This window comes from Zingiber officinale, chromosome 8B, assembly GCF_018446385.1.
Source record: "Zingiber officinale cultivar Zhangliang chromosome 8B, Zo_v1.1, whole genome shotgun sequence".
Taxonomy (NCBI): Eukaryota; Viridiplantae; Streptophyta; class Magnoliopsida; order Zingiberales; family Zingiberaceae; genus Zingiber; species Zingiber officinale.
In genome coordinates this window covers 41,934,875-42,006,488 of record NC_056001.1, presented here as the reverse complement: position 1 = coordinate 42,006,488, position 71,614 = coordinate 41,934,875, and the positions used below count along the sequence as shown (strand labels likewise).

Sequence of the window (71,614 nt, the reverse complement as noted above, 5' to 3'; positions counted from 1 at the left end):
TCTCACCGTATTGTCTTGATATTTTTACTTTGACGCTTCTCCGCATCAGCCTTGTACTCTTTGAACTAATCAAAGTACTTAGTCTTGCGGCACATTAAGTAAATGTATTTGTATCTTGAATAGTTATCTATAAAATAGATGAAATATTCGATACTACCTCTTGCCTGGATAGTCATAGGATCACACAAATCAGAATGAACCAATTCCAACATATCTTTGGCTCCATACCCCTTAGACTTAAAAGCTTCTTGGTTATTTTTCCTTCCAAGTAAGACTCGCAGGTTGGAAAGATTTCCACTACTAATGAACCCAAAAGTTCATCAGCTACCAATGAATCCTACTTAAGTTAATATAACCTAGCTTTAGATGCCAAAGATATAATTGGTTCATTTCCGAAGGTTGCTTCCTCTTAAAGTTAGAAGATGTGTTATAATTTCCATTTATTGCATCGTGGGAGTTATTGGATTATAAATTGTCAACCAACATACCAGAATAGATAACTTCTCTATTTTTCTTGATAACAGCTTTGTTATCAAAATAGACACAATATCTATTCTATAATAGTTTAGAAACTGAAATCAGGTTCTTTCTAAACTTAGTATGTAAAGACAATTTCTAATAATCCATATTTTATTCCTATTAAAGGATAAACATCTCCCACTGCAACAGCTGCCACTTTTACAGCAGTGCCCATGTGGACGGTGTTTTTATTTTCATTTAGTTGTCGGGTTTCCTGGAACCCTGCAATGAATTGCGGTCATGATTAATGGCATCTGTATCTACGCTCCAGGTTCTGGTAGATAACACCACTAAACATGTTTCAACTAATGAATTAAATACACCTATATTGTTCTTTAGTTCTAAAAGGACAGACTACCTTAATGTCCAAGTCCTATTTCCAATTTTTACAATTGGGACTACTAAGTCTTTTCTATAGTATAACAACTAGGGGATTACCAAACATTTTAAATCCTAAGAATCACAAAAATATTTGGTCAAGATCAATTCTTTTAAAATCCCTATGAATTTTGTATGCCACGATAGTGTGGACGTATACAAAATCAAAAAAGAGATTTTATCCATTAATTTTATTATCTCGTCAACTTTACTTTATGACGAATAAAATTAATAGTTGATCTGTCTTTGATCAAATATTTAGTCAAAACCTTTTGAATTTAAAATAACATTGATTCCTCAAACAATATTATTTAAATTCACCAACACCTCAAACACCGTAAATTTTGCATGCCACGATAGTGTGGACGTATACAAAATTTAAACATTTGTAAGAGGAGGGTTTTACCCATTAATTATCTTGTCAATAAATATTTATGACAAAATAAAATTACCTCAAACACCGTGAATTTTGTATGCCACGATAGTGTGGACGTATACAAAATCAAACATTTGTAAGAGGAGTTTTTAATTTTATTATCTTGTCAACTTATTTATTTGACAAATTAATAGTTGGTTTTCTTCGGTCACACAAACAATAGCAGTGACTCCGATGGGGAGGATATTATTAGACGTGCCTAAGTGTATAGCATTACTTGACACTAAGTCCATTAATAAGATTGTGCCCCTTCCGATGGGGAAGATCACACTCTCTTATTTAACTTTCTATAGTCATCTAAAATGGAAGTTTAAGCTAGTGATCTGCAAACAAGCTCATCCGATATGGAGGAAGACACTCAGAGCCAACGCGCAAGCTTGTTGCATCACTTATAAACCAGTAATGGAGACCGTGAAATTTATTTAAAAATAAATCCCTCTCCCACTTAGTTATTTAAAGTGAGGAATTTTGACTATGCTAGCCTACTTAGCATGCATACTAACAAACACACACAACACAGCATAAAAAGCAATAAATAGAAAAACTAATTTTCAACTATTATGACTTTTATCTATTGCTGTCCTCCGTGTGTCGCCAACCCTAGCTGCTGCCATCTTTGGCCACCGCCACCAGGTCTAGTTGTCGCATCCATCTTGCTCCTTGTTTCGCTGCGCCTCTGATCCTCAAAAGGTTCCACGCCTTGCAAGATTCGATCCGCGACATAAATAGAATTTTACATTTTTCGATCCTATATTCCTCGAAGGAATGTACATGTAAACTAGATCGAACATAAAATAAAATTTACATCCATCGATCCTATATTCCATAAAAGGAATGTACATGTAACTAGATCAAAAATAAAATCCTAATAAAACTAAATACAGCTCCTGCTGTATTTTATAATACAATCATGCACACACAATAAAATGCCCTTGACATGTCCAAGGGTCCAATCACACACATAATAACTATAAGCCATAATAGTTGGATCCTGCATCCACAAAGTTAGCACATCCTACTATTAACCTGCCTAAATTATGTATGACATGTGCATAATTAAACTAATACCAAATACACAGAGGCAAAACCCTAGCTCTGATACCAATTGTTGGTTGCTACTCGGAAAACCTAGAGGTTCCACTGTACAAAAATTTTGTACAAAGGTCTGAAACTTTTCCTAGCTACCATGTGTTCTTTTAAATTAAATTTTGGATCGCCTGCGGAACTTAACACGTTTGATCCAAAACTTAATCTATTCGTTCTTTTAGGTTTTGACTTGGGTCTCCTGCGGAACTTAACACGTTCGACCCAAATCACCTTAAGTTATTAATTCCATTAAATATTAATTTCCATAATTGGTTCCCAGTACTGACGTGGCGAGGCACACGACCTTCTTGGATATGGGAGCAACCACCACCGACTAGACAAAACCTTTTATGGAAAGATAATATTTAATTTCCTAAAATAACTTTAGGTTAACCAAAAGGAACAATCAAATCACAAGGAAAAATAAAACAAAAGAACACAACATCGAAAAATATATTCGAAATACTAGAATAGTAAGCCTCTTGTATTTGGTATTATTTCCTAAAATAACTAGTATGATGCGGAAAGAAAAATTACTAGGTATACCTTTTAGAAAGACCTCTTGATCTTCTACCGTATTCCTCTTCTAACCTCGGACGTTGTGTGGGCAACGATCTTTCGAGATGAGAAAACACCAACCACCTTCTTCTCCTCCTAGCTAGGTTCGGCCACAATAAAGAAGCTTTACCAAGGATGAAGAACAAAACACCAACCAAGCTCCAAGAGATGCAAGCTTTCTCTCCTTCTTCTTCTTCTTCTCCAAGTAGTATCCGGCCACCACAAGAGCTCCAAGGGAGATGAAGGATTCGACCACCACAAGAGGAAGAGAGGGAGAGGATGATGGCCGGCCACAACACCAAGGAAAAGAGGGAGAGAAAATAATAGAGGTTGTTCCAATGAAGGCACCCCCACTCCTTCTTTTATATTCCTTAGCCTTGGTAAATTAGGAAATTTAATTACAATAAAATTTCCTTAATTTCCTTGACCTGATTTAATTGAGAAAAATAAAATAAAATTTTCCAATTAAACTATAATGGCCGGCCACATCATGGAGGAATAAATTAGACAAGTTTTAATCAACAAATTAAAACTTCCTAATTTGTTTTCGAAAATTTTAAAAATAAAATTTCTCTTCAAAAATCTCTTTATGGTTGATAAAAAGAAATTTCTATAATTTTAATTTTCAACATGTGAATAATTTTTAAAGAGAAAATAAAATATCTCACCAATCTACAAATAAGGAAAGAGATTTAATCTCTTTCTTTAATCTTTTGTAGATCCTTTACAAGAGAGATATTTTAATTTTAATTCTCTTTAATAAATTATATCTTCCACATAATAAAAATAAAAATAAAAATTCTTTTAATATGGCCGACCCCCTCTAGCTTGGGTTCAAGCTAGGGCCGGCCACCTTAAACCATGCTTAGGTCGGCCCTAGCTTGATTCCAAGCTAGCTTGGCCGACCCCCTTTAGGTGGGTATAGAAGGTGGGTATAGGTGGATATAGTACTCTATAAATAAGAGGCTACGATAGGGACCGAGAGGAGGAATTGGTTTTGGTCTCCCGATAAAATTAAGCATCTCGTATTCGCCCCGAACACACAACTTAATTTTATCAATAATAATTCATTCCACTAGAGAACTATTATTAAACTACCGCACCAATCCCAAATTATATTTTTGGGCTCCTTCTTATTATGAGTGTGTTAGTCTCCCTGTGTTTAAGATGTCGAATGTCCACTAATTAAGTGAGTTACTGACAACTCATTTAATTAATATCTTAGTCCAAGAGTAATACCACTCAACCTTATCGTCATGTCGGACTAAGTCCACCTGCAGGGTTTAACATGACAATCCTTATGAGCTCCTCTTGGGGACATTCTCAACCTAGATTACTAGGACACAGTTTCCTTCTATAATCAACAACACACACTATAAGTGATATCATTTCCCAACTTATCGGGCTTATTGATTTATCGAACTAAATCTCACCCATTGATAAATTAAAGAAATAAATATCAAATATATGTGCTTGTTATTATATTAGGATTAAGAGCATACACTTCCATAATAACTGAGGTCTTTGTTCCTTTATAAAGTCAGTATAAAAGAAACGACCTCTAATGGTCCTACTCAATACACTCTAAGTGTACTTGTGTAATTATATAGTTAAGATAAACTAATACCTAATTACACTACGACCTTCCAATGGTTTGTTCCTTTTCATCTTGGTCGTGAGCTACTGTTTATAATTTATAAGGTACTGATAACAAGATCTTCTGTGTGTGACACCACACACCATGTTATCTACAATATAAATTAATTGAACAACTACATTTATCATAAATGTAGATATTTGACCAATGTGATTCTTATTTCTAAATAAATGTTTATACCAAAAGCTAGGCTTTTAGTATACATCCTAACAGGTATTTCAGAATTTATATAAAGAAAACTAACTAATTAATTTGAAGCAGAAACAATTAATTAGTTATACCTTTCTTTGTAGCTAAAGACCTCTTGATCTTCTGTTGTATTCCTCTCCTTCTATTGGACGTCGTGTGGGCGACGATCTACCAAGATGAAATCCACCCAAGCTTTCTTCTCCTCCAAGACTCTCGTGCCACCAAGGGATGCCAAAATAGGAAACTTCCTTTCTTCTCTTCTTCTCTTCCAAGTATCTGACCACCAAAGAAAAGGAACTTCTTGATGTGCCGCTGGCCGTGAGAGAAAGAAACAAGGAGCAAGGGAAGAAGCAAGGGCCGGCCACACAAGGATCAAGAGAGGAGACTAAGGTTATGTTATCATGAAGGCTCCCTCTCCCTCTCTTTTATAATCCTTGCTCAAGGCAAAAAAGGAAAGTTTTAAAACAAAATTAAAACTTCTTTTTAATCCTTGCTAATGACTTAAAAAGAAAGTTTTAAAGCAAAAAATTAAAACTTCCTCTTAAACAATATATAGTCGGCCACACAAAAGCAAAAAGGAAAGATTTAAAACAATTAAAATCTTTCTCTTTTTAAATTTCCTATTATACATGGCAATAAAGGAAAGTTTTAAAAATTAATCTCTCTCTTTTAAAATATGTAGACAACTACAAAAAAGGAAAGATTAATTAAAACTTCTCTTTTTAAATCATGGTTATAAAAAAGGAAAGTTTTATCAAAAATTAAAATCTCTCTTTTAAACATTATAGATCACTACAAATAAGGAAAGATTTTAACAAAATTAAAATATCTCTTTAATCTTTTGTAGAAAGCTATAAAAGAAAATATTTTAAAATTTTAAAACTTTCTTTTAAAATCATGAGGATGACTATAAAAGGAAATTAAAATCTTTCTTTTAACCATTGTAGATAACTACAAAAAGAAAATATTTTAACAAAATAAAATATCTCTTTTAACCATTGTAGATAACTACAAATAAGGAAAGATTTGTACCACTAATCTCTTTTTTAATCTCCTTGTGTTTAAGATATCGAATTTTCATTAATTAAATGAGTTAGTGACAACTCACTTAATTAATATCTAGCTCCAAGAGTAGTACCACTCAACTTCATTGTCATGTCGGACTAAGTCCACATGCAAGGTTTACATGACAATCCTTATGAGCTCCTCTAGGGGACATCATCAACCTAGATTACTAGGACAAAATTTCCTCCTATAATCAACAACACACCATATAAATAATATTATTTCTCAACTTATCGGGCTTATTGATTTAATGAACTAAATATCACCCATTGATAAATCAAAGAAATAAATACTAAGTATACGTTCTTGTTATTATATCGGGATTAAGAGTACGCACATCCATAATAACAAAGGTTTTGTTTTTTTATGTAGTCAGTATAAAAAGAAACAACTTCAAATGGTTCTGCTCAATACACACATAGTGTACTAGTGTAATTTTATAGTTAAGATAAACTAATACCAAATTACACTACAACCACTCCAATGGTTTGTCTCATTCCATCTTAGTTATGAGCTACTATTTATAATTTATAAGCAACTGATAACATGATCTTCTGTGTTACACCAAACACCATGTTATCTACAATATAAATTAAATGGACAACTGCATTTAACATAAATGCAGACATTTGACCAATGTGATTCTTATTTCAAAATAAATGTTCATACAAAAAGTTAAGCTTTTAGTATACATCCCAACAAGTCGTCAGTCATGTTGCTGCCTCTTTGGCCACTCAAGGGAGTGCTAACTCTGAGTTGAGTTAAGCTTGTCCTGGTTGTGCCCGCTCGACCACTCTGAGTAGTGGTAGCTGGAGTCGACAGTGACTCTCTTTATTATGTAGCTAATAGCTACTCTATATCCTATCCATCTCGGCCACATTGATGTAGTCATATCTTGGAGATGTGAGCAATTGTCACAATCATACTCACTCGGTCACATTGATTGAGTGGTAGCTTAGAGAGGAGTCTAGAAGTGACGTATACTTGTGCATATGCATATTATGCGCGATACAATTTTCAGAGATACTATCTACATTTGCTTGTAATTATTGCATGATCCGGTATTAAGAGGGGGGTTCCTGAACGGATAGGGATCGATGGCCCGTGGATGTCAAAGTCAAGGCGGTCAACGTATAGTGTTGGCCGGGCGGAAGATCACTTGGCCGAGCGGGAGGCTACTTGGCCAAGCGTCCACATCAGTACTCGGATTGACCCGAAGATAACTCGACCGCAGGTCGGGTTTCCGACGCTCAGGGGTCCGCTTAAGAGAGCCGATGCGCCGAGCAGTCGGTCCGCTCGGCTGAGTGACAGATTAACAACTTGCCAGCTCAGACGAACAGAGCACCAGCAGTGGACCAGCGGAGATGACATGCCAGTCCGAGCTGGAGGCCGAGCCGACAGTCTGCTCGATCCAGTGTCTGTCCCTCCTGGATGCTAGTATGGCCGAGCGGTTTTCCCGCTCGGAACGGTAATAGACAGAAGGTGTAGAAGAGTACAAAGGGGACAACTAGAGATATCCTTCTCGAGATATGTGCCGCCGACAGACAGCATGGTCGGTGGTCAGACCAGACAGAGAATCGTACGGTGGAAGTTTCCACTGTCATGTCAAAGATATGCTTGGGCGGTTGCAGTATGACGTCAGACGTGCTTTTCTGACACGTCTATTTTGAGGTATGTTTGGGGAGGCACGCATGCGTCGATGAGCGTGCACGCACCTCCCCGGGGGCATATATAAGGACCCCCAGACTTCGACGGAGGTATGCAATCAAATATACTGTAGCTACAGTTCTCCTTATCTTGCTTCAGCTTTCTTCTCGCCTGACTTGAGCGTCGGAGGGTCGGAGGGTCGTCGCCGGGAACCCCTTCTCGGCCCGACTTTGTTGCAGGTTCGCCGGAGGTCCACCTCATCCCGGCGTCTACGCGGAGCCAGCAGAGAGTGCCACATCCCCAGTTTTCATCAACTCATAGTTCGGACAGGATCAAATTGGCGCAGTCTGTGGGAACGCACCTGAATCCGAGCAGAGAAGATGGAAGGAGCTGGACGACCACACACCGTGACGCTCTCTTAGGAGGAGCTTAACGCCCTTATTGAGGCAAGAGCGATAAAAATCGTGGAGCAGCAACAACAGAAGGCGCTAGCCGAGCGGTTAGCACAACAGGTAACTTCGGCGTCAGGTGGCCGAGCGGTGGAGGAGGACCGATTGGAGCAATACTCCACATGGGCGTAGAATAAAGGTCAGACCGGCACTCCAGGGAATGCACCGCCCGCCCCTATTTCGTTTCATCGAGCATTCTTCTAGACTCCATCCGAGCTGGCACAAGCCAATCAAGGGTCATCAGATGAAGCGCCCGTACGGGATGCTATGAAGGGGAAGACGCCTCGGGCTGAGTCATCCCCCGAGCGGATCAATCGACAGTTTTCCGAGGTCATTCTTCAGGATCCACTGCCAAGGCACTGCACGCCCCCGACAATCGGAGAATATAACAGGACCACCAACCCGGATGACCATCTGGGTAAGTTCGACAACACGGCCAGTTTACATCAATATACAGATGGTGTAAAGTGTAGGGTATTTCTCACCACCCTTTCGGGATCGGCACAACGGTGGTTTCGGAGGCTGCCGGACGGATAAATCACAAGCTTCAAAGAATTCCGCACGGTTTTCCTTCATCATTTCGCGAGCAGCAGGCGCTACCAGAAGACCAGCGTCAGCTTGTTCGCCATAAAACAAGGCCCGAGGGAGACGCTCCGAGCTTACATCCAGCGCTTCAACCAGGTGGCCACGGATATCCTGATAGTCACCTTGGAGACCATGATGAACGCGTTCACACAAGGACTTGTGGACAACGATTTCTTCCGCTCGCTCATCAGAAAGCCGCCTCGCAGCTACGACCATATGCTGCACAAAGCCAATAAATACATCAATGTGGAGGAAGCCCAGGAGACAAGAAGAAAAGAAACACCGACTGAGCCGCTGGCGCCCGCCGAGCGAAGGCAACCAACCAGCCATCAACCGCTAAGAGAACCACGAGCCGAAGGAGTACGTCCACACCACGAATCAAGACTACAAGCTTTCCAGCATGTGGCGGCTGATCGGCCTAAGCAGAAGGGAAAGGTATGGATTCCTATGTTCTGTTCACTTCACCAGTCAACCACCCACAACACCCGTGACTGTCGGAGCCTTCCGCCGATCGCTCCTAGGAGCTATCGCTGCCGATCCCCTTCACCTGATCGGCGCCCCCGACACCAGGACACCGGACGACGTGGGGCCAGGGAGTCGGTCGAGCAGCAGCACCATCATCCGCCGAGGGCCAACCCTTGAACCTCACAGGAGCGAGCGAGGCCCTCCGCTCGGGAGGAGGAAAATCGAAGCAATACCGCTCGGGGCGAAATCAACATCATCGCTGGGGGCCCTACGGGAGGAGATTCCAACAGGGCCAGAAAGTCACATGCTCAGCAGCTAAGGATTCATGCAGTAGGCTGTAGCCAAGAGCGAGCATGGGGTCCCGAGATCAGCTTCGGGCCTAGGGACCTGGAAGGAGTTGAAGTGCCGCACGACGACGCACTCATCATCCGAACGGTAATAACAAATTATACTATTCACCATATTTTTATTGATACAGGCAGTTCGGTCAACATTATCTTCAAAAAGACGTTCGACCAACTACAAATTGATCGTGCCGAGCTGCTCCCGATGACAACACCCTTGTATGGATTCACTGGCAACGAGGTCTTGCCGGTCAGCCAGACTAGGCTGGCTATATCGCTGGGTGAGGAGTCGTTGTGAAGAACGAGAACCACTAATTTCATAGTGGTCGATGCCCCCTCTGCTTACTGTTAGGATGTATACTAAAAGCCTAGCTTTTGGTATAAACATTTATCTAGAAATAAGAATCACATTGGTCAAATGTCTACATTTATGATAAATGTAGTTGTTCAATTAATTTATATTGTAGATAACATGGTGTGTGGTGTCACGCACAGAAGATCATGTTATCAGTACCTTATAAATTATAAACAGTAGCTCACGACCAAGATGGAAAGGAACAAACCATTGGAAGGTCGTAGTGTAATTAGGTATTTGTTTATCTTAACTATATAATTACATTAGTACACCTAGAGTGTATTGAGTAGGACCATTAGAGGTCGTTTCTTTTTATACTGACTTTATAAAGGAACAAAGACCTCAGTTATTATGGAAGTGTGTGCTCTTAATCCTAATATAATAACAAGCACATATATTTGATATTTATTTCTTTAATTTATCAATGAGTGAGATTTAGTTTGATAAATCAATAAGCCCGATAAGTTGGGAAATGATATCACTTATAGTGTGTGTTGTTGATTATAGAAGGAAACTGTATCCTAGCAATCTAGGTTGAGAATGTCCCCAAGAGGAGCTCATAAGGATTGTCATGTTAAACCCTGCAGGTGGACTTAGTCCGACATGACGATAAGGTTGAGTGGTACTACTCTTGGACTAAGATATTAATTAAGTGAGTTGTCAGTAACTTACTTAATTAGTGGACATTTGTTATCTTAAACACAGAGAGACTAACACACTCATAATAAGAAGGAGCCCAAAATGTAATTTGGGATTGGTGCGGTAGTTCAATAATAGTTCTTTAGTGGAATGAATTATTATTGATGAAATTAAGTTGTGTGTTCAGGGCGAACACGGGATGCTTAATTTCATCGGGAGACCAAAACCAATTCCTCCTCTCGGTCCCTATCGTAGCCTCTTGTATATAGAGATTTATACCCACCACATACCCACCTTCTTACCCATCCAATAGGGCCGGCTAAGCTAGCTTTGAACCCAAGCTAGGGCCGGCCAAGACCAAGTGGATGAGCCAAGTTGGTGGCCGGCCAAAGCTTGGGTCCCAAGCTTAGGTGGCCGGCCACTAGAATATTAAAAAGGATTTTTTTATTAAAATTATTTCTTATGTGGATATCATGATTTTAAAAGAGAGTTTAAAAAATTAAAAATTTCCTTTTATAGCTTTCTACAAAAGATTAAGAGAAGAGATTAATCTCTTTCCTTATTTGTAGATTAAAAGGATGGTTTTAATTTTTGGTAAAAACTTTCCTTATTTGTAAATCATCTACATGTTTAAAAGAGAGTTTAAAATTTGAAATCTTTCCTTATTTGTTGATTAAAAGGTGGATTTTAAATTTTAAGAAAACTTTCCTTTTTAACCATGTTCATGATTTAAAAGAGAGTTTAAAAATTAAATATTCCCTTTTATAAGTTTCTACAAGAGATTAAGAAAAGATTTGATATCTTTCCTTATCTGTAGATTAAAAGAGATTTTAATTTTTAGAGATAACTTTCTTTTTATCCACATGTTTAAAAGAAAGATTTTAATTTATAAAATTTCCTTTTTATTAATCAATCATGAAGGGATGAAAATTATTGGAGAAATTTTTTATAAATTTCTAGAGACAAATTAGGAAGTTTTAATTTTTGTTTTAATTAAAACTTTCCTTGATTTGGGGAGAAGAGTGGCCGACCAAATAAATTGGAGAAGAGAAAATTATTTTTAATTAAATAATTTTTTTAATGGAAAAAGAATTAAGGAAGTTTTTATTAAATTTTCCTTATTTGCCAAGACCAAGGATTATAAAAGAGGGGGTAGAGGAGGCTTCATGGTGAACAACCTCTATTATTTTCTCCCTCTTTTCTTCCTTGGTGTGGCCGGCCTCTTCCTCTTTTTCTCTTCTCTCCATCCTTTGTGGGTGAACCTCACATCTTCTTTGGAGATCAAGTGGTGGCCGGATTCTAGCTTGGAGAAGAAGGAGAGAAAGCTTACATCCCTTGGAGCTTGGTTGGTGGAAAAAGATCTTCATCTTTTGGAAGCATTGTGCTTGGCCGAAACTTGAAGAAAGGAGAAGAAGGCGCTTTGGTGGTTTCTCATCTCGGAAGATCGTTGCCCACACAACGTCCGAGGTTAGAAGAGGAATACGGTAGAAGACCTAGAGGTTTTTGCTTGCAAAATAAAAGATATACTAGTATTTAATTTCCGCATCATACTAGTTTTACTTCTTTGTAAAAATACCAAATATAAGAGGCATGCGATTCTAGTATTTCGAATTTGTTTTCGATGTTGTGTTCTTTTGTTTTTTTCTTTTCCTTGTGATTTGATTGTTCTTTTCGGTTGACCTAAAGTTATTTAAGGAAATTAAATATTAGCTTTCCTTAAAAGGCTTTGTCTAGGCGGTGGTGGTTGTTCCCATATCCAAGAAGGCCATGTGCCTCGCCATGCAGTCCTGGAAGCCAATTTTGGAAATTAATATTTAATGAAATTAATAACCTAGGTGATTTGGATCAAACATGTTAAGTTCCGCAGGAGATCCAAGTCTAAACCTAAAAGAACAAATAGATTAAACTTTGGATCAAACGTGTTAAGTTCCGCAGGCGATCCAAGTTTAATTTAAAAGAATACATGGTAGCTAGGAAAAGGTTCAGACCTTTGTACAAAATTTTTGTACAATCGAACCATTAGGTTTTCCGAGTAGCAACCAACACTTACAATGCCATATTGGGGTGACCCACCCTCAACGAATTTCGAACGGTTGTCTCCACTTTCTGCCAGAAGATCAAGTTCCCCGTGGAGGATCAAGTGGGTGAAGTCCGAGGAGACCAGCTGGCCGCCCGACGATGCTATGTGGAAATGGTCTGAGCCGAGTCCAGGTCCACGCGAAAAACACCGTGACTGAAAAGCCTCCAACTTTAGTTTACGAGGAAAAGGAGGAAGTACAGATCCAACCCTACCGGCCAGAAGCCACAACATTCATAGCGTCTGACCTGGAGGGAGACCAGAGGGAGGAGCTAGTCGAGTGCCTACGACGCAACCATGATGTCTTCGCATGGTCAACCCACGAGTTGTCGGGCATTTCACCGAGTGTAGCGCAGCATGAGCTCCATGTCCGACTGGACGCTCGGCCAGTGAAGCAGAGAAAGCGGGACTTCAGCGCAGAGCAGAACGTCATTATCCGAGCGGAGGTCGAAAAGTTGCTGGAAGCCGGCCATATACGAGAAGTGAAATTCCCGAGCTGGTTGGCAAATGTGGTGCTAGTCTCCAAGCTGGGTAACAAGTGGAGGGTCTGCATCGATTTCCGGGACCTCAATAGGGCGTGCCCGAAGGACTTCTACCCTCTGCCCCGGATCGACCAAATGGTGGACTCGACCGCCAAATGTGAGCTGATATGCATGCTGGATGCATATCAGGGTTATCACCAGGTGCCGCTCGCCCAAGAAGACATGGAGAAAGTGAGTTTTATCACGGCGGACGACACCTATTGTTACAAGGTAATGTCGTTAGGGCTGAAGAAAGCGGGTGCCACGTGTCAACGACTTATGAACAGAGTGTTCCGAAAGCAGATCGGGCGAAACTTGGAGGTATACGTAGATGACATTTATTAAATCACTCCGAGCGGTCGACCTGTGTGCAGATATAGAAGAAACCTTCTGGACGCTGAGAATGTACGGAGTTAAGATGAACCCCCAGAAGTGTCTGTTCGGGGCGAAAGGTGGGTGATTCCTGGGCTACATTGTTACCGAACGGGGCATCGAGGCGAACCCTAGCAAAGTGAGGGCGCTGCAGGACATGCCACCGCCCCGAAGCATGAAGGAAGTGCAACGCCTCACTGGACGGATAACAGCCTTGTCATGATTCATCTCTAAAACAGCCGACCGGAGTTTGCCATTCTTCAAGATTTTGCGACGAGCAGCCAAATTCCAATGGGACACAGAGTGTGATCAGGCTTTCGAAGAATTAAAGGTGTATCTGAATTCATTACCTGTACTAGCTAAGCCAGTCATCGGGGAACCGCTCCGTATCTACCTATCCTCGACCGAGCAGGCTGTCGGCTCGACGCTAGTAAGGCAAAATGGCGAAGAGCAGTCTGTGTACTTCTTAAGTCATATTCTAAAGGATGCTGAGTCCCGCTACACTGGTCTCAAAAAGCTCACATTCGCTTTAATCCTTGCCGCTCGGAGACTCTGGCCCTATTTTCTAGCGCACACAATCATTGTCATGATGAACAACCCTCTAGGGAGAGTCCTCCTCAACCTAGAGGCGTCCGGACGGCTGATTAAATGGACTACTGAGCTCAGTGAATTTGATATTCAATACCAGCTCCGCACGGCAATTAAAGCGCAATCCCTAGCGGACTTCGTCACGGAAGTACATAGCCCCGAGCCTAAGGCTTCTAAGAAGGTCTATGTGGATGGGTCATCAACTTGACTCGGGAGCGTAGTCGACATTCTATTAATCTCACCACAGGAGGAGCGGATGCATCTGTCCGTTCGGTTGGATTATTGAGCTACTAATAATGAGGCGGAATATGAAGCCCTCATAGCGGGACTGCAGGCCGCCCGACATGTGGGAGCAAGCTGAGTGATTATCTTCTCTGACTCTCAGCTCACCGCTCAACAACTCTCAGGAGTTTTCGAGGTCAACAATGCAAGGCTCAAGCTCTACGTGGAGACCTTTGAAAGACTCTAGACCAGCTTTGGCGAGGTGGTCGTGCAAAAAATTCCCCGGGCAGACAACCAGGTAGCAGATGAGTTGGCAAAGCTGGCTAGTTCAATAACACCGATCGGCGCTCAACAGGCAATCGAGCACATATCCTTAGTAGCGCATATTGACAGGATGGAGGGCCTCACGTTCCCTAGCGACTGGAGGACGACTATAGTAGAGTTTCTGCGGTCAGGAGCCACTCCATCCGATCGGGATGAAGCCCGGCTTCTGAGAATGAGAGCCGATCGGTTCACCCTCATCGGGGATCAGCTTTACAAGAAAGCTTTTTCCTGACCGCTTTTAAAGTGCGTCAGTTCGGAAGACGCGGAATATATATTGAAGGAAGTACATCAAGGATCTTGCGGGGGACACCCAGGCGACCGATCATTAGCTAGGAAGATCATGTCGGTCGGGTACTTCTGGCCAACTCTCCATGAAGACATTGCTCGGACTGTAGCCACTTGCCTTTCCTGCCAGAAATACCACAGCTTCTCCCACCAACCGACGGAAGAGATGAAGGCATCGACGGTATCCTGTCCATTCGACCAGTGGGGCATGGACATCGTGGGACCCTTACCTATGGCGACTGGGTAAAGGAAGTTCCTACTGGTAGCGGTGGACTACTTCTCCAAATGGGTTAAGGCAGAGCCACTGGCCAAGATCATCGAGCAGATGGTCAAAAAATTCATCTGGCAGCATCTCATATGTCGGTTTGGCATTCCAAGGCAGCTCGTGTCTGACAATGGGTGGCAGTTCGTCGGACAAGAGCTCCAAGAATGGTGCGAAGGGTACGACATCGATCAACACTTCACCTCTGTGGCATACCCGTAGAGTAATGGACAAGCTGAAGTCGCTAACCGGGAAATTCTTCGAATTCTGAGGGTTCGGCTCGACCACCTCGGAGGCAGCTGGGTGGACGAACTCCCCGGCGTCTTATGGCTACTCCACATGACTCCTAAGGAAGGAACGGGGGTCACGCCGTTCCACTTGGTGTACGGAGGAGAGGCGGTCGTGCCAGTAGAGGTCGGGATCGAATCCGATCGGGTGCAACAATACAACGCGGACAACACCGAGCGGAGGCAGCTGGAGTTGGATTTGGTAGATGAAGTGCGAGCTAAAGCAGCTGTTCGGCTAATGACATACCGGCAGAGAATGAAGCAAAATTACAATAGGCGAGTAATCCCCAGAGCATTCCAAGTCGACGATCTAGTATAGAAGAAGGTGAAGCCAGTCGGTGATGTGGGCAAGCTGGAGGCTCCCTGGGTGGGACCCTTCAAGGTCATCGAGAAGCTCCGATCGGGTGCATACTACCTTGAAGATCAAGACGGACGACGGCTGGAACAACCATGGAGCGCTAGTCACCTCCAGCCGTATCGAGCTGGGTAAAAGGTGCGTCTGTGTAATTAATTGAGTGTATTCCCGTTCTACGCTATCCTTTGAATGCAGGAATAAGATCATGAAAAGATATAACTAGTGCACGCCGAACGACCGAGCTTCTTGAAGACCGTCGAGCGGCGACGTTAAACTCTAGAGTTGGGCCGGCGACTATAAACCCACCACCCTGAAGACCGTTGAGCGGCGATGTTAAACTCTAGAGTTGGGTCGGCGACTATAAACTCACCGGCTTGAAGACCGTCGAGCGGAGACGTTAAGCTCTAGAGTCGGACCGACGACTATAAACCCCCCGACCTGAAGACCGTCGAGCGGCGACGTTAAACTCTAGAGTTGGGTCGGCGACTATAAACCCACCGGCTTGAAGACCGTCGAGCGGCGACGTTAAACTCTAGAGTCGGACCGACGACTATAAACTCACCGGCTTGAAGACCATCGAGTGGCGACGTTAAACTCTAGAGTCGGGCCGACGACTATAAACCCACTGGCTTGAAGACCGTCGGGCGGAGACGTTAAACTCTAGAGTCGGACCGGCGACTATAAATCCACCGGCTTGAAGACCGTCGAGCGGCGACATTAAACTCTAGAGTCGGACCAGCGACTATAAACCCCCCGGCCTGAAGACCGTTTAGCGGCGACGTTAAACCCTAGAGTCGGACCGGCGACTATAAACCCCCCGGCCTGAAGACCATCGAGCGGCGACGTTAAACTCTAGGGTTGAAGCGGCGACCATAAATATCCCGCTCGACAGTCGAGCGGCGATGTTAAACTCTAGAGTCGGACCGGCGGCTATAAACCCCCCGGCCTGAAGACCGTCGAGCGGTGATATTAAACTCTAGGGTCGAAGCGGCGACCATAAATAGCCCGCTCGAAAGATCGTCGAGCGACGACGTTAAATCCCAGAGTCGGACCGGCGACTATAAATCCCCCGGCCCGGAGTTTATGGATCGGCAATTGAAAACCTGACTTGTAGATTGCTTAACGGAAGCTAGAGGGCCCAGCCTTGGCATCACAAAAGCTCAACAAAACTTAGGGCTCACGAGTCACGCGGTTCAAATACGCAGGTGAATAGACAAGCGACCAAGGACATAGAAAGATTCATTCATCAAAACTAACCGAACGACGATTACAGCAAAATAATATCATCTGGACGACCAATATACATCCACGACTTCACTCTAAATAATTAAAATTCTCGTCTGGAATCATGGTCAGAAGGTCAGCGTGGTCGCGGACGGGAATGGTGAAGTCCTCAGGAAGCCGGCCCTTGGTCTTCAGGTAGTCGACCATGGCAGTAATGGCCAACTCGAATGCGTGGACGAGCCGATCACAGACTTTCTTCACAAACTTCTCCGAGCGGATATAGTTTTGCTGCATGATAGCAACCCCGGCTCGGCTTAGAGTCTTGATATTCTTTAAAGGCAGCTCGGGAGGCCTCTAGTGCGTCTTGGAGGGTCTTCAGATCACTCTGAAGAGTGGCCACCTCCGTCGAGCGTCCGTCCTTCTCAGTGGTTAGCAATTCGGTCAATTCACTGATTTTCGCCTCAAGAGCCCGAGCCTCAGCATTCTTCGCCTCCAGGTCGGTGACGACCTGATTCTTCCTTTTGGTGGCCAATGTGATCTTCTTGTCATATGTTTTGACTTGGGTCTCTAGCCGGTCTACCATGGTCTGCAAGCCCGAGGATCTGTGCCGCTCGGCCTCCAGTAGTTTGTTGGTCTTCTCCAGATCGACCTTCAGCTCGGCTTAGGAAGGGCCTTGAAGAGGGGTCCCTCCAAAGACCTTGAGTTTTTTGAATTCCTCCTCGAGGAAAGCTAAGCGATGGCACATGGCTATACTCTCGACCCAATGCTGCGATTCGGTTAAAAACGTAAAGTACCGAACAGAGGATAAGAAGAAAAAGTTTATAAGAGTTACCCCAGTAGTTTGTTGCAGATAGCTGTTGTCGAGCAGCCTAGGTGGTATCATGCCCACGCGCGCTCGGGCATCCTCCCAGACTTTTGCGAGGGGCCCCCGAATTGTTATCAAGTGTTCGGGGCTCGACGGATGGTCAGCCTTCTGCAAATATTCCTCTGTCGGCAGGTGGAGCAGAGCCTTGATAGTCTTGTGCCGGCCCGGAGTGGACTGAGCGGACGCGGAAGGAGCAGAAGTTTGTCCGACCGGCTCAAAGCGGATGAGAGAGCGCTTGATTATCTGGCGAGCTGGAGGGAGCAAGCTAAGAGGCTGAGCGGCGACGGGGTCGGAAGGCTAGTCTCCTTGAGATAGGGTCTGGTCTGACGACAGTGCTTCCACAGACGCTGGAGTAAGAGGAGGGTCGCCCATATGTTCGGACACGTGAACGACAGAGGCGGCCGAGAGGGTTGGGGTGCCCATGCGGCGGCGTTTGCGCCCAACCAATGGAATTTCATCTTCAGCAGACTCAGCTTCCTTAGGCCTAGCGGCCGATGGCATGCTTGAAGGGGCAGTCTCACCGGCTGCCTCGGGGGTAACCGTCCGAGCGGCAGACGTCTTGCCCGCCGTCTGCGCCTCGTCACTCTCACCTTCATGCGAGCCAATCGGGGTTAGGCCAAGTTTCTCCGCCTCCTGTGCTGCAGCCGCCTCTATCTCAGCGACCTTGCATTTCAGCATGCCGAACACCACCGATTTCATCATAGTCTCGCCTGCAGAAAAGCGGAAAAAAATCAGTTAGACTCAAAGAAAGGGGGATAAAGTCATTTCTTACCAGGGTCGTTCGGAAGTCGCGTTCTGATCGAGCTTAAACCAAATAGGTACATCATCCCTTCGGGTAGTAGCTTATTGATGTCCAGCTTCAACCCGGCCAACAAGTTAGCCGCGTGCAGAAAAGCAGGCTCTGTTTTATGCCTCTTCAGGTCGGGGGGAGGTGGCAAAACAGTCTGCCACTGGGTTCGGAAAGGTGTCGGCTCGGGGAGACTCATGAAGAAAAAATGCTCTTTCCAATGCTTATTGGAGGTAGGCATTTTATCAAAGAAAACTAGACCGATCTGAGCTTGAAACAAGAAGGTACCTAGCGCGGACTACTTTGGGTAGTAGAAATAATGGAAGATTCGGGGTTTAAGTGGAATATTGTGCACTCGGAAGAGCACGACTACGCCGCACAACAGCCTAAAGGAATTTGGCACGAGCTGGCCGAGCGAAATACCAAAATAATTTCAAACTTCTAAGATAAATGGGTGGATCGGAAACCTAAGGCCACCTATGAATTGGTCGCGGAAGAAGGTAACAGTCCCGGCCGACGGGTCATGTGGCCGGTCAGATGACTCGGCCAAAACGAGTTTATGGTCAGAAGGGATGTCATAGGTATTGATTAGTTTGAAGGCATCTCCCGAATCAAACCTACTCTCCATGGTTTGATACCAAAGACCGGGAGAGGGGCAGAAGAACTAGCCATTACAGCCGGAATGCAAAGCAAAGGAAAAGTCGAAGGCAACGAAGGCGATGAGCAAAACCGTGCCTACGGAGCACAGATACCACCGGAAGGCAAAGAAAAGCGCGAAGAAAGCAAAAAAGGAGCGGGCAAAGAGTTCTTACAGAGAAAAGGATTGTCGGAGAAGAAAGTTAATGACCGGAATGCGGAGAATTGGTTCGTTGGAGAATAGAGCAGGAACCGTCAAAGAACACGGGCGCGATAAAGCGGAAGCGGCGAAAGGAGAGGAGGCGACCTTATAAAGGTTGGGCTCGAGCTGCAGGGACCGCCCGATCCAGGGCACGAGAGGAGTGCATCCGCCCGTTGAATTCAAAGTGCTAGAGGTCACATCGAGCCTGACAGCTCGAGCAGGCGATGACGGCCGCTTGGCCACGTGGCATCACTCCATTGGGCGCATTTAATGACCCCCATTACGCAGGCGAGGGCGCATGCTCGCCCTTAATGGCCCGGATTTGAGTAAATCCTGAGGAAATCTGGGGGATGTCAGCGTCGATTGACGCTGGGTCGGCAAGGCAGACGGCCGTAAGACCAATATTCGCCAAGTGCTGGCGGGTGATAGGCCGAGCGACATCATCTACTACACAGTTCCCGATCGGATAAATATTTCTGCCAGGGGCAGAGCGGTCGTGATTTCGCCAGTCCAGTAGTCTAGTCAGTCGGACTTGTAGCCTCCTTCAACTAGACTTGAGGGGGAGGCAGGTGATCCAGTATTAAGAGGGGGGGTCCTGAACGGATAGGGATTGATGGCCCGTGGATGTTAAAGTTAAGGCGGTCAATGTATAGTATTGGCCGGGCGGAAGGCTACTTGGCCGAGCGGGAGGCTACTTGGTCGAGCGCCCACATCAGTACTCGGATCGGCCCAAAGACAACTCGACCACAGGTCAGGTTTTCGACGCTCAGGGGTCCGCTTAAGAGAGCCGATGCGCCAAGCAGTCGGTCCGCTCGGCTGAGTGACGGATTAACAACTTGCCAGCTCAGACGAACAAAGCACCAGCAGCGGACCAGCGGAGATGACATGCCCATCGGAGCTGGAGGCTGAGCCGACAGTCTGCTCGGTCTAGTGTCTGTCCCTCCTGGACGCTAGTATGGCCGAGCGGTTTTCCCGCTCGGAATGGTAACAGACAGAAGGTGTAGAAGAGTACAAAGGGGACAGCTAGAGATATCCTTCTCGAGAAATGTGTCACTGACAGACAGCATGGTCGGTGGTCAGACCGGACAGAGAATCATACGGTGGAAGTTTCCACTGTCATGTCAGAGATATGCTCGGGCGGTTGCGGTATGGCGTCAGGCGTGCTTTTCTGACACGTCTATTTTGAGGTATGTTTGGGGAAGCGCGCACGCGTCGATGAGCGTGCACGCGTCTCCCCGGGGGCCTATATAAGGACCCCTAGACTTCGACGGAGGTATGCAATTAAATATACTGTACCTATAGTTCTCCTTATCTTGCTTCAGCTTTCTTCTAGCCTGACTTGAGCGTCGGAGGGTCGTCGCTGGGAACCCCTTCTCGGCCCGGCTTTGTTGTAGGTTCGCCGGAGGTCCACCTCATCCCGACGTCTACACGGAGCCAACAGAGAGTGTCATGTCCCCAGCTTTCATCAACTCATAGTTCGGACAGGATCATTGCATTTGTTTGATCTATGATTGTTGCATATGGTTGTCATGCTTCATACATGTTCATTTACCGTGCATGTATGTGTTGTTAGTTGTATTGCTCAGGTGTTATGAGCATATCTATTGCTGATTACTAGTGAGTCTACTGATTACTATACCATGCGTGTTAGATTCAGATTGGATATGTGCATTCATTATGCCAACTATGAGTATATGCATTCATTAGGCCAATTATGATTATGTGCATTTATTATGTCATTTATAATCATATTTTTATGTCCATACTGAGACTATATACTTTGATCTCCATGTTTTATGTTGACCATGCACTATTATGTCTATTATCTACTGAGTCACCCGGATTCACCACCCCCATTTATACTTTTATGTTTTTCAGGTAGCAGGTAGATGTTGCATAGTCGCTTGAAGTATCATATTTACCAGTCCCATGTCATATCTGAGGACAACTTCTATTGTGCTTTTTGCTTTTCTTGCATTTCCTTAGTTTTCTTTAAGGATTCGATATTATAATAATTTTGACTTGGACTTGGTGTAGCATTGTGGCTACTTTTGTCGTTTCTAATGGTTGTTGTATAAAGCCTAGTCAGCTAGCAATTTATCACTTCTGGTTTATGGGGTTTCCTTGTGTCTTACACTATGTCTTTGTTTCAAGCGGTGTGGGTTGTATACTACGTGATTGTGTTTTTATTCCAGTCGTGTAGGATGTAGGTTATTATACTCGTACAATCGTGTGACTATGTATCCAAGTTTCGTATATTGTCATAAAGGCGAAGATGTTGTCCGCTTGTCGGGCAGGGACTCCTCTCGGGCGTGATACTGATACCGATACTATTCATCCAAGACTGATTTTTACAAATTAACCCTATAAAAAAGCATTAATCCACAAAATAAAATATAACATGTAAAACAGAATTAACACAGTTAAAATAAAATGATTATGTATTAGATCATGTCTTATCAATACCAGGATCTAGACATGATCTTAGCTTAGAGTTTCAAAATGGTTCTAAACTGGACTAACGCCTATAGTCCCACTAGGACTCGTCCTCACTGGATCACTATTCTCCAGTGACTTACTTTTACTTACCATTTACAGTCATTTAACTTACCTCTTGACCTACCTGGTTTTCCTGCCAATTGTCAGGTCTGCAAACCCAACTGGACTTCAGCCAATTGTCAGATCCCGTAAACCAGCTGGACTTCCTGCCAGATATCGGGTCATACCTTAACTTATCTAGACTTCATGCCAGTTATCAAGCCCTCAGATCTAATTGGGCTTCAGCTTAGTGCCAAGTCTACTAAACCCGTCAATTCCAACATACTCGTTAAAAGTATCAGATCACACAAAATTTAACTTTAACCATTTATCATTCATCAAAATCAAAGTTCAATTATTAGTGTCAATTGTACTAAAAATCTCTCATTTTTTGATGTAATGACAACTTAAATTAAAATTAACAAAAAAATATGTAAAACAATAATAGCATGATTAAAAGAAAAAACTAATACTAATGATGTTTATTCTCTTAAGCTTTGGATTTTTAACATTTTCTAAGTTTTACTTTTTCTATCCTCCCATTTTGTCATTCATCAAAAATATAAAAGCATAACAAACAATAATCACAAACTTGCAGATAAGTTACAAATTAGGAAACACAAGTTAGGTGTGAAAAAGAATTTTCAAGATATTTTTCAAACTATTTTCAATAAGTTTAAGAAAATATTCTTAAAGTATTTTTCAAGTAATTTTTAAAAAGATTTTTAAAGTAGTTTCCAATAAAAGTTGTTATCAAAGATTTTTCAAAGTATTTTTTAAAATATTAAAAAAATAATTTATAAAGTATTTTTAAAACACTTTTAAAATAATTTATAAAGTAATATTCAAATATAACAGAGGTAGGTATTCTTCCTTTTACTCATTCCTCTTCACCCTTCTACTTGACTCTATCTAGTGATGACACACTATATGTTAATTAGCATGCAACCCTCTTGTTCTGGCCGCCCAACAAAATCAGCACCAGAATTGTAATTCTAAACCTTAATCATAGGAAAATGAAGCAAAAGCTTAGGATCTGCAATAAAGGATATGTTTCATAATTTGAACTATGGGAAAGAGAAACATACCCAAACATAAGGGTTATTTAAGATTGAAAAGCACTGGCATATTTTAATTCATTTTCTTAGATATAAGATCTTAACTATAAACCAATAAATGACTAGGACATAGGGAATATTTATATCTCTAATATAATAGTCTCCAAATAATATGTACCAAAAGAAAAATCGAATTCATAACAATGATCTAAATATCATAAATCTAGGTACACATACCAAGTAATAAATTTAGGTACACATGCCAGGTATATCTAGTAGCTCGACATATATCCGGTAATGTATTGTATGCCACTACTTCTATGAATATAAGTACACATGGCAAAAATCAAGAGGCATAAGCATAAATGCATAACAGATAATAATATGGGTATACTACAAGTATCAAGTAATGACATACCAAGACGGATATAAACATAACCATTGCTACTAGCTATAACCTATTACACATATCAGAATGACAATATTAAAAGAGATAAGTCAAAGGTATCCGCCTAAAAAAGAAGGTCGTATCAGATAGATCCCACGTCGAGACGCTTGTCTCGAATCAAAGTCCTGTAATAACCTGCACATAATTAATCCACTCTAATATGTATCTAGTAGCTAAATCAAAAATTTTATTAAACTAAGAAACCCCAAGTTCCCTCATTAATCCTGGTAAACTACATAAATCGAGTCTAACCCGTAGCCTAGATTAGATCCAACGTTTAACCTTAATTATCAAGACAACCACTTGGATCAATCATACCTAATATTTCCTAGCTTCAATTCCAAGTGTAAGCTACAGTAAAGATCAAATTCTCTACACCTTACCTCAACTCAAGCCACCACTATTGACTTACGGCCTGAAAACACACCTGTTGGGAATTGTTGCTGGAGCTAGGAGAAGCCGTTGCCAGTAAACGATGACTGTATCTATAGTGGTCGACCAACCAATTAAACACAACATCCATATACATAAAATGCAACTCCAATCCCTACCAAATCTGATATCAACCATGTCTTACCTAAATCAGTGCCATTCGCTTCCTCTCTGCCGAAGACTTCATAGAAAGTGACTGAAGAGGTGGGCGAAGAAGGACCCGATGGTAGAATCTAGGGCACGGGAGAAGATCGACAGCTCTACCTCAACTGACGATGTCTCTGATCTGGCCTTCAATAAGGAGGTGGCATTGGCACAGGGAGAAAACTAGGGTTTGGATCCTTGCTCTTGGCCGAATATCAACCCGTGAAGAGGTGGCGCCTCAGATCGGGAAGACGAGAACTCGGTCGACGGTGGATTGGGAGCTAGGGCACAGAAGAATGAAGGACTTGGGTGCTCGACTTCTGGCGAGAGAAGATCGAGAGGAGATGGAAAGAACAGTGGTGGATCGGCCGGGCGACGCGGCGGAATCACACGAGAGAGAGTAGAGGCAGAGCCGCGATGAGGAGTGGAGGTAATGGAAGTCCTGACCGGCGGTGAGTGGGAAGGCGCTGGCGCGATCGTGATCTCCACGGCGGGGAGGCGACGGGCAGAGGAGGGGAAGTGGTCGCGGTGGAGAAGAAGGGTGAGTCGGCGCAGCGAGAGGGGAGAGGGCAAGGGATCGGGCGGAGAAAGGGGGGAAATGAGAGATATTACCTAGGTATTTAATATTTATACTTAGGTTTAAGTAATCAACCTCTAAGTTAATTCCTTAATCAACTCCCACTTAAATGGTATTTCCAAACAAACTTTTCCCCCGCCTATAAATTCATCCCCTCTAAATACGTCATATGAGCTCCGAATTTTTTTTAGAAAATTTATAAAAATTCCGTTAAGGTTATTCATCCATTAAACCTTATTATTCCATTATTATTTCATTACAGTATTTTACATTCTTCCCCACTAATAAAAATTTGGTCCTCAAATTTTGTTATCTACCATCAGCATGTACTAGTAATAGATACACAGTATGAATGTTGAACGGAAATCTAACCCACATACCTCAAGTAAAAAGATGGGGGTATCGAGCTCGGATCGTATCCTCGAGCTCCCACGTAGCCTCCTCATCAGAATGGTTCTGCCATCTGGCTTTAACCAGTCAGATAGTCTTGTTTCGCAGCTGACGCTCTTCGTAGTCCAGAATCCGTACTGGAACTTCCTCGTAGGTAACGTCCGATTGAATGAGAACTGATATATCTGAAAGAATATGTGCTAGGTTGGGTACATATCTCCTCAGCATGGACACATGGAAAACATCGTGAATGTCTACCAGAGACGGTGGTAGTGCCAGACGGTAAGCTACCGCTCCAACCATCTCCAAAATCTGGAAAGACCCAATGTATCATGGAGCTAGGTTATCTCGGAGACCAAATCTCTTCACCCCTTTCGTGGGTGAGACTCTTAGAAATATATGGTCGCTAGTAGAGAACTCTAGGGGTCTCCGTCTCCGATCAACATAACTCTTCTGACGGTCCTGCACCTCAAACATCCTCCATTTGATAGTGCGGACCAACTCTGCCTCCTACCGAGCTCTATAAGGTCTTAGCAGCTGGGTCTCTCCAACCTCCTCCCAGAGGGTGGGTGTCCGGCAAGGTCTACCATACAATACTTCAAACAGTGCAATCTAGATAGTCGAATGATAGTTGTTGTTGTAAGCGAATTCTACCAATGGCAGGCGGTCCTCCCAGTTACCTCCGAAATCCATAATGCAAGATCTCAACAAGTCCTCTAATGTCTGGATGGTCCGCTCTGACTGTCCATCTTTATGTGGATGAATGCTGTACTGAAATGGAGTTATGTGCCCAAGGCCTGCTACAGACTCTGCCAGAACTGAGACGTGAACCATGGGTCTCTATCAGATATAATGCTTAAAGGAACATCATATAATCTGATGATCTCTCGACAATACAGCTCTGCCAATTGGTCTAGAGAATTGGTCTTCAGAATCGCTAAAAAGTGTGCGGACTTTGTTAATCGATCAACGATTACCCAAATCACGTCATGACCTCGTCGTGTCCTAGGCAATCCCACCACAAAATCCATAGTGATGTGCTCCCATTTCCACTCCGGAATAGGAATCATCTGAAATAATCCGGCAGGTCTCTAGTGCTCAGTCTTCACCTGCTAACAGACTAGACATCTAGCTACAAACTCCGTGATGTCTTTCTTCATGTCGTTCCACCAATAGGAACGCCTCAAATCTCGATACATGCGGGTTCTACCTGGGTGGATAGCAAATCAGGAGCGATGAGCCTCCTGAAGTAACTCCTCCAAAACCATGTGACATTGAGGTACACATAATCTACCTAGGAAATACATAATACCCTCGTCATCTTGGGTGAACTTCGTCTGCTGCCCGGAAGCTAACTAGTTGCCAATGGACTATAAACACTGATCACCGGCCTGGGTCTCTCGGATCCTCGTCTTTGTCGATGATTGGGCAACCATGGTAACATGGACACTCTGCTCAGTCTATCTCTGCTCCTCAAGGCCCAACTCGGAGAAACCCTGAATCAAGTCCGTGACTAGAACTCGGTGGTAAACTAAAGTCCCTCTGGACTTCCGACTAAGTGCATCGGCAACTACATTAGTTTTCCTAGGGTAGTAGCTAATGGTACAGTCATAGTCCTTCAGGACTCCATCCATCTCCTCTGTTGGAGATTAAGTTCCTTCTGGGTGAAAAGATATTTGAGACTCTTATGATAAGTGAGAATCTCAAATGAAATACCATACAGATGATGCCGTCAAATCTTCAAAGCATAGATAATGGCGGCCAACTCCAGATCATGTATTGGGTAGTTCTGCTTATGCTCCTTCAACTGACGAGAAGAATAGGAGACTACCCTGCCGTGCTACATCAAAATAGCGCCCAAACCCTGTAGAGAAGCGTCGGTGTAGAGTACGAATCCGTCCTCTCTAGAGGGCAAAACCAGAACTGGCGCCGACACTAATCTCCGCTTCAGCTCCTGGAAGCTGGTCTCATAAGCCATAACCAAGTAAGTCTCATACCCTTCCTAGATAGTTCAATCAACAACATAACAATGCTGGAGAAATCCCTCTACAAATCTCCGGTAATATCCAGCTAAATCAACGAAGCTGTTAGTCTCCTGTACAGACTTCGATTACTCCCAACTGGTAACATCCTCCAACTTTTGTGGGCCCATAGATATCCCTCTACCAGATATAATGTGTCCCCAGAAATCCCACAGAAGATAACCTAACATGCACATTCACTAAACTTCACATAAAGATGTTCTCATCGAAACATCCCCAGAAGTATGTGAAGATATTGTTCGTGATCCACCTCGAATCTAAAATATATCACAATATTGTCAATGAAGATAATTACCAATCTGATCCAAATTCCCTAGAGGTCAGGTTTTCTTCGTTTGGTTTTTCCATTTCATTTTTCATTTCTCGAAGGAGAAAAGCAATTGCAATTGCCAATAGCTGAAGCCGAGCATCTGGATCGATCCAAATGCCCTGGATTATTCCAATTTTTAAAATTTTTTCTAATTAATTAATTATTTGTTCTTATTTTTTTCTCTTATTTTTCTAGGATTTTGATTGTCTATTTGGAATTTGCAATGTCTACAAATTTATCAAAAAAAGATATTGGTTGGAAGTATTGTTATCAAACGGAGGGGGGAAATCTGTTCGGTGCAAAGTTTGTCATCATATATCGAATGGAGGGATTACTCGTTTAAAGGAACATTTAACTCAAACTCATAAAGAGATTACACCTTGTGTTAGTGCTCCGGATGATATTAAGCAAGAAATTAGAGAATCACTTGACAAAATTAGAATATCTTAAATCAAACAAATTGAATTGTTACGAGAGATTGGTGAGGGTCCCTAGAGTATGAGTACGCAATCATCAAAAGTTGGAAGCGTAAGGGGAAATTCAATTGGATGTTCTGGTAGTGGGTGAATCAAAAGGTAAAGGTACTCTTCATGGGTTTGTTCCTAAATTCGGCATATAAAAAAGATTTGCTTGTTGATGTGAAGTGTAAAGTTGATTATTTTATTTACTCTGCTACACTTTCGTTTAATGTTGTGAATGATCCTTATTGGTTGCCTGGTTGAGGGTATTGTGGAATATGGAAGAGTGTCCAAGTCTCCTTCAATGCATGCGTTAAGAACTTGAATACTTAAGGCTAAGGTTGATGGCATCAACCTAATATATGAGGAGCATAAAAAGGTATGGAAAAAATATGGATACACTATTAAGTCCGATGGTTGGACGGATGGGAAGAATAGAAGTTTCATCAATTTTTTGGTTAATATTCTCGGCGGCACTTTCTTTTTAAAATCTATTGATACATCAACTTCTATTAAAAATAGGGAATTGATTTTTAAATATCTTGATGATATTGTTGATGAGGTGAGAGAGGAAAATGTGATTCAAATTGTCATGGAAAATGCTTCGAATTGCATTAAGGCAGGGGAAAAAATTATGGAGACTAAACATGGAATTTGGTGGGCACCTTGTGCGGCATATTACATTAACCTAATGTTGTTGATATTACAAAGTTGAAGATTTTTCTGACACAATTGAGCATGCTAAGATGGGTGTGAAGTTCCTTTATGGTCATAGGACTATACTTTCTTTGATGAGAAGTATACAAACGGTAAAGAAATTCTCTGTTCTACTGTCACTCACTTTGCTATTTTATTTCTCATTCTTCAGAGTATGTATAAGGTTAAAAGACCACTTGAACAAATCTATGCTTCCAAAAATTAGATTAGTTCACCTCTATCTCAAATAACTCAGGGGAAGGTCGTGAAGAGAATTGTTGTTAATGATCCCAACTTTTGGCCACATGCTGCATTGTGTGTTAAGAGTGTTGTTCCTCTTGTAAGGGTGTTAAGGGAAGTTGATTCAGAGGAGAGATCAGCCATGAGATATATTTATGAACTTATGGATAAGGTAAAAGAGACAATAAAATTTAATTATGTGGGAGTTGACATAAAATACAAGCCCATTTGGGAAAAAAATTGATTCATGATGGACTCCACAACTTCATCTCCCGCTACACGCGGCTGAGTACTATTTGAACCAGCAATTGTATTATGAAGAAAGATTTTTTGATTGTGATGAAATTAGAGATGGATTGTATGCTTGCACGGATAAGATGTTATCTTCTGATGATTGTCTCAAAGCGTACATCTAATTGGACTTGTATAACAAAGCTGAAGGATAATTTGGAACTCCAATAGCAAAACAAATAAGAATGTTGCGGACTCCAGGTAAAATTTACATCTTGTAACCGTTCTTATAAAATTATACTAGCATTCGTATTTTAAAATTATATGTACATTCTTGTAATTTTCTTTATGTTATTAGCTTGGTGGTGGGAACGTTTTGGAAGTAAGACATCCGAGATTACTACATTTGTAATTAGAGTACTTGATCTCAGTTGTAGTGTTTCGAGGTGGGAAAGAAATTGGAGCACTTTTGAATCGATGAATATTCTAAGTTTATAACTCTACTTGAATTTTAATTGTTTTATAATTTTCATATCATTGTTTAATTTTTTATATATGTTTTCTTCTTTGTAATATTAGATTCACATACAAAAGAAAAATAGGTTTGAACATGCGAAATTGAATGTGTTGGTGTTTGTGAAATATAACTTCAAGCTTAGGGAGAGAAGCATTAGGAGGAGAGACAAGATTGATATCCATTGTAGTTGATAAATTGAATTAGATGATGAATGGATAACTAAGAAAGAAGGTCCCGTCCTCCTCGTAATTACTAAATGGCTTGAAGATGATGTATTATTTGAAAGTGATCATATTGTAAGTGTGTCATCGACTATCTTTGAAAGTTTTTTCGACTCAGATAAACGTAAGTTAGGGATTATTTTTAATTTGATCTTAGAAGTACATTAATATTTTTAATATTTGTTATCATTATTTAGGATCCATTAATGTTATTTGACATTTAATTAAATTTTAATCCAAAATTAATTATTATAAATTGGAAAGGAGGAAAGCGGGTCTAGAGATATTTTAAGAGAAAGAGGTTAGGTCAAAAGTAAATATTTAACTAAAATAAAATTTATTTATTTATGGAATGTTGTGGTATGTTTACTGTGTTATTCTTGGATAAAACTTAAAAAGGATTACATTGATAAAACATTTTAAAGTAAAAAAAAGCTTCTGCTAAATTTACCGTTTTACTTTCTGTACTTAATTGAGAGATATGATTAGTTCATTTAAGTGTCCCTCTAACTGTCATGATCTAGAAGAGTCCTTGTCGGAGTAAAATCTAACAACATCTCTCCTGTATCGATGATAATCTCAATCATATATATAACAACAAAAATACATCAGCCCACATAGTTGGAATATATATACAACCACGCAATTATATATATCAAACTGTTGGAGTGTATACTGAAAGCCTAAGCTTTGTAAACATTCATTTGAATAAAGAATCACATTTGGTCAAATTGTCTACATTTAGTTGTAGTTGTTCAATTAATTTATATTGTAGATAACATAGTATGTGGTGTCACATGCAGAAGATAATGTTATCAGTACCTTATAAATTATAAACAGTAGCTCACGACCAAAATGGAAAGGAACAAACCATTAGAAGGTCGTAGTGTAATTAGGTATTAGTTTATCTTGACTATATAATTACACTAGTACACTCAGAGTGTATTGAGTAGGACCATTTGAGGTCGTTTCTTTTATACTGACTTTATAAAGGAACAAAGACCTCAGTTATTATGGAAGTGTGCGCTCTTAATCCTAATATAATAACAAGCACATATATTTGATATTTATTTCTTTAATTTATCAATGGGTGAGATTTAGTTCGATGAATCAATAAACCCGATAAGTTGGGAAATGGTATCACTTATAGTGTGTGTTGTTGATTATAGAAGGAAATTGTGTCCTATAGATACTAGGTTGATAATGTCCTCAAGAGGAGCTCATAAGGATTGTCATGTTAAACCCTGCAGGTGGACTTAGTCCGACATGATGATAAGGTTGAGTAGTACGACTCTTGGACTAAGATATTAATTAAATGAGTTGTCAGTAACTCACTTAATTAGTGGACATTCGATATCTTAAACACGGGGAGACTAACACACTCATAATAAGAAGGAGCCCAAAAATGTAATTTGGGATTGGTGCGGTAGTTCAATAATAGTTCTCTAGTGGAATGAATTATTATTGATAAAATTAAGTTGTGTGTTCGGGGCGAACACTGGATGCTTAATTTTATCGGGAGACCAAAATCAATTCCTCCTCTCGGTCCCTATCGTAGCCTCTTATTTATAGAGTACTATACCCACCTATACCCACCTTCTATACCCACCAATAGGGGGTCGACCAAGCTAGCTTGGGACCCAAGCTAGGGCCGGCCTAGGTATAAATTGGGGTGGCCGGCTCTAGCTTGAACCCAAGCTAGTGGGGGCCGACCAAATTAAATTAAAAAATAATTTTAATTTTAATTTTTATTATGTGGAAGAAATAATTTATTAAAGAGAATTACAATTAAAATATCTCTCTTGTAAAAGATATATAAAAGATTAAAGAAAGAGATTAGATCTCTTTCCTTATTTGTAGATTGGTGAGATATTTTATTTTCTCTTTAAAATTATCCACATGTTGATAAAATTAAAATTATAGAAATTTCTTTTTATCAACCATGAAGAGATTTTTAAAGAGAAATTTTAATTTTTAAAATTTCCGGAAACAAATTAGGAAGTTTTAATTGTTGATTAAAACTTGTCTAATTTATCTCTTTTAATGTGGCTGGCCATTAGAGATTAATTGGGGAAATTTTATTTTATTTTTCTCAATTAAATCATGTCAAGGGAATTAAGAAAATTTTATTGTAATTAAATTTCCTAATTTTCCTAGGCCAAGGAATATAAAAGAAGGGGTGATGGTGTCTTCATGAGACACAACCTCTATTATTTCTCTCTCTCTTTTATTCCTTGGAGTGGCCGGCCATCCTCTTCCTCTCTCCCTCTTTGTGGTGGCCGAAACTCTCAAAGGCTTGGAGCTCTTGTGGCGGCCGGATACTACTTGGAGAAGAAGAAGAAGAAGAAGGAGAGAAAGCTAGCATCTCTTGGAGCTTGGTTGGTGTTTTGTTCTTCATCCTTGGTTAAGCTTTTTGTGGCCGAACCTAGCTAGGCGGAGAAGAAGGTGGTTGGTGGTTTCTCATCTCGGAAGATCGTTGCCCACACAACGTCCGAGGTTAGAAGAGGAATACGGTAGAAGATCAAGAGCTCTTTCTAAAAGGTATAACTAGTAATTTTTCTTTCTACATCATACTAGTTATTTTTGGAAATAATACCAAATACAAGAGGCTTACGATTCTAGAATTTCGAATATGTTTTTCGATGTTGTGTTCTTTTGTTTTTTCTTTTCCTTGTGATTTGATTGTTCTTTTCGGTTAACCTAAAGTTATTTTAGGAAATTAAATATTAGCTTTCTATAAAAGGTTTTGTCTAGTCGGTGGTGGTTGCTCCCATATCCAAGAAGGGCATGTGCCTCGCCACGTCAGTACTGGGAACCGATTATGGAAATTAATATTTAATGGAATTAATAACTTAAGGTGATTTGGGTCAAACGTGTTAAGTTCCGCAGGAGATCCAAGTCAAAACCTAAAAGAACAAATAGATTAAGTTTTGGATCAAACGTGTTAAGTTCCGCAGGTGATCCAAAATTTAATTTAAAAGAACACATGGTAGCTAGGAAAAGGTTCAGACCTTTGTACAAAATTTTTGTACAGTGGAACCTCTAGGCTTTCCGAGTAGCAACCAACACAAACAACCCACACGGCTGTACTAAAACACAGCGAAAATCGAAAGAAAACTCATACAAACTAAAAACGAAGACTGCTAGCCGGCTAGGCTTACACAAGCACAACAAAACAAATACAACTCCACATAGCAAACTCAAAAGAACAAAGTCGAATTTATACAACGCCAAGTCTAATAAAACGTAAGACAAGTAAAGGAGAGCTAACACCGAAAACAGTCCTCAAATGTGATGTGGAGCCGGCAAACAGGATACTCCAAGCGGCACGACATATCTATGTGCTAACCTGAAAACAACAAGAAAAGAAATAGGGGGTAGTGAGTATAACATACTCAGCGGGTATCGAACAAACATGCATAGTAAAATATAACTATTACTAAGTGGAAATATAGATGATGATCTTCGAGGAGCAGTGGGTCAATTGACAGTAATTTCGATCAACTATCTAGTGATAGTGCTCCTCTACCCTTGTGTTCATGACTCGTCACTAGAGGTTATTGAACTTCAGGTGGAGCAATCGTAGTATGATGGGTTACAAGACAATGGTTGGTCGACTCAATTATCATTATCTCCATTAAGTAGTTCAAGACCTTGACTATATGATCTTCTACCAAGGTCTTGAAGTCTATATGTCAATTCAGAGTGTTCGATCTTTTGTGGACAGCTATCGGAGGATATTTTTTAGGTATGATTATGAGATTCGTGGTGATATTATCTGATGGATAAACTCTTAGTTAGGAGGTTGAATGGTCCTTTGGACTTTGAATTGTAATTTCTTTATTATGGATTAGTATTTTGGTATAATCAGCAGAACCACCTAGTTTCGGTCATATTTCCCAGCAGCAAGTACTTTCGGCTAGCATTTTCAGCCACCGCTCTCCCTAGTCGTGAGTGAACAGGGGAGACCTTGTAGTATGTTTAGTGTGTTATTCTTGGATAAAACTTAAACAAAGATTATATTGATAAAAAATTTTAAAGTAAAAAAAAGAAGCTTCTGCTAAATTTACCGTTTTATTTTCTTTACTTAATTGAGAGATATGATTAGTTCATTTAAGTGTCCCTTTAACCTTCAGTCTTATCTAAATTATCATCTAAGTACTACTATAATGTATTTATAAAAAAAATTTCTTCAAATGGGAGGCGCAATTAAAAGATGTTAGACTTTTAAACTTATCATCACGTGCATTTCCTGATTTATTTTGATATCCGATGAAAAATTTTTATAGAACTGAATCGATTACCATAGAAATAATTAGTAAGATTAATTGAAATTATCTGTTTTTTTTCCATTCATCCATAGCTTATCTTGGAAAAAAAAATCTTAAAATTTAAAATTTAAAATATTTTCAATTTGTATTTCTCTGTTCTATCTAAAAACCATAAATTTACTGTAACATATGGCAAAAAAAATATATATAAACGAGATAAAAGATTAATTTGTAGAAACAATTCTCTAAATTTTATATAATTAATATATTTTCTTCAATAAGACAAAAAAAATTAATCTGTTGTTCAATATTGATTCAGTAATTCAAAAAAAAAAAAATTAATTTAATCAGTATTGTAAAAGTTAAAATTCTATAAAATTGATTAAACTGACATATTAATCAATTAGTAAATATATATAATACGAATTTAAAATTTTTAAATCATGGCTCACTTAAATTAGCTAAGTCGATTGATTAACATTCTCATGGATCGACAACTTACTATCAATTCAACTGTTTAAAAATTTAACTATTTTTTATTTTTAATCAAATTAATTATTTTTTTATCGGTTCAATGTATTTAATGTTTAAAATAAATTAAATCGATTTATTAAAAAGTTATTAATTTGATTTAAATTTACTCGATGCAGTCGGTTTGATTATTATCGGATGCTTCTTATAACACGTACTTTCACAAATATCTTAAATAACTAATTTTCTTTCAATTTTTTTAATATATATAAATATTTGAATTTATCATTTTATACATTTTTTAAAAGAATTTATGCGTGTTGTAATTTTTTTTTCTTAAAAATATTTTAACAGTATTATTTAACGCTCTTAATATTCCATCCACAACTTAATCTCTCAGTTGGAAAAAAAAATCTACAAATATTATCTGTTAAAAAATAGGTATAATTGAGACAAATTAATAAGAGAATGGTCCAAATTTTATATAATTTATTAGAATACCACCATTCATCGTTTCCAAAATACAAGCTCCTCCTCGAACATTAGTGGATGGATGCTTGGTTCGACCATCATCTTATTTGCTTCGATCGGCGATTAGTCCTTCTGAAGTGGTCGGACTCTGATACCACTTGTTGGTCCCTGATGACCAGTAAGAGGGGGTGAATTACTCTGCACAAAAAAAAATAAATACATTTCTCGATCTTATAGCTTCATTAAGACAAACACTTGTAAAAAAAATTAAGAAACTAATTAATTGAGAGAGACACAAAAAGATTTACTTAATTTGTAATATGATGATTGCTAATCTAAGACAATTAAATCTCACTAAAAATCTCTTTTGAGCGGAGTAACCTCTTACAATGTTGGCAGTTGACAAACAAAGTAGTATAACAAAAAGAGAATAGTTTACAAGTATTGTTTTGAACTACTGAGATTAGGGTTGTATTTATAACCTTGATCCGGACGCTTGGAAGGATTTCAGGTGCCTAGGCATGAATAAAACTTTAACCATGTTGCAACGGATCGCATTGCAATGGGTCTGGATAAACTCTCTGGTCCAGGCGCCTGGACCAACTCCTGGCGCCCCAACCCTTATAAATCTTATCCACATCACCGAGCAGGTCAAGGTGCCCCCCAGTTGCTTCGGGGGATCCGGGCGCTTGGACAGTCCCAACGCCCGGACCATGCCCGAACGCTTAGACCGCAGTCAACTTCGAGTTGACTTTCAGTCTGGGTCTTCCGCTCCGGCTTCGCTCACTTGAGTGATTTCAACCATTCGGAATAGGGCTCACCCGAACTTATTTTCTGACATTCTCGAGCAGTCTTCCGCTCTGGCTTCTCATCCCTCAGAAATACCGGCGCTCCCTTCTCGTTCGCCAGCGTACTCTTCCGCAGCACCTTATCCCTCGGACGCACCGAGCCCGTCGACTCTTTCCCGTGTCGTCCTTCTTGCTAGCTACGTTTTTCGCTCGACTTCCTATGCTCTTAAGTTCCTGCACACTTAGACATAAGACATCAAACCACAACAGGACTTAACTTGACTTAATTGATCACATCAAAACTACCACGAGATACTTACAACAGCGCCAAATTTGATCTTGTCTGGAAACTACAGAGATGACGCGCTGGGCACGGTGGCTTGAGGACTGACTGGTAGAAGGCTTTTTACTCCACGATAAAGCTTTCTTCTGATCTTGTGGACACAGAGAAGTGCCAAGAAAATATTAATGCCGAGAAATTATGGGGAATCCCTGGCGAAGATCCTCCAACGCTCAAGTCAGTATTAGTCCGGACGAGTGAATGAAGAACAATGAAGAACGTGCACGCAAGCGTAAGTGGCAGATGTTTAGAGAAAGTACCTTACCAAAGGAGAATACTCCCCCTTTATATATCACCTCTTATAACCTCCGCAATCATGAGATGAAAAAGTGTGTCAGAGATTGTTAGGTAAAGAAGAGTGTACAACCTGGATAATATGCAATAATTGTCAGAGGAATCTTCCACTATATATATATATATATATATATATATATATATATATATATATATATATATATCTTTTGTCGTTTATAGCTAATGTCGTTGAAGGAATATGCTGTCATAAGTGTTCTGTTGATGGGAGACACAATGATCCTTGAAAAAGGTTCCAGAAGAATATTCTCTGACACATGATTGTTATTCTGATAAGTTGTTAGAATGTTATCTACTGCGTATATCTCGGCCAATCTAGAAGATCGACCTTCTTTATGCCTGCTCTTTAATTAAGCTATTTAGTCATGTTCTGCATTGTATTGGCGATCCGTTCGGAGAATAATACAATGTTTTAGTCATGTTAGAAGTTCATTTGAGAAATGATATGATGATCCGTGCATTCTAGAAATCCATCTGATAGCTTGTGCTTGTTGGAAATCTGTCCGAGTAGCAATATGAAGCGAAGTGTCTTAGGCCCGAACAACCTTTTATCTAGTCGGGCATATAATGGGTTGCACGGAGAAATGAAGCAGTGTTCTGGCAAGCACAATTGGTACTTTAAGCCGAAGTGCCTTAGGCCCAGTCGACATTTTGGACGGTCGGTCGTATAATGACTCATAGGTTAAAATGCTCCTAGAGTTCTGACCGGATTTGTGAAAGGAGCTATCTTACCTTTGCTTATATAAGATACGGGTATAGAACCATATGAACCCATCCAGTTCTATTATCAACTGGCTACCCAAATAGAGCATCATGTGGAACTCGTCTGGTTCTATTGTCGAATGGACACCCATAAGGCTGATCGGTAATCAGGTCATCCGGACGTGCGTGGAGAGCTCATATATGGTAAGGGGATTGACCCTCCCTTCGACTAGACCCATAGCTGGCCAAATTGAGGTGGATCGGTCATTCTGGACGGCTTGTAAGAACGACTGTCCTTAAACTCAATCGGTTATTGAGGGACCAGTCACACTATCTCTTTAGTTCAAGAATAATGTACTAAACCCTTTATGTTCGACTGATCCTTTCTCACACTGCTTGGAATCTAACCCGACTGGTCTGACGAGCTTTAGCGTTGGCCAAATAATCAGAGCCATATGAAAAAATATTTTCTTTCTTTAACTTTAACCGTCATGTCATCTTGATTTTAATCACCACATCATCTTCGTAGTCCACTTATTGTATTCCGTATCATCCATATTCACCCAAAAAAAAAATTGGAAAAAAGTCATGCACAATTTATATGCATGACCAATTTTTAATATATATAAAATTCGATTTTGATCCCATGATATATAATTTTTTAAAAAATAGCGTATTATACATTACTTAATTTTTTTTTGTCTAAAATGATTAAAAATATTCAATTTAACTAGGTCTTTCATAGTTTTCCATTCATCCATAACTTCATCTTCGAAAAAATAAATCTTAAAATTTAAAATATTTTCAAATTTTATCTCTCTGTTCTATCTAAAAAAACATAAATTTACTGTAATATATAGAAAAAAAAAGTTATAAACAAGATAAAAGATTAATTTGTAGAAACAATTCTCTAAATTTTATATAATTAATATATTTTCTTTAATAAGACAAAAAAAAATAATCTGTTGTTTAATTTTGATTCAGTAATTTAAAAAAACGATTAATTTAATTTAATCAGTATTTTAAAAGTTAAAATTCTATAAAATTGATTAAACTGACATATCAATCAATTAGTAAATATATATAATACGAATTTAAAATTTTTAAATCGTGGCTCACATGAGAAAAGGTGATTCATTCAACTCAGTACCTTTGTTAATTCATCCCTAAATAAATATAAAGGAGGTAAATCACAGATGATTACTAGTCATTAATACAAATGACAAGATATAAAAAGAGATATGTTCAAATACATTGAATTTCGATCATAAGACCTTATATGACTCATGTTCATTGTTCACATTGCTCATGGATCCAATAGTTGATTGATTGACTGCTACGACTAATTCATAAATTTAATTCTTTTAATTTTTAACTGAATTAATTGATTTTTTTTATCAGTTCAATTTATTTAATTTTTAAAATAAGTTTGATGAGTTTAATTTATTTAAAAATTTTATTAATTTGATTTTAATTTAATCGATTTAATCGATTTGATCAATTTGATTATTATTGGATGGTTAGTCCACGTACTTTCACAAATATGTTAAATAACTAATTTTCTTCCAATTTTTTTAATATATATAAAATATTTGCATTTATCATTTTATACATAGAATTTATGCGTATTGTAATCTTTTTTTTCTTAAAAATATTTTTAAAGTATTATTTAACGAGCGTAATATTCCTTAATCTGTCAGTTGGAAAAAAAATCTACAAATTTTAAATATTTCCAAATTTATCTTTCTAAACTATAATTTTACTTTAATATAAGGCAAAAAATAGTTATAATCGAGATAAATTCGCAAGAAAATTGTCCAAATTTTATATAATTTTATTAGAAAAAAATAACTAATCTGTTCTACGGGTTTTTTTGCCCAGTCTTACAAGGAATTAGCAACTGAATCTCCATGCCTGCAGATATATAATTATAAACTTCATGGCAATCTAGGCAAATCCCAATCTCCATCTTCTTCTTCCTTCTCTGGTTTTTTTGATCTGCAGTTGCACTCAAGATGGACGCCGGAATCGTGAGCTTGAAGGCCAACGATGCATGGCTGAGCCATGCAAGAAGATCAGCCCTCTGTGCTTCTTCAACAAGGAAGCAGCTCCGGAGCCAAAAATTTCCCTTCAAAAACAGCAATACTCTCCGCTGCAAGATAGCAGGTTTCGAATCTTCTGTAGCATCCTCTCCTCCTGCAGAAATCGACCACCAATTTCAAAAAATATCCGAGGCAAGTTTTTCTGCAGGTTCTTCTTCTCCCACTGACGATCCATTCACTAGAATGACCAACCAAACCAAAACCCTGTTTTTGCAGGTTCTTCTCTCACCCAATGTGCCTGATCCCAAGAACGTCGCGGCCTTCATTCTAGGCGGAGGCACCGGTGCTCAACTTTTCCCTCTCACCAAAACAAGAGCAGTGCCTGCTGTTCCCATCGCCGGATGCTACAAGATCGTTGATGTCCCAATGAGCAACTGCATCAACAGCGGCATCAACAAAATATACATCTTGACGCAGTTCAATTCCACCTCATTGAATCGCCACATCTCTCGAACCTTTGGTGATGTCGCCAACTTTGGCGGTGGATTCGCAGAGGTAACGCAAGAAGAAATTGGGTCATCTTGTTCGTGGATTGCCTTGTCTGATTAATTCCTTTTGATACTCAGGTTTTGGCGGCTACACAATCTCCCGGCGAAACCGGTATGAATTGGTTCCAGGGCACAGCTGATGCCATTAGGCAATTTGCTTGGGTGTTTGATGTGAGTTCTCTCTAGCTTTTAGATCTTTTCCCTTTTCCTGTCGTTTTGAGTTTACATTTTGTTGTTCCTGTAATTTAGGACAGGAGGAACCAACACATTGAGCATGTACTAATTCTGTCCGGCGACCAATTATACCGCATGAACTACGTGGAATTGATCGAGGTATGCTTTTGTTTGATGTCCATCGCTTGAATTTACATACTAAAAGTGATGCAATGCAATTTGCAGAAACATGTCAAAACTGGTGCTGACATAACTATTTCTTGCATTCCTGTTGATGCAAGGTATGCAACTGTCTAGTATCGAAATTGTATCGACTTAATTAGTACTAGTAATTGACTTGTCGATCCTCCTTGTAGCCGGGCATCTGACTATGGACTTGTGAGAGTTGACAAGAATGGTCGGATTACCGAATTTCAAGAGAAACCGAAGGGTGATGATTTGGAAGCCATGGTGAGTGATTTTTTTCCTAATAACTGATAAGATTGTCGATGATTCCAGCACTGAACTAACAAGAACAATTGCATTGCAGAAGGATGATGGCTCCTTTCTCAGATTGTCTCATCAAGATACAAACAAGTACCCCTATATCGCATCCATGGGAATTTATGTCTTCAACCGAAAGGCACTTCAAAGACAATTCATGTATCTCTTTTAACTCTTGTACTGCAAGTCCATTTTCAGTTAAGTCTGGTTGTGTTTCAAGAAATGCCTTCTGATTCTCTAAGCGATTTATCTGTAACTTCAGGATGAGAGATGGGAGAGCAAATGACTTTGGACAGCACATCCTGCCTTTCGCCGTGAACTATTTCAATGTTCAGGTGTGCTTCTTCCGAGTAAACTTGAGATTTCTGTTCACTAACTCGCATATCGTATCGTAACGATGTTCTTGTATCGTTCAGGCATACATGTTCCAGGACTATTGGGAGGATATTGGAACATTACAAGCATTCTACAACGCAAATTTGGCACTCACAGAACAGGTAGAAATTAATGTGTATGCACAAGAAATTAACAATTTGAATCGATTTGAGATGTACAATCTCATAATCTATCGATTTTGTAGCCTCCGAAGTTCCAATTCTACGATCAAAGAACACCTATGTACACATCTCCTAGGTACCTACCGCCAACTAAAATCGACAAAAGCAAGGTAAGTGCCACAAAACTGTAAACTACAAGACAATCTTGAGGCATTTTAGTCATGTTCAACAAAATGCAGATGCGCAGTTCGATCATTTCTCACGGATGCTTCTTGAACAAGTGTGACATTGAACGATCAATCATCGGAGTACGATCACGTATCAGTGCTGGAGCCGAAATAAAGGTTAGTGAAACTGGCTTCAAACTCAAAACTGATAGCTGAATTCTCAATAGATACTAGTTAACATGTAGTGTCTTTGTTGCATCTTCTCAGAACACTTTGATGTTTGGCGCGAATACTTATGAGACCGATGAACAAATTGCCTCCCTATTGGAAAAGGGTATGGTTCCTATTGGAGTGGGGCAAAACACAAAAATCAGGTACTATCTGAAATTCTGTTTGCAGATTACTTAAGCGACTCGAGATTTACTTTTGTTAAACTTAAAATTTGTTTTGCAGGAACTGTATCATCGACACAAATGCTAGGATAGGCCAGAATGTGGTCATTGCTAACAAAGATGTACGTGTATAAGCATGTTTGTATCTAAACCTTTGAGACTAAAGCTTATCGATGCTAAATGTCATGTCACAGGGCGTCGAAGAGGCTGATCGATCCAGCGAAGGCTTCTACATAAGATCTGGAATCACAATCATTTTGAGAAATGCTACTATCAAAGATGGAACTGTGATCTAGAATGTCAATTTAGCATGGTGTTTTTTATGCTTCTAATAGTTTATATAGTAAGCTAGGAAATAAGCAGTTAATTCTTGCTGTAAATGATGGTTGTCTTGCTGAAAGCAAGCTCCATGAACCAATTGCTCACTCCAAAGACAAAGTTAACTATTGATAAATTTTCTTTTACAACAAATGCATTTGCTAATGGCTTCCAATGAATAAGTTTGCCCTAATCTTGATGCATCATCTTCCATCCTTTTGTAGAAAAGGACAAGAAACACTTTCAGCCTTTTCCTTTGGAAACTATCTTTGCTGTTAAATTTCCCTCATGAGATTGCCATGAATGTGCTGTTGGTCGTTATCAGCCTGATCTTCGCTCTTAGGTGGCTCCTTCCCCTCAACCTTACCTGGACTAGGATGTCTTGGGAAACAAGAGAGTTCAGTAATATCTAGTAAGGTTATTGTCAATTGAGCTTAAATATCTTCCCACGTAGTGCAATAGTAAAACACTCAGATGAACAACAAGACGTTTAAGATTTCAAATTCTAAATGGGATTGAATATACATACTAAACATTCTAGCCACAAGCCACTATTTGTTCCTCCTTCGTTAAACGAGTATGTCTATAAACATAAATTAAATTGTATCGAAATGACATAAGGTAACAAGTTTTAAACTAAATTAAGCTGTGGAAATTGTTATTCAAGTTTGGCTAATTTGATTTTTTTTTGCTTGAAGTTAATTTATTTAGATGCTGTTGAGCTATCAATTCAAATTTATTTAATTGCTCGAAATTTTTATATATTTTTAAAAATAGTTTGGTTGTTACTGTGTGACATGATAAGCTGTTTATTCATTTTGAGAGCTTCTTGTCTGCTTATGAGTTTGACTGCTTATAAGTTTGTTGAGAGTTTTGTTGGAAAAGACAATATTATTCTTGAATATTAATTGGGAATAGTTCATCAACTTTGTTATAAATATCAACGTGCTGAATTCAAATTTATTCAAATAATTGAATATTATTTCTTGCTTGGGTTTATAGTGTAGCGATAGATTGTCACCTAACATCCGTGGTTCAAATTTAGTTATGGTGTATTCATAGGGATTTTTTTTCAAATGGGATATCTGTAATCATGAGATGTTGGACTTTTGAATCATTCATTGCAAGTGCTTCCTAATTTTTTTTGACGGTTGATGAAAAATTTCCGTAGGACTTGACCGATTGTTGCAAGTTTAGTATTACTTTCATCATATACTAAATTTCTCATAGTGTCACGTCCATATATCCTAGTGTAGGATTCTTTAGTCCCACGGAGGTACTCAGCTCACTATTCGATCCTAAAGCAAGTGCAGTTCGTCCACCTGGACGATCTCTGCGACGCCCTCGTCTTCCTGTACGAGCACCCCGGCACGTAAGGGAGGTTCATTTGCTCCTTTCATGACCACACCATCAGGCCCCGCTCAAGGCATATGCCATTAAACCCTATACCTAGGGCCCCAATTTTATTTAGGTCCATTGATTAATTAATTAAAGATATTGAAAAAATTAAATTAGCATCATTAATATTAATTAATAATATTAATTATAAATGTCTTGCTAATTCATTAATGACACTTGTGAATTAATTCGATTCTACTTCCATTCATTAATGACACTTGTGAATTAATTCGATTCTACTTCCTATTTATACCTTGTACTTATCTTTATTTCCTCATTAATTGTCTACTATAATTTTATATGAGATTTTATTATGCCTTAAATATAATTCATTTTTAAATTGACATATTTCTTTCTTTTTTTTATTATTACTATTCCCATTTTATTTTGCAATTAGTAATATTATTCTTATAAAACCTAATAAATTCTTTTCTCCTCAATATTTCTTAAAAATTCTAATAGTTCTCTCATCAGTGCATTGTGTTTTTTTTTTTTCATCAGCGATTTTGCATGTTTCTCCTTCCTTCTCCTTCCTCACCGATGATACTTGCAAGGAACGTCCTTCTCTTCCTTTGCCGATAATATTTTTTCCTCGCTCTTTCTTTTTATTTCTCGATAATAATATGAATTAGAAATTTTTTTATCATACAAAGTAAAATGCATTAGTAAAAATAAATTTTTTAAAATTAAAATTAATAAAATCTATTTGACATTCTAACTAAAAAGATTAAATAATTTAATAATTTTATTAATAAAAATAAAATTATTATCAAAATATCTGTTAGAAAACTAAATTTTATATAAAAAATTAGTTTTTTTAAAAAATAATATTTAATTTTTTTTATAACTAATTTTAAAAATATTATTTTAAAATTATTATTTTCGGTCCCAAATCTAAATGAAAAATGTTAAAGAAAATTAAAAATATATTAAATTTTTTTTTTTTTTATTTTTTTTTTGTCAAGGACCTCAAGGAATCTTGAGACGGCCTGCACACCATCTACGAGCTGGTGAAGATGTTCAGGGAGAGATTTACTCAGTACAGCATCCTTCAAAAGTATGATCTATCTTGGATCAAAAGAAAGAAAGAAAGGAAGGAAGGAAGAATGCGAGTGTGCCTGGAGAAGCAGCTCCTGCCGTTGCAAAATGCGCAGCAGCAGTAGCCGTAGCAGAGCAGTGTGGTTCTGAAGAAGAAGAAGAAGACTGAGGAAATGAGTCGAAACGGACAGTGAAATTCGTACAATAAATTGAGCTTTCATTATATTTTGATTTTGTTAATTAATATAAAATAATAATAAAAAATGAGTTTAATTTATAAAATATTTTGTTTAAGCTTGTAACGGCCGTTATAAAGTCGTAACGGATGTTATGTAAGCGCAACGATCGCTCGGACGCTGAGACGCCACATGCGTTTCTCTCCGGACCCGCAGTCGCTTGCCGCCGCCGTCGAGCTCGCGATCGCCACTCGCTCCGCCCTCCTCGGACGCGCCGCCCATGCCGTCGCGGTCAAGAACCTGTCCCCTGGACCGCTCCCCGCCTTCCTCTCCAGTCACTTCGTCAACATGTACTCCAAGCTCGACCTCCCTTCCGCCGCCGCAGCCGTGCTCTCCCTCGATCCTGACCCCTCCGTCGTCACTTGGACCGCTCTCATCTCAGGTGCCTCCCAGAACGGTCGTCCCCTTTCCGCCCTGGCCCACTTCGCCGCCATGCTCCGCTCCTCCGTCCGCCCCAACGACTTCACCTTTCCTTCCGCCTTCAAGGCCGCCGCCTCTGCCCGGATGCCCCTCGCCGGACGTCAGATTCATACCACGGCCTTCAAGTGCGGCTTCCTTGGCGACGCCTTCGTGGCCTGCGGCGCCCTCGATATGTACTACAAAACTGGTCTCTGTGTCGATGCGCGACGCCTGTTTGGAGAAATGCCTCAGAGAAGTGTAGTAGCTTGGAACGCTGTAATGACCAATGCGGTGCAAGATGGACGGCCAGTTGAGGCAATCGACGCCTTCGTCAAGCTTCGTTTGGATGGAGGAGTCCCAAACACCATCTCTCTTTGTGCCTTCTTAAACGCCTGCGCTGGTGTTTCTTACTCGTCTCTTGGAGCCCAGCTCCATGCCTTCGTGATCCAATCGGGGTTCCTTGATGATGTTTCAGTCGGCAATGGGTTCATTGATTTCTATGGTAAATGTCACATGGTTTTCGAGGCACAGAAATTGTTTGATGAAATGCGCATTAGGAATGATGTCTCATGGTGCTCCCTAATAGTTGTATATGCACAGAATTATGCTGAAGAAGAGGCTTTTAGAGTGTATCTGGGTGCAAGGAGAGAAGGAATTCTGCCCACCGATTTCATTGTCTCTAGTGTCCTCACCACTTGTGCTGGCCTTTCAGGGCTCGACCTTGGTCGCTCATTGCATGCTGTTGCCGTCTATTCTTGCATTGCCGGTAACATATTTGTTGGGAGTGCTCTTGTTGACATGTATGGTAAATGTGGGAGCATCAGGGAGGCAGAGCAGGCATTTGAAGAATTGCAACAGCCGAATCTCATCTCGTGGAATGCTCTGATAGGAGGGTATGCTCAGCTTGGTGATGCGCATATGGCTCTCTCTGTGTTTGATGACATGATAAGATGTGGTCAGGTAGCACCCAACTACATCACATTTGTGAACGTGATCAGTGCTTGTGGCAGGGGAGGATTCACAAAGGAGGGATTATACTTGTTTGAGGCGATGAAAGAAAGGTTTGGGATTGAACCAAGAACAGAGCACTATGCATGTGTGGTGGATTTACTTGGACGTGCAGGGATGGAAGAGCGTGCTTATGAGTTTATCAAAACAATGCCAGTTACGCCATCAATCCCCATGTGGGGAGCACTTCTTGGTTCTTGCAAAATTCACGGGAAGACTGAGTTGGGAAGGATCGCTGCACAGAAGCTGTTTGAGATTGACCCCCAAGACTCTGGGAATCACGTGCTGCTCTCCAACATGTTTGCTTCAGCTGGAAGGTAGGTTGGATGGTTTACATATAGTGCAAATTTCAAACTATTATATCAGACTACAAATTAGTTTATAATTCTTGTACGGAATAGATATACTTTGTTAAAGGAAGATGCATCTTATTTAGGAGCTTTCTTCATGCCGTGGTTGAAAGTTCATTATGTTTGTTAGTACTGATTCCAACAAATAGGCTAAGATGTGTAGGGTACTGTATTTTTTTTTTTTTTTTTTGATGAAAGTCGAGGAGGATAAGTGCATGAAAAAAAGGCTATAAGTTCACTTGCATAACTAAAGAAACTAGATCTTGATGAGCAAGTGTGTTTACATGTTGAAATCTTGAAACCTTGTTGTAGTGTTGGTAGTCGGTTTAAACTAAAGTTGATTTTGATAAGCAAGTGTATATATCTCTACCAATAAATCCCAATTCATGTTTATATATAGATGGACAGAAGCAACAGAAGTGCGGAAGGAAATGAAAGATGTCGGGATCAAGAAAGATCCAGGATGCAGTTGGATCACATGGAAGAATGTGGTGCATGTTTTCCAAGCAAAGGACACAACCCATGAGATGAACACTGAAATCCAAGCGACATTGCGCAGACTAACAAAGGAGATGCAGGCAGCTGGATACACACCTGATACGCAATATGTCCTTTATGATTTAGAAGAAGAAGAAAAGGAGACTGAGGTGCTCCAGCACAGTGAGAAGCTTGCTCTGGCCTTTGGGATCATCTCCATTCCCCCCAGCCTCCCGATAAGAATCACCAAAAATCTCCGAGTATGCGGGGACTGCCACCAGTATATTAAGTTCATCTCAGGCATTGTTGATCGAGAGATCGTTGTGAGGGACAACAACAGGTTCCATTATTTTAAAGATTATCAGTGCTCTTGCGGGGATTATTGGTGAAAGTTATATCCCTAAACAGCACAATCAGAGCCCACAAAAATAGTCTGGCAAAGAGAATTGAAGATCCTGCTTCTCGTCATCAATCCACATGACTGGCAATTGTCATTGCAGTAAGGAACATCATTTCGACGAACTTGGATTCAGTGAGTCATCAGATAAGATGCATCATACTGAACCAGAATCTTCATTCCATTATATTCCACTGTTTTGAATATACTGAGACAGAACAGTTCGTATCAAAAGAATGATACGGGACATTTATTACAAATTGTGATCAAATGAAAATCATCTTGATTCAAAACTTTTCAGTGTGATCTCGAGTTTGTTCTGTTTGAAAATCACATGTTCGAAGTTTAGTGTGGTCTCGAGATCCTACACCATGGCGGAAGTGTATTGCAGAGCTGCATTGGTTTACCATCTCCCCAAGTGGGAGAATGGGTAAAATGTCGAAGAACTCGAGCTAATAGTCATACGCAACAACATGAAAAGGACATTTGTTATTATCAAACATTTCCAAGTTATAAGATATAAGAGACGTTTGCTAATGGAAGCTCGAAGTAAATTCTCCCTAAACTCTAATCGAGCACTCCCAACATTTCAACTATTGTCATCGTTAGTATCTGGCTCATTCTGTAAGTCCTTGTTCTTTTCAAATTTTTTCCACGACTCCTTGGCACTATCGAGTAAGTCCTTTATTTCTTTATCCTCCTCCTTTGTCGTGGTGGCTTTCCTCAACATTTTCTCCATGGCCAACATCACATGGACAACAGCCTGCAAGATTAAGATCAATACCAAAAAGTATATTAATAGAGTCGGGATATCAAAGGAGGAGGGTTGGATTGATCGGAATTATATTAGATTCAGTTAGGATGATATAATTTTGAAGAGTTTAAAAGTTTAAGACCATTTTTAAGAAAGATTGAACGAAATATTAATCCTTAAAAAGATTAGGAACGAACTAACCTGGAGACGATCAATTCTGGCGTCGCTTTCAATGCCCTCCAGCGACTGCAAGACTTCTTTCGCATCATGAAACTGGTGCTGCATTGCATTGGATTCAATATTCGTATCGTTACATTGTTTTAGTAAATTAATTAAAAAATAATTTACTTTAAAATATTATAACAGCTATAATATAATTACTATAATAAAGGTATTTTTAAGAAAAAAATATGGTAAACTGTTATTTTAATTTTATTTTTTTAGAAGAGGATGACCATTTTAACTAAACGAAAATTAAAGGCGCTTGTTTGAATTTTTATCATTTCTTATATAAAAATGTATCGTTAAAATATCTCTTAATTAAAAATAAAATAGGAGGGTTTCATCATTATATATAAACTCAAAGAAGGGGCGGATTAATACCATGGCCAAGTATAACTGCACCATCGCAATTTGTATTTCATATTCTTCGTGTTTTCCTCTATTTAAATCAGTTATTTTACCCTGCAATGCATCAAGAAATGAGATTACGAGATGGAAATTATGATAAATATAAACATGAGAAACAGAAACGCACACAAAAGGCCAAGCCGCCTATTTATTAAAAAAAAACTATTGGTTTTTTAAAATATTATTTTCTTTAATAAAAAAAATAAATTAAATTAAAACACACACACACACAAAAGGCCCAGCCAAGCCAAGAGACGAACCTTTGATATCTGTTCCAGCAAACGAAATTGGTCGTCCCATGGTGATGGAAGAATGGCAAAAGCATGATCGATGAGCTTTTTGCAAGGATCCTCGCACTCTGTTCCTGGCCCCTTCCTCCTGAACATGATCTCGTCTAGTAAAAGCGGCGTCTTCCCCGCCCTGCCCATCCTGCGCTCTTCTCCCGCGCTCGCTGGCGCCGGCGCCGGCGCCGGCGCAGTCCATGTGGGTATGGAATCTGGCTTCCTTAACGGGGATACGTTAGATATCACTGCTGCCCTCGACAGGCAAACGGAAGCACCCACCGCGCAAGCCGCAGCCACGGCCAGTGCCTGCAGCGCCGCCGCCGCCGCCGCCTTCCCGTTGCTCGATCCTTCGCGAGGGATGCAGGAGGCAACCGACGACGACGATGAGCAAAGGCGACGTCTGAAAAGATGAGAAGTTGGCCGGAGAACAATAGTGTTCGCCGGCGAGAGGCGGACGTGGCTTCGTCTCTGAGGGGCTCCGAGGGCGAAGGTAGCTTGGAGGGACGCCATGGTCGATCGTTGATCGATTTAATTTGTACGATTGATTTAATATATAGAGAGAAATGGAGAAGAGAATAAAATGATTTCGTGTCTTTCGGTACATCTTTTTTCCCCATCTTTTTCTGTTGTCTCTCTTTTGTCTTCTTTGGGCAAAGGATTTATTCTTTCGATCTTTTCCTTAGACTTAATTTTTAAATTTTAATTTATTCTATTTAGTTTAAATTGATATAAACATCCTTATCGACGTAGAGTGCACTGAATTAGGAAATTATGAAGGATTCAGCCGTCAAACCGAACCGCCACGTCGAATCTAGTACCAGCGGTCCGTGATTTCAGCCGTTGGATATCCATCTGACGGATAGCGTATTTCCAAGTTCAAGATGCAGAGAGTCAAGCAACTGGAAATCTGATGCCGAATTTACCCCTACGTTTTATCTAAATTAACGATCATGTCTTACATCTAGAAATTTATCAGACGATAGTCTCAGTGGCATTATAGACATTTAGAAGGGCATTAAGAAGCAATTGGTTCTTTTCCTGCTCGGAGCACCACAAGTTGGGGAGATTCCCGAAGAGACGACGCAGCGATCTGTAATCAGCTTTCGCTCACGAAAAAAAGAGGGTTTTCGATTCCTGACGAGGGGATGGAGGTAATTGTCCTGAGATTAAAGAGTGAAGAAGCGTTCTATTTTGGGTATTGTTTGCTATGATTTTGGCTCGATTATTGCGCTGTTTTGATAATTTTTCTTCTAGAAGAGGACGGTTCGAGTTGGGAATCTCGGATCTTGCCGGAGAAAGGGAGATCTGGGATTTTTTCTCATTTTAGGGAGATATCGAGCATCTCGAGATCCGAGGGTAAGCGCTTCGTGTTTTGTTTTTGCCATTATTCTTGGTTTTTTCTTTCCGCTGCTTGATCTGATCTCTCGTCGATTTAAGCTGTACTCAGAGCTCTCTTTTCTCTATTTTTTTAAAAATTTGTTGTTGTGACAAATGCCTTTTTTTTTTTTTTATTGCCATTGTTGTTGCGGCAGGGACAGGGACGCAGGTACTGAGCGGGTTGCGTCTGTAACATTTAAAGAACCAAGACCTCTGGAGATCGCATTGTTACTATCGGTGCTTACATTTCCCTCTAAAATTAAAGAAATCAGGTAAAAGGTTGAGTATTTCGTGATGTATAACTTAAGTTATTTGAAAATTTTGTTTTCAATATCTCAAGAACTGCTTCAATGGGAAAAAAGTTGCGATATTAGCTAGCAATATGGCTACCATTTTAGATTTTTTTTTCCCCCTGTTTTGTATCATGTGTACACTGAAGATGAAAGCTCATAATTTTTTAAAATGATCAATAATATGTATATTGTGATTAATATGAACCTATATGCTTTTGTTATGAATCAATATTAGCTTGATTTACTAATAATAGTATTATCTTAAGTTGCACATTATATTTTTTTATGTTTTAAGATTTGAAAAATCATTCCAAATAAGATAGCATCTTTTATTTTAAAAGTTTTTTGTGAATCTTATGATTTCATATGATTGATGATGCTAAACCTCACTTTGACAACCTTGCAACTATTCTCAATTAAATAGAACAATTGTGTCTTTTAGTGTAAAACTTTTCATGGGCATCAGAATTTGGAAAGAGAAACAAGGCACGAAACACATGCTTCTTGGACATCCAGGTTAAGGAAGGTGTTGTCATGTGTCTAACTTGTGACTAAATACTTTCTTCCTTTTGAAATAGTTCAATAAATAATCATTGATTTTTATATTTTATTTTAGATTCTGAATACATTATTGTTTCGATTCTTGCTACATAATTTTTCATATGCAAATACTATCTATTTAACCATTTGCATAACTCGGAATATTGATTTTTCATCAAATTAATGGTCTGTTATGCTTGTTTTTTGTTTGTAGGGTGCCACTATTGTTGACCGAGTTGTCAACATAGCGTCTGTTGAAAATTATGTTCCTACGATTGTGGAGGCATTTGAAGAGTTTATAAATACATAATATTTCTGTGGTTGTTTCATTTGTTAAGTTCCTTTCAGGCAGCAAGTTGCAGTGAATGAGGTAGAAATTGCAATCCCTGACTCCATGACAAATGTTGAGGTTTCTATAAAAAACAGTAAAATATTTAATCAAAGCCCTGATAAGATTTAAAAGTTTTATCTAGTTGAAATTGTAGCCAGTAATCCACGTCGTAGTTTGTCCAAGTAATCCACGTCGTAGTTTGTCCTAGTTTTAGGCTTATTGATTTATTTTTAGATCCTATTAAATAGGAGATATGGTTTGAGGGATTCTACTGTAATAAGCCTATTTATAGGCTCTGTTTCTGTTCGTAGAAAGATATTCACAAGAGCTTTCAGTTTCGTTTCCTCTTAACTTGTTAACAGTGGTATCAGAGCGAGGTTGTCCCCCTTCACTTTCCTCCCTTGTTCTGTTCTCTGTCTAAACCCTCCCTCGTAGCTGTTGAAGCCACAAATCTCGCTGCCGTAGCAGATTTCCTCCGGGTGCATGCAGTGCCGAAGACATAAGTAACTCAAAAGAACGACGGAGAAGGCAGGAGGTGACAGTGGGGACAGATCCGGCCAAGAAATTGTGAATCGAAAGAGCGTCGAAGGCCGAATTCGAGGGAGATTAGAAGTTTAAATAGTATTTGGACTTCGAGGGAGGTGACAGTGGTGACTTGTTATATTGTTCCTATTTTGTGTGATAAATTGTTTATTTTGTGTGATAAATTGTTTTCTTCAATGGCATCCGAAAACAATTTTGTGCAACCAGCGATTCCACGCTTTGATGGTCACTATGACCATTGGAGCATGTTAATGGAGAACTTCTTGAGATCCAAGGAGTATTGGCAGGTTGTTGAATCTGGAGTAGCAGAGCCAGCAGTTGGAGAAATGCTGTCGAGTGCACAAAAATCAGAGTTAGATGCGTTGAAGCTCAAGGATCTTAAGGCAAAGAACTATTTTTTCCAAGCCATAGATCGAGCAACCTTGGAGACAATTCTTAGCAAAGAAACATCCAAGGATATTTGGGATTGCATGAAGAAGAAGTATCAAGGAAATGCCAAGGCTAAGAGGGTGCAGCTTCAAAGTCTTCGGACAGAATTTGAGACTTTACGCATGAAGTCTGCGGAATCTGTTTCAGATTTCTTTGCAAGAACCATGGCAATTGCCAACAAGATGAGGATATATGGTGAAAAAATGCAAGATGTCACCATTGTTGAAAAGATTCTTCGATCAATGACACCAAAATTTAATTTTGTTGTCTGTTCAATAGAAGAGTCAAAAGATATTGATGAACTTACAATTGATGAGTTGCAGAGTTCCTTGTTGGTTCATGAACAGAAGCTCAACCAGCAAGACAAAGAGGAGCAAGCATTGAAAGTTTCAACAGAAAATCAGTCAACACAAAGAGGAGATAAAAGGCAAGGAAGAGGAAAATTTAAAGGACGAGGAAGTAATTATCGTGATAGCCAACAACAACGTCACCAGCACCAAGAAAATCAATCTCGTGGAAGAGGAAGAGGAGGTAATCATTCAACAACTTATAAACATAAGTCCAATATTGAATGCTATAGATGTCATAAGTATGGTCATTATCAGTCAGAATGTCGTACTAATCTGAATAAACAAGATGAAGAAAGATCTAACTTTGTTGAAAAGGAAGAAGAAGTCTCTCTTCTAATGGTGTGCCAGGTAAATGAAGAAACCCAACAAAATATGTGGTATCTAGATACTGGCTGCAGCAATCACATGTGTGGAGATAAGACGGCATTTTCTGAACTGGATGAATCATTTCGCAACACAGTCAAATTTGGTGATAACTCTACAGTTTCTGTCATGGGAAAAGGAATGGTAACTATCCAAACCAAAAGAAATTCTCCTCATACAATATCTAATGTTCTGTTTGTCCCAGATCTAACGACCAATCTCCTTAGTATTGGTCAGTTGCAAGAAAAAGGGTATGAGATCTCTATTAAAGATGGAGTATGCCAAATTCACGATGCAAAGATAGGTTTAATTGCTCAAGTTAACATGACAGAAAATCGCATGTTCCCTCTTTACTTGAACAATATCACTTATCCATGTTTTTCAGCAAAGGTGAATGATGTTTCATGGCTATGGCATTTTCGTTATGGCCATCTAAACTTTAGTGGACTGAAGACTTTGCAGCAGAAACATATGGTAACTGGACTTCCTCAAATTATTGCTCCTTCTGAAGTTTGTGAAGAATGTGTTGTTAGCAAACAACATAGAAACAATTTTTCCAAAAGGGAAATCATGGAGAGCAAAGAAAGCTTTGGAGTTGGTGCATTCCGACTTGTGTGGCCCAATTAATCCACACTCTAATGGAGGTAAGAGATATATAATCACCTTCATTGATGATTTGAGTCGAAAAACTTGGGTATATTTTTTGCAAGAAAAATCTGAAGCATTTGCAGCTTTTAAGAGCTATAAAGCGCTAGTTGAGAAAGAAACAGGCAATCCAATCAAAGTTCTACGCACTGATCGTGGTGGAGAATATCTCTCACAAGAATTTTCAAATTTTTGTGAAAATCATGGAATCAAAAGACAACTAACTGCGGCTTATACTCCTCAACAGAATGGCGTTTGTGAGCGGAAAAACCGTACTATTTTGAATATGGTGAGAAGTCTTTTGGCAAAATGCGGCATTTCAAAAGCTTTTTGGCCTGAAGCAATCAACTGGAGTATCCATATATTAAACAGAAGTCCTACACTTGCAGTTCAGAATATGACACCAGAAGAAGCATGGAGCAATCAAAAACCAAAGGTAGATTATCTCAGAATTTTTGGATGTATTGCTTATGCTCATATTCCAGATCAGAAGAGGATCAAACTTGATGACAAGGGAGAAAAATGTATATTTCTTGGTGTTAGTGATCAATCAAAAGCTTATAAGCTTTATAATCCTATCACCAAGAAAATTATTATCAGCCGAGATGTGGTTTTTGAAGAAGGAAAATTTTGGCAATGGAACAACAACTCTACTGAAGAACTAATACCTACGAGCTTTGATGGTGTTGATGAAGAACGACAATCAACAACAGAAAATAATCAACAACTTTCATCAGATGAAGTAGATGCTCCAAGCTTGCCAACAATAGTAGAAAGTGAAGAACTACCTCGACGCACTAGAAGAAGACCTGCTTGGATGGCAGATTACGAGGTAACTGGAATTGGTCAATCTGATGATCCACTTACATATTTTGCCCTGTTTTCCGATTGTGACCCTACAGTCTTTGAAGAAGCTGTCAAGGAATCAAAATGGCGAAAGGCCATGGATGAAGAAATTAAAGCTATTGAACGGAACAATACATGGGAGTTAACCGATCTTCCAAAAGGGCATAAAACAATTGGGGTCAAGTGGATATACAAGACCAAATTGAAAGAAAATGGTGAAATTGACAAGTACAAGGCACGCTTAGTTGCAAAAGGCTACAAGCAAGAATTTGGAGTTGATTACAAAGAAGTGTTTGCACCAGTTGCAAGACTTGACACAATTAGATTGGTGATAGCATTGGCAGCACAACGATCTTGGTCTATCTTCCAATTGGATGTTAAATCAGCATTCCTGCATGGTGATCTTCAAGAAAAGGTATTTATTGATCAACCACCTGGTTATATAAAATCTGGATTTGAAAATAAAGTTTATAGACTCAAGAAGGCATTATATGGACTAAAACAAGCTCCACGTGCTTGGTATAGTCGTATAGATGCATATTTTTCAGAGGAAGGGTTTAAAAAATGTCCATATGAGCATACACTTTTTACAAAGATTGAAAATGGAAGAAAAATGCTCATAGTCTGCTTATATGTGGATGATCTTATTTTTACAGGAAATGATAGTGACATGATTACAAAATTTAAAAGATCTATGATGCTTGAATTTGATATGTCTGATCTTGGGAAGATGCATTATTTTTTGGGCATTAGAATAGTTCAATCAGCAACTGGAATTTTTATTTCCCAAAAAAAGTATGCTCAAGAAATTTTGGACAGGTTTCAAATGGAAAATTGCAACTCTGTTAACACTCCTGCTGAAGTAGGATTGAAGCTTGTTCGAAATCCTGAAGGAAGGAAGGTTGACAGCACACTTTATAAGCAAATTATTGGGAATTTGATGTATTTAACAGCTACAAGACCTGATATTATGCATGCTGTAAGTCTTATCAGCAGATACATGGAATGCCCAAAGGAGATACATCTTCAAGCCGCCAAAAGAATTTTTAGATACTTGAAAGGAACCATTGAATATGGTTTGTTCTACAAGAAAAATGAAAAATCAGATTTAATTGGTTTTACTGACAGTGATTATGCAGGTGATCTCGATGATAGAAAAAGTACCTCGGGATATATTTTCATGATGAGTTCAGCAGCTATTTCATGGTGTTCAAAGAAGCAACCAATTGTGACGTTATCCACAACAGAAGCAGAATTTGTAGCTGCAACAGTTTGTGCTTCTCAAGCAATTTGGCTAAAGAAAATACTTGCAGAGTTATATTTCAAGCAAGAAGGTGCTCTTAAAATCTATTGTGATAATAGTTCAGCCATTAAACTCTCTAAAAATCCCGTCATGCATGGAAGAAGCAAGCACATAGATGTGAGGTTTCATTTTTTGAGGGACTTAACGAAGGATGGAGTAATTGAGTTTTTCTTTTGCACAAGTGAAGATCAAATTGCTGATATTATGACCAAGCCATTGAAGTTATCTACGTTTCAAAAGCTAAGGAGGCTGATTGGAGTATGCGCATTTGATAAATCCTAAACTGAATGTTTTTTAAACTTTCAGTTTAAGGGAGGGTGATAAGATTTAAAAGTTTTATCTAGTTGAAATTGTAGCCAGTAATCCACGTCGTAGTTTGTCCAAGTAATCCACGTCGTAGTTTGTCCTAGTTTTAGGCTTATTGATTTATTTTTAGATCCTATTAAATAGGAGATATGGTTTGAGGGATTCTACTGTAATAAGCCTATTTATAGGCTCTGTTTCTGTTCGTAGAAAGATATTCACAAGAGCTTTCAGTTTCGTTTCCTCTTAACTTGTTAACAAGCCCTACTTCATGCATATATATATATATATATATATATATATATATATATATATATATATATATATATATATATATATATATATATATAATTTTAGTTGGTATTGGGTATCTAATTTATATTGACTAATCATGAAGGAGTCCGGTCCAATGTAAGTTTCCCATTCGTCATATGGGTCAATCAAGTGTTTGCAACAAATGATTTATCAGGTCTAGCGTTTTTTTTAGTTCAATCATCCATTAAGAAAAATTTATCGATTATTTTACTAAAACTGGGACTTTATCTCTGGATGCCTGAAATTTTTTTAGATGTCTTAAAACAAAAAAAAAACGTCTTCCTATTGCATCATTGCTCGGTGCAAAATAATTTATATGATATTAGGGGAACAAGTAATTTGATTGTATCTATCTATGGTAAAAGTGATCTGAGTGTTAGTGGGACTATATTAGTAAAAGCTCATGTGGTTGTCTCGACCCTTCTAACAAAGAGCTCAGCCCTGCTCAGCCCTCATATTGCTCTCAGCAAAGCTAAATCATTTGATGAGAAGCATAGATTATCAGCTAGTGCATCTGAAAGGGTTGTTTCCTTTGATAGACGGGTTGGCCTTTCAGATAGATTTAATGTTTAAATGTTGGGATGATGAGGCTGTTTGTTATGAACGCTTTCTAATTTTTGATAGTTGATGGAAAATTTTTATAGAGTTGTCACTAAGGTTAATCGATAAAAATGGGATACCTAAAGCTAATTAAAAAAAATATAAATAGTGTATATTACACTAAACTTTTCGTGTTCAGCATCCTGATTGGTACGAGTGAGTATTGATGTAAGGGTTTATTTAAAGTTGTGGAATTTTTAGTATATCTAACTTCTAAATTTTTTAGAAGTCACATTTGTTTCCTAATTTACCTTTTTCGTCAATTATTATGATGTTGGATTTAATATCACAGTTAACTGTTCTTTGAAGCTAACAATGGATAAAATAAATAAGTGCATCTGAAATCTAAAAGTTTGGTATGTTTTTTAGAATTTTATAATTTTAAATGCCTCTTTTGGTTAAATGTAGGGGTGTAATTTAGTCGATTCTAACCGAACTTTTAAATGTTTAAGTTTGGTTCGTTTATAATTCAGTCGAACTTGAGTTTTATTTAACGAATATATTCATGGTTCACGAATTTATTCGAGATTTTATCGAACGAAAATATTTATGACCCACAAGGTTATTCGAGATTTTATCGAGCTTTAATGAACTTAATAAATATAAATTATAAATTTAAATATTTATTAAAAAATAAATTATATATTTAGAAAAAAATTATAATATTCTTATTAAAATTTATAATTTTATTCTAATAAATAAATTTAATATATTTATCTATATTATAAAATTTATAAATTTAATATCAAAATTATTAATTTTCATTTAAAAATTAATTCATAAATTTACTGATAAACATATTTATGAGCTAACGACTTGAATATTGGTGAAACTTAATTTATTTATTTTAACAATTCTCATTAAATGAGTTTAAATGAATTTTTATAGAATCGGAACTTCGAATAACCCATATTTAACCAGCAGTTTATTTTATGGCCACTAAAGATGGTTCTGTCTCAATTCTTCTGAAAATTAAACATGATTTCCAGCGAATGGATTGCATATGAAAGACTGGATGTATTTATCTTTTGTCATATAAATATAAATGATAATTTTATTTTTATTTTATTATTATTTACCTTTTGGTCCTGGGACAGACGAAGGAGGACCGAGTAGGGCTGTAAATGAGTCGAGCCGAGCCAAGCTTTGGGGTGTTCAAGCTTGTTTGATAAGATAATCGAGCCGAGCCGAGCTTAAAATGAACCAAGCTTTTGAAATGAGTGTTCAAGCTTGGCTTGGTTTATTTTTTATGAGCTTGAGCTTGTTTGAAGCTTGGCTTGAGCTTGGTTCGTTTAGATGTTATCAAGCTCTCAATTCAAGCTTGGCTTGAGCTTGATTCGAGCTTGGCTTGAGCTTGGTTTGAGCTTGGTTCGTTTAGATGTTATCAAGCTCTCAATTCAAGCTTAGCTTGAGCTTGACTTGAGCTTGGTTCGAGCTTGGTTTGAGCTTGGTTCGTTTAGATGTTATCAAGCTCTCAATTCAAGCTTGTTTGATTGTTTGAAGCTTTTAATTGTTTGATTGGTTATTAAGATTGATAATTTAAATTTATTTATTTATTATATTTTATTTTATTGTTTATTTAGCATATTGAAAAGAATTTTATTAATAAATATTGTTCGTGAACATTGTTCACGAACGTTGTTCACAAACGTTGTTCACGAACGTTAACGAGCTGAACACATATGTGTTCAAGCTTGTTTGTTTAACTTAACGAGCTGTTCAAGCTTGTTTGTTTAATTAATCTAATGTATATTGAACGAACATAAACAAGCTCTCACCAAACCGAACACCAAACTTGTTCACGAACGCTTGGTTCATTTACAGCCCTAGGACCGAGCTTATTCGCCTTTGCCGCATAAATGAGAATTTTATAAAAAAGATTATACATGATAAAAACAAATGATCAAGCGGGATGAAATTTGTAGGCTTTCTTCATAGTTACACAGGTTAAACAAGTCATGACTCGATTGACAAGACCACCGCCCGCGGAGGCGTGGCCGGTTTCATCTTCGCCGGCTTCTCCGGCGACGTGCGGCAGACGGGGCAGGATGAGTGCGACCTCAGCCAAGGGTCCACGCACTCCACGTGGAAGAGGTGTCCGCAATCCGGCAGCCGCCGCAGCACGTCCCCTTCACCATACTCCGCCAAACAAATGGCGCAGCATCCCTTTTCCAGCCCCCCGCAGGCGTCCGACGCCTCCGAGTACACCACCTTCGGCCACCTCATCAGCGTCGCCTCGTCAATGCCGGCGGCGGCGGCGGCCGCCCCCCGCGCTGCCGTGGCGTCATCCTCCTCCCTCATTCTGGTGCAATAGTAGGAGGCGATTCCGGTGGCCGCCACCAGGAGGAAGGCCGCGACGGAGACGGCGAGGCCGACGCCTAAGCCAGTCACCCGCGGCGGCTCCTGGGCCGGCTGCATGGCGCGGGCGGAGGCAGTGCTGAAGCTGTCATAAGGATGCCCCACCATCACGTTCGACCGTCGCTTCTCATCAAGATTCGCAAACGGCTATCTCAATCCGCTACCATCACTTTTCCCTACTGTTTTAAAATCGCCGGGTTTCTTGATCTCCAAGGAGGCGGCGGACCATCACAAGGGCTTTACAGTCATTGCATTCATCAGTCTTCGCCAGAGACGTGCTGGAGAAGAGAAGCAGAACATTTTTTTTTTGGTTAAATGGCATTGACATTAATGCAACTGTAGCAATTTTTTATGATATTAAACTTTTAAAGGAAAGTTTCTAGCCAAAAATTAAAAAGGTGCGTTAAATTATGTAAATTGTAACAGGTAGCTTTTTTTTTCAAATTATAATATAAACAATTAATTATTTTATTTTAAACCAAATTATTATATTTAGAGTAATATTACATCAAAATATTCTTTATCATAAAAATTATTTAAACTTGATCTAAATTAATTTAAGTTATAAAAATTATTTTAAAACAGTTATTTAGATAGGTATTATACAGTTATAATTAAAATCCTAAACTTATCATTTTGAATTCTAAATCTTAAATATTATAATATTAAAATATTTTTTTATTTACTTATCAAAATTATTTAAATTTTATTAAAATTATTTTAAGAGATCAAAATCACTTTAAAATAGTTATAACGATTGGAGGACAAATCTGATTGAGTTTCTACATTCGGGAGCTACACCTGTCGATCTAAAAGAAGCTCACATATTGAAAAAGAGGGTCGGGCGGGTTCATCTTGATAGGGGCCCGCTTTACAAGAGAGTCTTCTCCAAGTCCTCCTCAAGTGTGTCGGATCAGAAGACGTCGAGTACATTCTGAAGGAGGTGCACCAAGGCTCTTGCGGAGGTCATCCGGGTGGTCGTGCATTAGCCCGAAGATATTTTTGGCCGACCCTCCAAGAGGATGCCACTTGGATGGTGGCCACTTGCTTGTCCTGCTAAAAGTGTTACAACATGTCGCACCGACCGACCGAGAAAATGAAAGCGTCCACGGTATCATGCTCGTTCGATCAATGGGGCATGGATATCATTGGACATTTCCCATGGTGACCAGGCAGCGGAAATTTTTGTAGGATCGAAAAGAATTTAGATATCTCCACAATAGTATGATATTGTCCACTTTGGGCCTAAGCCCTCATGGTTTTACTCTTGGGCTCTCCCCAAAAGGTTTCATGCCAATGGAGATATATTTCACTTTATAAATCCATGATCTTTCCCATGTGTTTTAAATGTTGGACTATATTTGCAACCTTGCAACACCAACAATCCCCCCCTCAAACAAAGGACCACAGGCTTCCCATGTCCGATCCTTGACCCACCAGGTCTCCCCCCTCAAACAAAGGATCACAGGCTTCCCATGTCCGATCCTCAACCCACCAGGTCTTCCCGCCCCCTCGGTCCACCCGACCTACTAGGACTTTCTTGCCTAGCCGCAACTAGGACTTCCTGCCTGGTGTCTGGTCCTCTTGATCCGAACATAGGAGCCCCCACTTTCTTTGTTCGAGGTCAATATTGTACTCACATAGCTCAATCAGACCATAGCTTTTGTGCACAGTCGACGGTTAAACCTTCTAGCAGTCCGGGCTTTGATACCAATTGTATGATCGAAAAGAATTTAGATATCTGCACAATGGTATAATATTGTCTACTTTGGGCCTAAACCCTCATGGCTTTGGGCCTAAACCCTCATGGCTTTGTGCTCTTGGGCTCTCCCCAAAAGGCCTCATGCCAATGGAGATATCTTTCTCTTTATAAACCCATGATCTTTCCGATGTGTTTTCAATGTGGGACTATATTTGCAACATTGCAACACCAACAATTTTTACTCATCGTGGTGGACTACTTCTCAAAGTGGATGGAAGCCAAGCTGCTGGCAAGAATCACCGAGCAGATGGTTATCAAATTCGTATAGTAGAACATCATTTGCTGGTTCGGCATCCCACGCCGACTCGTATCCAACAACGGAATGCAATTCGCCGGTCAGAGACTCAGAGAATGGTGTGAGGGCTATGACATCCAACAAGCTTTCACCTCAGTAGCCTACCCTCAGGGCAACGGGCAAGCCGAAGTCGCCAATCGGGAGATCCTCAGAGTCTTATGCGCTCGGCTCGAACACGTTGGAGGCAGCTGGGTCGACGAGCTCCCCAGTGTGTTGCGGGCTCTCCGCACGACTCCGAAGGAGGCGACCGGCGTAACCCCATTTCATTTGGTGTATAACGGCGAAGCAGTTGTCCCCGTGGAGGTCGGAGTAGAATCTGATTGAGTGCAGCACTACGACGAAGGAAACACCAAACGGAGGCTCATAGAGCTTGACTTGGTGGACGAAACGCGAGCAAAAGCAGCAGTTCGGCTAACGGCGTACCGGTAATGAATGAAATAGAACTACAATCGGAGAGTAATTCCGAGGTCCTTCCAAGTCGGCGATCTTGTCTAGAAGAAAGTGAAGCAGGTCGGCGACGTCACCAAACTCGAGGCCCCATGGGCAGGGCCTTTCAAGGTCGTGCAGAAGCTCCGTTCGAGCGCTTACTATTTGAAGGATGAAGAGGGAAGGCAGCTCGAGAGGCCATGGAGCGTGATGTAAGACCGTTGAATTCGATAGAGGGGGGGGGGGTGAATATCGATTCGAAAATCTCGAGTTAAAATGCAGCGGAAAAGTAAAGAAGTAAAGAGATGAACACTGTTGATTTTTACTTCGTTCGGAGCCTGTGACGACTCCTACTCGAAGGCCCGTACTCCTTGAGTACTTTCGTTGGGCAATTCACTAGCAATTCGGATAATTACAGTTTACGTACAAATATTGCTAATGAAAAAGAAAGAAAACAAAGCTAACCGACAAACAATGAATTAAAAAGAGAGCCGGAGTGAGTCGTCGGAGCTTTGTGAACGTTGTTGGAGCGCAGAGCAGCAGAGTGATTGGACTCAGAGTTCTCAGAAGACTGATATCTTGAAGCTCCTGCCTGGGGCTTCTTTTATATGCTGCTCCGGGCGCCTGGATCCCCTCCGGGCGCCTGGAATGTGACGTAGCACTCCCAACCAGCATGCTCCAAGTGTCAACGTCGTCCTGGGGATAAAATTTGCCTCCGGGCGCCCGGACCCCCACTGTTTCCTACCTGCAAAATAGTGTTAGTCCGAGGCAAATAAACCCTGCAGCACAGTATGTTAGCACATTTTTACAGGTACGTTCAGTAATAAAAATTAGCATCCAGAGTATGACTTAGATTCCGTCTTTCCGAGACCGGAATCTAGTCACGATCTCGACTTAGATATCCGAAATGGATCTAAGCCGGATCGACGCCTAATGTTCCCTTCCCGGGAACACGTCCTCACAGTCACTCCCCTCCAGTGACTTACCTCACTTACCTGCCAGACGTCCGGTCAGCCCGTCGACCAGTCTGGACTTCTTGCCAAGCGTCCGGTCCGCCCGTCGACCCGCTTGGACTTCTCGCCAGCTATCCGGTCAGCCCGTCGACCTAGCTGGACTTCTCGCCAAGCGTCCGGTCAGCCCGTCGACCCGCTTGGACTTCGTGCCAGACATCTGGTAAGCCCGTCGACCTGTCTGGACTTCTCCTGCACACTCGATCAAAGTGTCAGACAACAACACAACTAACTTAACCTATTTGTCATTCATCAAAACCTGGGTTAGACCGTTAGTGCTACCCGCACCAACAATCTCCCCCTTTTTGATGGAATGACAACCTGGTTAAGTTAGTGAAAGCATATGTACGAAACAACATGCATTTGTGTGGTTTTAAAGTTAGTTTGTGTTTTCAAATTGGTTTAGCTAACTTAACCACCTAACCCTTCTCCCCCTTTGGCATTCATCAAAAAAAACAAGGGTAAATAATCATAGTGAAGACTTACTGTAACAGGTAATTAAATTTTGAAAGATAACTAAGTTTGGTTCATAATTTGAAAGATAAAAGTGCAATTTTTAATCACCAAGTTAAAAAATAGTCAAGTTGACTTGGGGTAGACAAGTTGAGTTTTGAAAAGTTAAAGTTAAAATTAAACTTTTCAAGAAATAAATTTTTTGCCAAAATTAATTTTTAAGGCTAATTTTGGAAATAGTTAATTTTTCAAATCAGGTTTGAAAATTAGGTGGGATTAAACTTAGTTAAATTTAACTTTTTGAAAACTGGTGTTTTAAAAATAAGTTAGTTTTAAAATAGATGTAAAAAAGTATTTTTCAAACACACAAAATTTTAATTAATTTCTCCCCCTGAACTTATACTTAAAAGTTTGAAAATATTTGCTAAAAATATTCAAAGTAATTTTTTTTTTTTAAATGAGGTAGAATTTTCTAGAGAGAAGATTAAAAAAATAACGCTTAAGGAGATAATTAAAAAATAAACCTCCCCCTGAATTTGATATTCCTTTAATTTGATATTCCTTTAATTTATTAATCCTCCTTATTTATTAATTTTTCTAGGGGATTTAAAAGAAATTGAACCTCCCCCTGAATTGGTTACTCCCCTTTATTTAATATCTCCCCTTTAATACTAAGGTTTGGTTGTGTTAAATTTCAAAGCCCTAACACATTCGTCTAATTTAGTAATACATATATTATTATCTCTATATCCTTGGTATAACTGTTTATTTGAATTTGATTAATCAATTATTAATTAATTTTAGATTCAGGTGCTTAACTTTAGTTTAAGGTTAAATAAGATAAGATTTTATTAATTCAATAACAGTTAAGCATTATCAATAATTTATTGATTAGTTTTTACTTGATTTAATAATTTAATACTTAGTGAAATAATTTAAATTTCATATTACTTGATTGAGCTGGTCAATGAAAGTGTTAGTTATAATTATTATTAAAAAAAATTTTAAAGGGATTTCTAAAACAGCATTTAAAAGGAATTTAAAATGATTTTTATAATATGTTTTATGTCAATTAACATATGTTTGATTCAGTTTTGATTTTAGATTTAAATTAATATTAGTGGTTAATTTAAGTTTAAGTTTAATTTCAAGTTTAAGTTAAAAGTTTAATTTTAATTGTAATTTCAATATTAAGTTTTAATTTAAGATTTAATTTTTAGTTAAGTCAAATTAAAAATTAATTTTAAGGTTAAAATGATGTTTAAGATTAAAAATGAGTTTAAAGTCAAAATAATAATTTTTAAAGTGAAAATAATCTATAGAATTAATTTATTATTACTATTTTTAAGTTAACAAAATTTCATTCAAAATGATACAAAATTTTTAGATAGTTTTAAAATGATTTTTAAAATATTTTTTAAATGATTTTTAAAAGTTTTTTTTTTTAAATAATTTTTGAAATAATTTTTAAGTTAAAATAATTTTTAAAATAACAATAATTTTTAAAAGGTTTTAAAAGAATTTTCAAAGTTTTTTTTTTTAAATGATTTTTAAAAGAGTTTTTAAAATAATTTTAAAAAAAATTTTAAAATTATTTTTTAAAAGAGTTTTTAAAATAATTTTTAAAGGAATTTTTTAAAGAGTTTTTAAAGAATTTTTAAAAAGTTTTTTAAAGAGTTTTAAAAAATAGTTTTTAAAGAATTTTAAAAATAGTTTTTAAAGAAATTTAAAAATAGTTTTTAAAGAATTTTAAAAATAGTTTTTAAAGAATTTTTAAAATAGTTTTTAAAGAATTTTTCAAATAGTTTTAAAATAATTTTTCAAATAATTTTTAAAGAATTTTAAAAATAGTTTTTAAAGAATTTTTAAAATAGTTTTTAAATAATTTTAAAAATAGTTTTTTTAAAGAATTTTTCAAATAGTTTTAAAAGAATTTTTCAAATAGTTTTAAAAGAATTTTTCAAATAATTTTTAAAGAATTTTAAAAATAGTTTTTTTTAAAGAATTTTTAAAATAGTTTTTAAAGAATTTTTAAAAATAGTTTTTAAAGAATTTTTAAAATAGTTTTTAAAGAATTTTTAAAATAGATTTTAAAGAATTTTTAAAATAATTTTTAAATATAGTTTTTAAAGAATTTTTTAAAATTAGATTTTAAAGAATTTTTAAAATAGATTTTAAAGAATTTTTAAAATAGTTTTTAAAGAATTTTTAAAATGGTTTTTAAAGTTATTATAATTTGAATTTGAAATTCGAAATTTAATTTTAATTAATTTTAATTTAATTTGAAATTTGAAAATTAATTTTAATTTAATTTGAAATTCGAAATTTAATTTTAATTAATTTTAATTTAATTTGAAATTTGAAAATTAATTTTAAATTGAAAATTATTTAATTTAATCCTTATTCATCTCACCCGATCTAGATTATCAGTCAGGGAATCCTATAATTTTGTTAGATGAATTAGATTTAATTACAGAGTTTGGTTTAACTTGTGTTAGATTCAGGTTTGGCTTTGGTCTCAACAAATAGGCATTCTTCGGATAAACTTCTAAGCTTGGTGAGTCACCTGGACATCATTAGAAGTAACCAACCCTTCGAGGTTTTCCGAATAGTCCTATCCACGGAGCTTAGTACCAAACCTTGGTCTACCTAGTTAGGATCCGTAAGGGGTAGCTTCGGTCAGTTCCACTTGGCCAAATGCACCAGATCGAAGCCATATCTTTCTAGACATGCGATGCCCAAGCTTCCCCAACGTACTATCATCCAAAACTTCACCAGTACTACTTGTCAAGTTAAACTTTTTGTCCCTGTTTATTCTATTCCTAACTACCCTGCCAGGTAGGTTGGTTTTTGGGTACCCTACCGGGTAAGTTTGTTTCGGTTACCCTGTCGGGTAAATTATTTTTGGAGGTGCTAGCTATTCTGGAGCCTCCCCCTAAATTGTTGATTTTTATTTTTAAGATTTCTTGTATAATTAGAGTTAGTTTTAGTTAAGTTTTAATGTTTAATTTGTAATTTAAATTTAAGTTTTTAACTTTGAATTAATTAAATTGGTCAAATTATCTTTCTTTAAAAGAGTATATTTAATTTTGAATTTTCTAGATTATTTTTGTTTAATATGTTATCTTTAACATTTAATTTTAAGTTTGTTAACTTCCGTTTTGATTTTATCAAAGTGTTTGATTTTATCCTTATATTTTCTTTACCTTTTAAGTTGATATAATTAGTGGAATTTATTAAATAAGTCTTATCATTAAAATTTAATTTTTTGTTAATTAAATTATCTTGGGTTTGGATAGAATTTTCTAGATTGATATTGTCTAGATTATTAAACAATTTATTAATTGTGTTTAGATTGATATTGACCTTGTCATCCTTTTTGTTTGAATTTTCAAATTTGTTTAGGTTTAAATTCGAATTTTTAGATTTATTAATTATTTTCAGATTTTCTGTATTTTCTAAATTAATTATATTTGTTTTATCAGAAAATATCCTAGGGGTATTTTCTGTATTTTCTGAATTAATTATATTTGTTTTATCAGAAAATATCCTAGGGGTATTTTCGCAAGTATTGTCATGTACACTATTTTCACATATACTTTCAGATATATCCAAATTAACATGCACATATTTTAAACTACTACTAGCAAGGGTGTTTTGGTAAATATTACTAACCTTGAGCGCAACCCCTAATTCAGCAGGCTTCTCCGTTGGATCTGACTCGAGTTCGGATTCGACTTTAACTTGATCTTCTAGCTCCATTGGCGTCTCGTGAAGCTTGATCAACTGGGTCCACAGCTCATATGCATTCTTGTATTTTTCTAGTCTGCATATGATATTGTTAGGTAAAATATTACAAATAATTTTACTTACGTTTTTATTCAGTTCCGAGTTCTGAGAAGGTTTTTTCAATATTAGCATATAATCGATATCTACGCTTCCTAAGAAGCATTCCATTCTTCGCCTCCAGTAGTTGAAATCTTCATCGTACGGTGGTGGTTCATTGGGGTTCCATCCTTCTTGAAAAGACATTGTTCTTGCACACAATGAAACAAAGACAAAATCCCAAGACTTGGTCTTGGATTAGCAGTGCTGGAAAAAATAATATTTCACTAATAATTTTTTTTAAAAAAATAATAAAATATTATTAAAATATTAATAAAAAATATTATCTCAAATTTTTGAAAATGTAATATTTTGTCGATACTAAATAATAGTGAAAAGATGACGATGTATTTTTCAAAAACAGTTTTGGAGGGAAAAAACGAAAGGCGTAAGGTTTTATTTTAAAAACGAACGATATATAATTTTTCTTTAAAAAGACCCCCTCTTTGTCTGATTGGTGGTTGCACCAAATCAGAGCGGTACCTGCTCTGATACCACTTGTAAGACCGTTGAATTCGATAGAGGGGGGGGTGAATATCGATTCGAAAATCTCGAGTTAAAACGCAGCGGAAAAGTAAAGAAGTAAAGAGATGAACACTGTTGATTTTTACTTCGTTCGGAGCCTGTGACGACTCCTACTCGAAGGCTCGTACTCCTTGAGTACTTTCGTTGGGCAATTCATTAGCAATTCGGATAATTACAGTTTACGTACAAATATTGCTAATGAAAAAGAAAGAAAACAAAGCTAACCGACAAACAATGAATTAAAAAGAGAGCCGGAGTGAGTCGTCGGAGCTTTGTGAACGTTGTTGAGCGCGGCGAGTGATTGGACTCGAGTTCTCGAAGACGATATCTTGAAGCTCTGCACAGGGCTTCTTTTATATCTTGCTCGGCGCTGGATCCCCTCCGGCGCACTGGAATGTGACGTGCACTCCCAGCATGCTCAAGTGTCAACGTCGTCACAGGGATAAAATTTGCCTCGGGGCGGGACCCCTTGTTTCCTACCGAAATAGTGTTAGTCCGAGGCAAATAAACCTATGACAGTATGTTAGCACATTTTCTGAGTGCGTTCGGTAATAAAATTAGCATCAGTATGACTTAGATTCGTCTTTCGAGACCGGAATCTAGTCACGATCTCGACTTAGATATCCGAAATGGATCTAAGCGGATCGACGCCTAAACGCGTCCTCACAGTCACTCCCTTCCAGTGACTTCTCACCTGCCGGACGTCCGGTCAGCCCGTCGCCCCGACTTGTGTCCGGTCCGCCCGTCGACCCGCTTGGACTTCTCGCCAGCTATCCGGTCAGCCCGTCGACCTAGCTGGACTTCTCGCCAAGCGTCCGGTCAGCCCGTCGACCCGCTTGGACTTCGTGCCAGACATCTGGTCAGCCCGTCGACCTGTCTGGACTTCTCCTGCACACTCGATCAAAGTGTCAGACAACAACACAACTAACTTAACCTATTTGTCATTCATCAAAACCTGGGTTAGACCGTTAGTGCTACCCGCACCAACACGTGAATCATCTTCAACCTTATAGGGTTGGATGAGAGGTGCGCGAGTGAATACTATACTTTTTATATTTTTTGCATGCCTTCTGAATGCAGGGCAATATATGGATAGAAAGCGAAGACCTCTTTGAAGTGCACCTTAAAACCGAGTGTACATCAATGGTCGAGCTGCGACCTTAAACCCGAGTGTACATAAACGGTCGAGCGCCAACCTTAAACCTGAGTGTCTGTCAACGGTCGAGCGGAGACCTTAAAACCAAGATCATATCAACAGTCGAGCAACGACCTTAAATGTGTGTCTTCATCAACGGTCGAGCGGCGACCTTAAACTCGTGTCTCCACTAGCGGTCGAGCGGTGACCTTAAATGTGTGTCTCCATCAACGGTCGAGCGGCGACCTTAAACGCGCGTGTCCACCAACGATCAAGCGGCGGCCTTAAACGCATGTCTCCATCAACGGTCGAGCAGCGACCTTAAACTCTTGTCTCCATCGACGGTCAAGCGGCGACCTTAAACTCAAGTCTTTGGCATATTCTACACCAACGGTCGAACTGTTGGTGCAGGAAGCATCCGACGATTGAACCCGAGTTTTGATAATGGCAAAGGGTTTAAAGTTAAGATTATTTGTTGTCTAACGTACTTGAATGAGTGTTTCAGAAAGTCCTAAGTGTACTTAGGCAAAAGTCCTAGCTGTGGTTAGGCAGGTGAAAAACCCTAGTGGGTGATAACCCTAGGTCATAGGGGGTGGTAACCCTATGCGGAAAGTCTTGGCGGGTCGAGAGCTTCAGGCAAAAGTCCTAGGGGGTGGTAACCCTAGGTGAAAAGTCCTGGTGTTGCGAACTAGGTGGAAGACTGGACGGGCCGGGGAGTGGGCGTCCAGTAGAAAGTTCGGAAGCATCGAGCGCCGAGCAAAAGTCCAGTCGATCTGGAGGATCATGTTGGCAACAGGTAAATCTCCTGAGAGGAGTAGGTGAGGACGCGTTCCCCGCAGAGGGAACAGTAGGCGTTGAGTCGACCTAGGGTTTCCGGTTGGAAATCCGAAGTCAGACCCGGACAGTCCAGAGACTGTCAAACACCTTTCTTATCATATCTATGTGTGCTAAACCTTGTCTTGCAGGGTATATGTGTATTTTGTGTACTAACACGTTGTGCAGGGACAAAAGAGCACACTTGGCCTCGGATGAACAGTGTCCGAGGTGCCTCCATGGAGCTTGGAGGCGCCTCGGGTGCAAACCGAAGCCAACTGTGCAAAGGAGCTGGAGGGGCCTTCATGGGGACTGAAGGCGCCTTGGACCGCGACTTGGAGGCACCTTAGAGTGGCGTTGAAGGCGCCTTCAGGTGGATAACGAGCAACGGTTAAAGCCCGATCCACAGCAGCTGAGTCGGGATAAAACCATGGGTTGGAGGCACCTTGGAGCTTAATGGAGGTGCCTTGTGTTAGAGTATATACTAAAAGCCTAGCTTTTGTATAAACATTCATTTAGAAATAAAAGAATCACATTAGTCAAATGTCTACATTTATGATAAATGTAGTTGTTCAATTAATTTATATTATAGATAACGTGGTGTGTGATATCACACACAGAGGATCATGTTATCAGCACCTTATAAATTATAAACAGTAGCTCACGACCAAGATGGAAAGGAACAAACCATTGGAAGGTCGTAGTGTAATTAGGTATTAGTTTATCTTAACTATATAATTACACTAGTACACTTAGAGTGTATTGAGTAGGACTATTAGAGGTCGTTTCTTTTTATACTGACTTTATAAAGGAACAAAGACCTCAGTTATTATGGAAGTATGTGCTCTTAATCCTAATATAATAACAAGCACATATATTTGATATTTATTTCTTTAATTTATCAATGGGTGAGATTTAGTTCGATAAATCAATAAGCCCGATAAGTTGGGAAATGATATCACTTATAGTGTGTGTTGTTGATTATAGAAGGAAATTGTGTCCTAGTGATCTAGGTTGATAATGCCCCCAAGAGGAGCTCATAAGGATTGTCATGTTTAAACCCTGCAGGTGGATTTAATCCGACATGACGATAAGGTTGAGTGGTACTACTCTTGGAACTAGATATTAATTAAGTGAGTTGTCAGTAACTCATTTAATTAATGGACATCTGATATCTTAAACACAGGGAGACTAACACACTCATAATAAGAAGGAGCCCAAAATATAATTTGGGATTGGTGCGGTAGTTCAATAATAATTCTTTAGTGGTATGAGTTATTATTGATGAAGTTAAGTTGTGTGTTCGGGGCGAACACGGGAAGCTTAATTTCATCGGGAGACCAAAATCAATTCCTCCTCTCGGTCCCTATCGTAGCATCTTGTATATAGAGATTTATACCCACCTATACCCATCTTTCTACCCACCTTAAGGTGGCCGGTCAAGCTAGCTTGGAGCCTAAGCTAGGGTTGGCCAAAGCTATTGGTGGAGCCAATTATAAGTGGCCGGCCAAAGCTTGGGTCCCAAGCTTAGGTGGCCGACCACTAGAAAATAAAAAGGGTTTTTTATTAAAATTATTTATTATGTGAATATCATGGTTTTAAAAGAGAGTTTGAAATTTAAATCTTTCATTTTATAACTTTATACAAAAGATTACGAAAAGATTTGAAATCTTTCCTTATTTGTAGATTGAAAGGTGGATTTTAATTTTAAGAAAACTTTACTTTTTTAACCATGTTCATGATTTAAAAGAGAGTTTAAAAATTAAATATCTCTTTTATAAGTTTCTACAAAAGATTAGGAAAAGATTTGATATCTTTTCTTATTTGTAGATTGAAAGGAGATTTTAATTTTTAGAGATAACTTTCCTTTTTGAAAATTATCCACATGTTTAAAAGAAAAATTTTAATTTATAAAATTTCCTTTTTATAATCCACCATGAAGGAAAAAATTATTGGAAAATTTTTTTATAAAATTTCCGGAAACAAATAAGGAAGTTTTAATTTGTGTTTAAAATTTTATTTCACTACTACAAATTGAGGCTAAGACATCACCACTAAAGTGTTGTTTTTGGCCATATAAATGTTG

At 38.9% G+C, this 71,614-nt stretch overlaps 5 protein-coding genes across 5 annotated transcripts; 3 read left to right on the top strand and 2 right to left on the bottom strand.

Moving 5' to 3' along the window:
- The first annotated feature begins 39,100 nt into the window (after positions 1 to 39,100).
- Positions 39,101 to 41,635, top strand: LOC122016127 (glucose-1-phosphate adenylyltransferase large subunit 2, chloroplastic-like). The gene is made up of 14 exons (XM_042573332.1): positions 39,101 to 39,122; positions 39,377 to 39,633; positions 39,705 to 39,797; positions 39,876 to 39,959; positions 40,026 to 40,081; positions 40,157 to 40,250; positions 40,330 to 40,442; positions 40,546 to 40,618; positions 40,700 to 40,780; positions 40,864 to 40,950; positions 41,020 to 41,124; positions 41,215 to 41,321; positions 41,401 to 41,461; positions 41,534 to 41,635. Exons 1-14 carry the CDS (start codon positions 39,101 to 39,103, stop codon positions 41,633 to 41,635), a joined length of 1,335 nt encoding a protein of 444 aa, XP_042429266.1.
- A 2,804-nt stretch (positions 41,636 to 44,439) lies between these two features.
- LOC122016341 (pentatricopeptide repeat-containing protein At4g14850-like) lies at positions 44,440 to 47,253 on the top strand. The gene is made up of 2 exons (XM_042573605.1): positions 44,440 to 46,053; positions 46,487 to 47,253. Exons 1-2 carry the CDS (start codon positions 44,462 to 44,464, stop codon positions 46,950 to 46,952), a joined length of 2,058 nt encoding a protein of 685 aa, XP_042429539.1. The 5' UTR covers positions 44,440 to 44,461; the 3' UTR covers positions 46,953 to 47,253.
- A 181-nt stretch (positions 47,254 to 47,434) lies between these two features.
- Positions 47,435 to 49,172, bottom strand: LOC122016342. Its single transcript, XM_042573606.1, has 4 exons — positions 48,605 to 49,172; positions 48,318 to 48,398; positions 47,916 to 47,993; positions 47,435 to 47,723 (listed from the first exon to the last, which is right to left on the bottom strand). The coding sequence occupies exons 1-4, from the start codon at positions 49,136 to 49,138 to the stop codon at positions 47,550 to 47,552; spliced, it is 867 nt and encodes a 288-aa protein (XP_042429540.1). The 5' UTR covers positions 49,139 to 49,172; the 3' UTR covers positions 47,435 to 47,549.
- A 601-nt stretch (positions 49,173 to 49,773) lies between these two features.
- Positions 49,774 to 51,672, top strand: LOC122013723. Its single transcript, XM_042569954.1, has 5 exons — positions 49,774 to 49,823; positions 50,161 to 50,242; positions 51,053 to 51,132; positions 51,187 to 51,247; positions 51,532 to 51,672. Exons 1-5 carry the CDS (start codon positions 49,774 to 49,776, stop codon positions 51,670 to 51,672), a joined length of 414 nt encoding a protein of 137 aa, XP_042425888.1.
- Positions 51,673 to 58,701: 7,029 nt separating this feature from the next.
- Positions 58,702 to 59,436, bottom strand: LOC122017447 (RING-H2 finger protein ATL70-like). The gene has a single exon (XM_042575069.1). It carries the CDS (start codon positions 59,330 to 59,332, stop codon positions 58,823 to 58,825), a length of 510 nt encoding a protein of 169 aa, XP_042431003.1. The 5' UTR covers positions 59,333 to 59,436; the 3' UTR covers positions 58,702 to 58,822.
- Positions 59,437 to 71,614: the final 12,178 nt, after the last annotated feature.

What these genes read in the sequence shown, in the direction of transcription:
- LOC122016342 (XM_042573606.1), bottom strand. Translation starts at nt 49,138, where the DNA reads ATGGCGTCCCTCCAAGCTACCTTCGCCCTCGGAGCCCCTCAGAGACGA. An exon ending in TGCAGTTATACTTGGCCATG is followed by an intron (nt 47,994 to 48,317) that starts GTATTAATCCGC and finishes AATGCAATGCAG; the next exon opens with CACCAGTTTCATGATGCGAA. An exon ending in CCAGAATTGATCGTCTCCAG is followed by an intron (nt 47,724 to 47,915) that starts GTTAGTTCGTTC and finishes TTAATCTTGCAG; the next exon opens with GCTGTTGTCCATGTGATGTT.
- LOC122016341 (XM_042573605.1), top strand. Translation starts at nt 44,462, where the DNA reads ATGCGTTTCTCTCCGGACCCGCAGTCGCTTGCCGCCGCCGTCGAGCTC. An exon ending in ATGTTTGCTTCAGCTGGAAG is followed by an intron (nt 46,054 to 46,486) that starts GTAGGTTGGATG and finishes GTTTATATATAG; the next exon opens with ATGGACAGAAGCAACAGAAG.
- LOC122017447 (XM_042575069.1), bottom strand. Translation starts at nt 59,332, where the DNA reads ATGGTGGGGCATCCTTATGACAGCTTCAGCACTGCCTCCGCCCGCGCC.
- LOC122013723 (XM_042569954.1), top strand. Translation starts at nt 49,774, where the DNA reads ATGGAGGTAATTGTCCTGAGATTAAAGAGTGAAGAAGCGTTCTATTTT. An exon ending in AGATCGCATTGTTACTATCG is followed by an intron (nt 50,243 to 51,052) that starts GTGCTTACATTT and finishes TTTTGTTTGTAG; the next exon opens with GGTGCCACTATTGTTGACCG. An exon ending in ATTGTGGAGGCATTTGAAGA is followed by an intron (nt 51,133 to 51,186) that starts GTTTATAAATAC and finishes AGTTCCTTTCAG; the next exon opens with GCAGCAAGTTGCAGTGAATG.
- LOC122016127 (XM_042573332.1), top strand. Translation starts at nt 39,101, where the DNA reads ATGCAAGAAGATCAGCCCTCTG. An exon ending in TGAACTATTTCAATGTTCAG is followed by an intron (nt 40,619 to 40,699) that starts GTGTGCTTCTTC and finishes TGTATCGTTCAG; the next exon opens with GCATACATGTTCCAGGACTA. An exon ending in GTGCTGGAGCCGAAATAAAG is followed by an intron (nt 41,125 to 41,214) that starts GTTAGTGAAACT and finishes GCATCTTCTCAG; the next exon opens with AACACTTTGATGTTTGGCGC.